The following is a 72,089-nucleotide window of genomic DNA, read 5'->3' as shown; positions in this document are numbered from 1 at the left end:
TTTGCTTTTATCAGTGCTTAACAGGACCTGCTGGCATTCACAGACAGTAAAGCCTAGTTTCCACCAAGCAGTCCAGTTCAGTTCAGTTTGTTACACATTAGAACATTTTTGCAGACTTTTTTGTGGCTTATTTTGTGTTGTTTTGGTCATAGACGGCCCTCTCACATTCCTAGATTTCTTGATTATGCAAGGTGGCGTAATATGCATGATTATACTTTATGTCCACGTTGCGCACCCGTGCTTCTGCATGAGCAACTGTACCGTGCCGAAGCACACCTCTTCCCACCATGCCAGGGCCACGAAAGTGTACCGTACTTGAGCACGGTATAGGGCGCTCACACTAGTAAAACAAACTGGACTTTGGGGTTCAAATGATCTTCGGCATGGTCAGGATTGCCTAGTGTGAGTGTGCCCTAAAAAGTGGAGATAAAACACAAGAGGTTTCTCATGGACTGCGTAGGCTCCCAAACTCATGTTTTTTTTTGTTTTGTTTTTTCAGCAGTCTTCTGTCTTGCTGCCTGTAGACTTTTCTCAAGCAAAGCTTCTTTGTTGTAATAAACAACAACACATGTATGCTTTTCCTAATGAGTGTATAGTCTAGCAAGAGAGAGCGAAAGACAGAAAAGAAACGGTGAATGCTAGTTGAGAAGAGGAAAAAAAAGGTTACCAGTTTGCATGTGTTGTCAGTTGTTTGCATATGTTGTCAGTCAGTGTGTCAGCTAATAAATTAAGCGGCTTCTCAAGAGTAAAGACCAGTCTGTTGTTTTCCAACTGCTGGAGAAGTGAACTGTAACATCCCTGCTTCCAATCAGGAGTGCTGAGCCAATCTCGTTACGAACATGTTCAAGGATTTTATACTAAAAGTATTTTGGTGGAAAGAAGGCTTGAATCATGCCTAACAACAGAATGAAATAGTATATTTTAATGTTACCTACAAACATAAGAAGCTGCAGATACTTCTCTAAATCAAGAAAACTTTCCTACTTAAATGATTTCAGTTGAACTTTGTTGAACTCTAATTGAAACCAAAGATAATATGTTGGTAAATAACATGTTGTCTTCAGCCTGTTGCATGCACTGTGTTTATGACTTAAGTATTGTGAGAGCAGTTCTTCCAAGAAAAATTTGAGCATGCATTAACCAAACTCTCAACACAGTATTCCCACTACCTGTGGTTGGATCAGTTCATTTGTGGTTAGATCCACCAACATGAGAGAAACTAAAACTAAAATGAAATTTTGTTCTTGAGTGAAAAAGCCAAAGAGCAACTGGCCAAAACATACTGATCATTTGATGCTTATTGAATCCAATAATTAGTTATATTATATCCACAAACCTTATGAGTTGAGCGACTCTCATATCTTAAAAATTAGTAACGTGAGTATGTCACCACAAAGAAACTGGTTCAGTTAGGCTAAAAGACTGATACCCTGTCCTTTTCCTTATGAACTGGCTGGGCATATACTCCAAACACAACTGAAATTGGCATGTTTGTGCAGGAAAAAGGATGATGAAATTTGTCTTTGATGCCACAGTGTGAACAGGCTGACTACTCTTATACCTAAGGCATAGCCTCTGCGTAGGTGCATGCCCTACACTATAGCCTATGGCATAGAACTATAAATGTACGTCGCAGCGCCGCAGATTGCAACGACTGTGATTGGTCCACCTGGAATCAGCGCATTTTCCAGCTTCTCTTCTGGTGCTTAGCGGCAGTGCAAATGTGGATTGTGGCCTGTAGTTTCCTCAGTAAACACACTGCAGTCTTTGGCTGTTGCAGCAAAGCACTCCTGACTGGTCGGCAGCTGCTCGTCTTGAATAACACTCCTCCTGTCTTCTCTGCCGGAGTGTCTCTGGGCGAGAGACAAAAGTACTCTCTACTCTCATCCTCTGGAGCCGCTCTTCGCTGCAAGAGTATGACTAGGCTCATTCGTAGCCAATAGGCCTGTTGTCCACAGGGTGGGCTGCTGCTGTACCACCAAGCCTGTCTGCTTCACCTAACAAGCCCAGAGGCACTGCAGTTGCGACAGCCCAAGTGGCGGTGTGTTTACCGGCAGTAAAACTACTGGTCACATGAGCAAAACACACTGTCAACCCATTAACACCAGACAACCACTGAACATACAGTTAGGGAATAATAACATGTCAGTTACGCTGACAGAGATTTTCTTGGCCCTGGTCGTCTTCTGGACAACAAGAGGGAGGGAGATGGAGAGTGTGTTGTTGGCTATCCTCCCATGTCACACCCCCGTGGTGCCCTGGTATTCCTGCTGCACAACCAGAAGTTGGAAGGAAATGCTACTGGCTACTGGCTGCTGGATGGTTTTGCAACTGTACATAGTCCAATCATTCATTGTCGAAGACAATTCATGGCTACTCTTTGCACATACTTAGGTCATGACTGGTGACTTCTATTTTACTATAGACGCAAAGCAGACGTACCTCAAGTAAAAAGTAGAAACAAACTGTATATAAATAATACATGCCGTACACATCAGATTTATTATTAAAGGACATTGCTCAAATTATCTTTTCATTGTTTTTTTAATATGGTGATAAATATCATGTCGTGGACTATTCATTGTGATGATATCGTACCATGACTTTTTGGTATCGTTACATCCCTACTTTTCAACTGTACCTGATCAATGACATGAATTATTTTTACATGGTTGAGTCAGACTTTAAAGCTCCCAGGTTTAAAGTCTTAGTCACGGCACCTGATGCATGAAACAAAGATAGCCAGCTTGCTTTACTGAAGACGCTAGGCTAAGAAAATGTATAGGTATAGGTATAGGTGTGTGTGTGTGTGTGTGTGTGTGTGTGTGTGTGTGTGTGTGTGTGTGTGTGTGTGTGTGTGTGTGTGCGCGTCTCACCTGAGTTCATAAGCTTCCAGAGCTGGTCAACCAGAGCTTCGTTACACAGAGCTGAGTCTGTTGTCTTTGTGAAAGGTGGATTTTTACAGAGCAATCCCAGGATCTCATGTCTGATTGAACAAGAAATAAGAAATACGTACAAACACTAAGATAAACATTTCTGACATACCCATTTATACACTGTAAGGTTTATTGGTTACTGGCTGCAAATAAATCTCTTCCTAAAGCCATTTCAGGCCTGTTCTACAAACTGTAATATAAAGGAAAAGCTAATATGAGGCTGAAGCAGTTTGAGAGAGTGAAATCAAGTGGTTATCTTCCACAGACACAACATTTTGGAATGAAAATACACTTGCTGCGCTTCCATGCACAGTGTTTTCTCACTGAGCCAAGAGATACTTGATTGAAATTAAGAATTCAAGGATGTGACTGTGTATTTTGTCCCACGTTGATTACACTGAAATCATTTCCTCTAATGAGAGGTCAAATTTGGTCATCACAGTGACATTCTGTTACTTTATCAAACAAGAACAGTCATCAGACTATTAGTAATATTTTTTCCAATATTCTAGTTGCATTACAGTGTCATGTAAAAGTCTGATGACAGAATTGATAACACATTTGTACAAGACGTAATGACACACAAAACAAGGGGAAAAAACTTTGAGATGAGATCACTATAGTTATTCCGAGAAAGACTTGTGTGTAATGTACAGCATGAATGTGTGTACAGCTCACCTGACATAATGACATGGGTCATTCTGCACCATGTTGAGCAGCCACTGCAGTTCAGTTGAATTTCTTTCAACTGCAGGACAAAAAAACATGCACACAAGAAAGAACACTACTTAACTGAAAAAAAGGACATGTCATAAAGGTAAACATCCTCAAGATACTGAAGATGTGTCAAAATAAAACAGGACAAATATATCCTCTGTGTTTCTTTCAATACACTCAAACGTCATGTCTCAATCAGAATGGGAAGTATGGTAGGTACTGGTGCTAATCTATGGTAGAAAATATTGACTTACTATTGAATGACTGTTAATTTAAACTTTTATCTGTCAGTGGCTGATGTTCATATTTTATAAAGTTAATTTCGTACCCTGGTCTTAATTATATCAAATAATTGGATATATCCATTTTAACCAGCGTTCCCAAACCTATTACATGGACTGCAACTGATATACAAAAGAGCCACTAATGCTAATCTCTGTGAGCTTGATCAATGAGCTTAACAAGAATGATGATAGTAATCAAAATGCTAGAAGTTAGCATACTTGTGATAAATGTCCTACCTCTAGTATAGTCAACCAGAGCCTCTACTGCAGCAATGCGAACATCTACGAAGTGTCCATACTCAGCGTAGGATTTGAAAAGTGATGCGTCACTGGGAATATGACCGTTTTTCTGGAGCTGGCGAATCGCCCTCAGACAACTGGAGACATGGAAGAGGAGGGGAACAGAGCAGATGAAAAATTTGAGATTTCAGCCGTGTGTGAAATAAATACAAAAAGATGACTAGAAGATGGCTACACACCTTTTCTATGTCAAAATAACAACACACAGTTTGATCTTCCTTTTGGATAAATTCTATATTAATAGTACAAAAATCAAATCTCCATCTTTCTTTCTCACAAAATTTTACTGTTATCTCCTTAATTTTATATGCTAATCTGACAGTGGCAGATGGCTGTGTGTTATGAAACAAAACTAAAACTAAATAAATATCCCAGAGCTTAAGTGATTTCCTGATTTGCCAAGTAATGTTTATCAGCAGAGGGCATCAACATCTTAACATAACTACAATCTCAACATTAATTTAAAGTGATCAACATAAATCTACACTCTTTCAAACATTACTTTGGTGTTTTACACAACAGGTATTGTATCCTGTATACTGGGGCAAAGTCCATGGCAAGTACACTTAGGCAAATGTCCAAAAAGAATTATTGGCTATTTGTTGGAGATAGATTGGAGAGCAGTATGTGCACATGGTCTGATTAAGTGGACACTAATAGGATATTTTTTACTCTGTTGTACAGCAACAGGAAGCAACATATCAACATTTTAAATTATTTTGCTGTGTAAACCTGGAGGAGAGGAGAAACATGTTTTAGGAGAACATCTGTGAAACAGATACTGGCACACATACACACACCCTCTTCACCTGACAGTGATGGTGTTTCTGAAGCTTGGCAGCAGTTTCTCCATGTTTAGGAATCTTGTGATCTCCTCCAAGATGAGACGGACATCAGCATTTAAATTGTCCACTGTCCGCACCTCGTTGTTGATGCTGATGGCTGGGGTCAGAGAGTTGGTCAGTGCTTCAATCAGTTCTGCACGGTAGTAGTTATCAGAAAACTGAAGACAGACAGGAGGGGAAGAGAAAAGGAAAAGAACAAGGAAATCATTTTTGAGGATTTCCTGTGGGCATCAAATTGCTTTTTAGTTTTTCAATGTGCCAAAAGAAACTTTGGCCATAGTTATAACCAAATAAGTCTTTAACGGGCACTATGTTAGAGCACAAAAAGTGTGTGAATGTGCGTCTTTACTTTGTTTTTTCGGTTGTCGTTGTACTTGATCAGGTCAAGGATGAAGTTGAGGACATCTTTGGGACAGAGGTTCTGGACATCTCTGAGTAATGCCATGGCAACAGGCATTGTCTTGAAACAGAAAACAAAGACAAAACAGCAATCATGATTAGGATGGAGAAACCCATTTGATAGCTAATTTTACAGTGTGCTTCAGTGTATCACATGGCCTTGTAAGTAAAACAATAGTGGATATTCAGTTTTTTAACATCAACATACATAAACATTTTTGACAAGGAACCTAAATTTGGTTGTTTAAGAATTGTGCCCAAAATATGTTATGAGTTTTTTAAGCTGAAAATAAACCTTTCAGGGTTGACAAAATATGTAACTGCAACACTGTTCACAAATCTGAAATAATGTTTGTGGTATTACTGTACTGAAGTTTCTTGTTTCTTCAGGCAACACAAATGCCAACACTGACATGGCTGTATGTGTAATATATTGGCAATGCTGATTGATCTATGCATTTCTAATTGTAGGGCTAACACTGGTTAATGAAGCCATTAGTGATTACCTTAAGAATTACCTCACTGAAGCCCCTTTCACATATTATCTTCAACAATATCCAGAGAATCAGATCAGGATATTGTCCACATTTGCTTGTTCAAGCATTCACCACACAGCGCGAGATTGACCGTGTCAGGCGTGTTCACACATGTTGAAAACACTCCATATGGTTCAGGTAAGGGGCCAGGCAGGAGGCTACAGACTTTTCCGTAATGATGATGTTTTTGTGTTTCTATCAATACTACATGTATTTTGACATATCCGCAATAGACAGAATAGAATAGAATAGAAGAAAGAGTGGAAAGTAATATACAGGCAGGCAAAGACGACTATGAAGCAGCTACACTTGCTTCCATGCACGAAGATCCCACTGTAGAAAAAAAAGCTGCAGCACTGTGGATCTGTGTCGAGCAGCAGCGTGGAATGGGCCATATGGGGATGCGAGCTTGGAATTTTTCTGGGCAGATGTTCTGCAGAACTATGAGCAGTTTAAATGCCATTTAATGTCCCTGTGTATGTGTGAGTATGTGTTACAGCTGATTAAACCAGCACTAACGCAGATGATTACATAACGTTGACACGCCCACTCGCTTGCTGTGAATTCAGTCTGGACAATTGTCTTCTCTGTTTACACATGTGGCTCACTCGGACTTAGGACCAGGGACCTGGCAGGGTAATGTCCGGGGCAAATAATGCAGACATTTTTATTCACATGTACAGCTCCTCTGAACTCTTTAAGTTACAGTGCATATTTGAGAGGGGCTTTATTTTGTTTTTTGATGTACCTTTTGTAGGAAGTAGCTCTGGAAGTTGATGAAGTTGTTGGTCTTGACAATGTTGGGGCAGCTCTTACAGCAGAACATTCGGGTGAACAGGGACTTCATAGCTGGCGGACCCTGCCATGTGCTCACCATGGCGTTGGCTATCTGCAAGGTGTTTATGCACACAAGAGAAGAAAAGAACGCAGTTTTACTTTAGTTGAGTTATGTAAATGATGCCACATCAGGAAGACTATCTGTCAGCTGTCTTCCATCTGCTGTCCTCACAGTCAAATAAGAGCAGCATTAAAATACTCCAAATCTCTGCACTCTTACAGATTATGGTAGTAACATGAAAAACACTGCACAGAACAAAAATAACAAGTCAAGAATGTTGAAACTTGTATAACAATGTCCTTTTTGTCTGTTCTAATTTTTGTGGTGAGGAGTGAATGACAAAGTAGAAGGCAAATGTACAAATGAGCAGCACATGAGCTTTCCACAGGTATGAAGACCAGTGGCTCCAGTGGTGTTTGGCTTCCAACAGGATATTGGGGAATTTATGTTAATGTGGTAATATGGGGCCAAGGGTCACTGGCACAGGATGTTGTCATTTGGTAAGGTAAATAAAGGGGGGCATGCACACCAGAATGTTTTTGTATGTGCGTGCACGCATTCACGAACACATTTGTATTTTCTGTGTCTGAGTTTTTAACATGTGCATGCATTGGTCAGGTTTTATGTTGGCCCCAGGCTGTTCCCTCTTCCTCAACACATTTTACATTTTCCATTTGAGGGTTCAAGTCAGCGATATTTCACTTTGTGGTGAGTGTAAGTCTGTGAGTGCATGTGTTTATGTGCGTGTCAGAGTGTGTGTGTGTCTTTTTGTTTGAGCTTGTATGTCAATCTGTGTGTGTGTGTAGTATACGATGGCCATTACGATTGAGTCTGTTGGGGGTTCAGTTGCCAAACACAGCAACTTAATGAAAAAAGTGAAGTGCTGCCATTTCAACCTCCACCCACTTTATCATGTTGTGAAAATATTAGTTCAGGTGGAACCCAAATGGCAGAAATCTACTGAGGTTAAAGTCTGAATAGACCAAATCCAGAAAATCGAGAATTTCCTGTAGCCACAGAATAGGATTATTCAGTCAACTGAGCTGAAGCACAGCCAGTGTTGAACTGGTGGGTGGCCTTGCTATCAGGGAAGTTATATGTTGTTCTCATACTGTAGCCCTTTACACAATATTTTCTGAGCTATAGATTTTGTAAAAAGAAAAAAAGATTTTAACAATAAGAGAATAGAGATAGAGATCGAGAGGAAGAGGAATTCCAACTAACAGTAATGATATTTTCAGTATCTCTGTAAAGCTATGAACAAAGTTAGTTTGTTTCTCTCTTATATCCCTGTAGGTTAATCTCAAGATTTTTCTTTATTGCCATTTTGAAGTCCATGTATTCCAGAGCGAATTAAACTAAAGAAGATGAAAACCATACTCATGACCAGACTGTTTTCTCACTAAACTCTAGCACTCCACAGGCCACCTAAATCACATTTTTGTGGTCTCTAACACATTTAAAGACTCTCTGTAAATAACTAACACAAAACCTTGCTCATTTTAGAACATTTTGAAGTGTCGATCTCTGAGCTCATTTGTTTAAATTGGGATTAGGCTCATGTATTTTTCAGATAAAGAGTGTCATGTGACATGAAAAAACAAAAAAACATGCTCTCAAGTGCAAAACAACAATAACAGCAAAACAGAAAACACAATGGCAATTGACTTGTCACTGACAAGTTAGCCATGCCCTACAGCATACCCTGCTTTCACGTCTATTTGACTCTAAAATAGAGCTATTATTTACAACATGAATATCATGCTGTTTTATAGAAGACTTCAAACTAACGATTGAGGCCATAAACTCATTAGGAAACTGTTTACTGAGATAATAAAGCACAGGCCACAACCTCTGTGATTGGTCCGTTTGGTAGCATCACATTTCTGGCTTCACCTCTGGTGCTTAACGGCAATGCTAACACAGGGGATTGTGACCTATAGTTTCCCAAGTAAACACACCACTGCTCTTCCCCTTCCATAGCTGCTCTTTGCTACTGGAGAAGCCAGATGTCCAAAAAAACAGGCTCCCCCTAACTTAGTCCTGCATTCAAGCTTGGTGTGTATGGAGTGTCTGCCCTCTCTGCAGACACTTGGCCTGTCCAATCTGCCTAGCTCAGACACACAGCTGTAAGCAGAAGAGTGTTTACTGGGGAAAGTACAGCTGGAAATCCGCTATATCAGCACCACCAGCAACATGACATGCCAGCGCACATGTATGAATGCTCAAAACTATGGTTGGGTACCGTTCACATTTGAACTAGGTACCAGATCCAATACAGGTAGCTGGAATTCGATACCAGTACTCTCTCTGTAATAACAAAAAAAATTATTTCAGGTCTAAACTCAATAATTCACTTCTAGAGACAATATATCATTAGTAATATTTACCGTAACAATGCACATCACATGTCAGTCAGTCTTATATTATATCATATCAATCTGGTAAATAAAATACTTTATGAAGTAAGCTGCTATACTTAGCTGTTCCTGCTCATCAAACTAGTCCTATAAGAATAAATATAATAGAAAACATCAAGATGTATATGCGCTGCCCTCTCCTGGCACGCAACGTCTCTACTGGTGGTGGCTGTATTTCCCACCGACTGGGAAATTTGAGTTTTCGTTTTGAGCCCTTGAGCTTACTGTGGTGGCCCTTTGTTGAAGCTACAGCAGCAGATTGAGTTTATTATGTGAAGTCTGCAGTTATAAATGAGTTTCCAAAGTATATCAAATACTGTGTAAGCCTGTAAATATGAGCACACATATCATTTTATGTTAAGTATGTGAATTAAAATGCTAACCCCCGTGCTGCTATTTAAAATTGTTTCAGAAGCCTGGCTGAGTTTTGGGGAGACGCCTAACTCTGTCTGTCTCTCTCTCCATAAAGTTACTGGAAAGATGCGCTCTCAGGACGCAACGATTGGTTTAATGTGAATTGGTACTCTGTAGTACCGACGTAATTTGGTACCGTAAACAGTACCGAGTCTGGTACCCAACCCTACTCACAACAGTGTAGGCAACTTGCAAAGGTTACAGTTTTGGCTCCGTGTAGAGCCTACATCCAATTATAAATCAGCCTCTACAAAGAATGATGTCAGAACTATCATCTTTGCATAATGTGGAAGTCACTTTTTTGCTTTAGTATGAATAAGGATTAAGTGACGTCTGAGGTGATTGTTTACATCAAGTGTGTATGGGTGATCATGTCAAATGTGACTCTACATTTTGTCAAAATCAGTGTACAAACCACCATTATTACACACATGCACACGCACACGCACACACCTTGGCCAAACAGAAGCAGGCCTGCATGCGGACTTTGTAGAAACACTGTTCTTGCTCCAGGATGTCTGTCAGGGCCAGTCTGGAGGCAGGAGTTGGGAACTTTTCCAATGCTGAGATGGCCTCCTCCTAACACAGAGACAAGGTCAGTGGAAGAATAGAATACATTAACTCAGGTACTGTACTTAAGTACAATTTTGAGGTACTTGTACTTTGAGTTGAGCTTTTTTTTGGTTTTCATTTTATGTTACTTTATACTCTACTACAACTATTTGAAAGCTATAGTTACTAGACTAAGATTCAAAACAAAACATGTGATCATTATATACCAGAGATGCTCACAAGTCTTTTTTTGCAAGTCCAAGTCAAGTCTCAGGTGTCTTATGGCTGTAATGATGCTGTATGCTATCTGGTCTGCTTACAACACTGCATAACTATGTCTGAGGAATTTAAAGCATGCACTGTGTTATTATCAATCCTTTATCTATCGGCAGACATGCTGGCCACAGAACATGGACCATTAAATTACCTGACCATTTTTACAGTCATTGCTATGTCAGCACTATGTGAGCAACTGTGGCAAGCAATCTAACCAACTAATGTTAGTTAGCTTATCATGCTGAGCTAAACATGTTTGCAAACTGTCAATAGATGCTAATGTTCAGCATCCTTTATTTTGATTCTGCAGATGTTGCATTTGGCGAGTCATTTGTTTGGGCCTTCAGTGATGTTGATAGGTTTTTGATATAGTGAGTAAAATTTGTGATTTTTTCGCAATGATCGAGATATGCACAGACTGCACAGATGACGGTGACCAGACAATTGTTGTTCTGTTTTGTTAGCAAGTATCCTTTTATAATTATTTCAATACAGATTTTCTTCACAATATAGCATTATCAGGGATAAAATGTGGTGCGTCCCCTGGATGCATAGATAGTGAGTTCACACTGCCCCTTCGGATTTAAATGCATCATAGATGCAGGAAATGTACCAATCAACATCACTGGGGCATGTGTGAAGTCTTTATAGCCAAATGAGATGACAAACAGCAAAGCAGCTGCCGACGTGCTCGCCATGGTGTTGTTGTGAACTGCGTTGTTGCTGCAGCATTGTCATCATCTGTGGCTGCGTGGTTGTGAAACAGAGGGGAGTTACACACATAAGTTACACGTTATCCAGTCTCTACTGTTATCTCATAACCATACATAACAACCAATCACAGTAGAGCACGCAGCAGAATGTCTCTACCCCGTCCCTCCAGCCCATCATCATCATCTGTGGCCGCACGCTTGTGAAATGGGAGGGAGGGAGAGAAGGAATGACAGTCAGTTCACCAGACTTAAAACAAAGATTGTTCATGAGTCCCTGATGGCTAGTCCGACTCGAGTCTCAAGTCCTTTGTATAAGAGTCCAAGTCAAGTCTCAAGTCTCTGTGTGTGGGGACTTAAGTGTGACTCAAGTCCAAGTCGCAGACTTGAGTCCCCATCGCTGGTATATACAGAATTAAATATGACACTGAGTTATAGATTTCACTGGCCTAAAGTATACAAAACATCTAAAATTAGCACCATGTCAGCCAACATGTTGATGCGTGAATAATTGTCAAGGCACTGATTAAAAAAAAAAATATTTTACTTGAGTGAAATTTAAAATGCAGGACATTTAATTGTATGGTTGGTATCACTAATTTACTTGATCATTGATAAATAATTTGAAGACCACTTCCACTTCTGGATAAGGTACATGTGGTTCAATAGCATTTTATCATGTTCAGACCCAGTAAAAAATCCACTTAACAAATGCAAATCCTCTCAAGTCCCTTATCAAATAATATGAGCGTTACCCTTCAACATTTGATGCAACTAAAAGCTAAGATACATTGCATCCTGTCTTATCAGCATTTGTTGGCCAAGAGGGCAGAAACACTGCAACCTATTTAATGATCGCAACCTGTAGCTACAACCTGCCGATGAGATGAGCAGAATATATGCGGTATGAAATGTTAATTGAATGTATCTGACATTAACCAGGCTCAGTGACAGTTGATAATGAGAAATATATTCCAAAATGTTTTTAATTGCTCTTGACTAATAAAAAGAGCAACTGCCTTTATCTCTCCTCACTCTTTTTGTTTAGGAGTCAGTGTTGGAAATTCTAGTATTTTACAGATGGGGAACTAGTATTTTACAAAGACCTGCTTTTGGAACCCATCCCTACTGAAGGCACACATTAGGAGTGTGTTCATTCACTTTTGGTGTAGGTACAAAACTTAACAAAATGCATGGTTTAATGTCCATCTGGATTAATAAGAAAATAATTAGATTACAAATGTTAAAAAACAAAGGCCAGTGTGGAGAACTGCACTCATTCCATTAGCCCACCTGTGCAACTACATCCCTCTCATAGCGCAGCTGATACTGCCACATGAAGTCAGCCTGCTCAAACTCCACCTTCCTCAGAATGGACATGTCTGGGTCAATCCGGATCCAGAGGAGAGGAGAGTCAGCACTGCAGACATAACAGGAGACAAATACAGTGAGGGAAAGAAAAGTAAAGCACGTCAATTCAACTCAGCAGGTGTCTTTAGGTAGCTGGTGTGGGTGATATAAATCATGTTAAGGCTAAGCAAGCAGAGGTTTGTCAAGTACAGCTTTCCCACTCTTTACTAGAGATTATTTTCCAGGACATTTTCAGTGAAGTCTAGCTAGTATGACAGATAGGGATCATGGCCATACACTAATATGTTCCTTAATTAATTAATTTATAACCCTAATCTCTTTTTCTCCTGTGAATTGTATTATCCTTTGCTGCCTGACCATCAATAACTGAATAGAATGAACACAAATAAGCAGGGATGCTGGAAGTCAGTCACAGATGCTAAGAGGTCACTCTTTGTTAAGGCTGCTGATCACATGGACAAGTCCTGTGATCAGATGAAACAAAAATTTTGTTGTTTGTCCACAATAACAAGGTGAGAAGGTGAGGCCTTTAACCCAAGAACACCACATCTACTGTCAAACATGGTGCTGGTAGTATTATGCTGTGTGGCTATTTTGCTGCCAGGGCATCTGGTGCTCTAAAGAACTTAAATGGAATAATGAAGAAGGAGGATTATCTCCAAACTTTTCAGGAAAATCTAGCCATCAGCCAGAAGATTGGGTCCTAGTTGTTCCAACAGGTCAATTATCCCAAACAAACATCAAAAGTGGTAAAGGAATGGCTAAATCAGGCTTAAATAAAGGTTTTGGAATGGCCTTCCAAAGTTCTGACTTGAAACCTATTGAGGACTTGTGGATTGTGCTGAAGAAACAAATTCTTGAGGCTAAACACTCACTATGAGACACCCCTACAAAAGGTAATCATTTCATTGCATGTTACGGTCCATTAAACCATAAGAGTGCAGCATTGTGTTTGTAGAGACAATGCTAGCAAAGTAAAAAAAAAAAAATACTGTTAAGCAGCATTTAGCCAGTGATTGGCTTGCATACAGTTGGCCTGCCATTCATAGTTTTAAGCCTGGCATCCCATTCATTATTATCAAACTCTCTCAACAGTGCCCAACATACATTTGAAACCATTGCTCCTAGCCTGAGTTGAATTACAAATCTTCAACCTTTGCAGGCAAAACAAGCTAGTGGAGAGACAAATTTAGCAAGTGAACCAAACATACTAGTCAATTTAACAATAGGCCTATTCAATAAGATCAAATAAAAATGTTAATCTATCACATTAACCGCTATGACAACTACCACAGTCACCAGCCAGCAGTGACTAATACTAACAATACATTTGAAGCATAATGTAACTTACATTATTTGGAGTTTGGTCAACTTAAGTTGTAACCTTACATTAATGTCATCCAGCCTGCAGGTGCTACCGTGTGATGTGAGGGGTGTGTTCACAGCATGCAGGCTATTCATAATACTCTTGTCCACAAACTAACGTTACCATTTGAACGATATTTTGCTTTTTCTCTCATTTTCCAAGACTGGATAATTCATCAGCTGATTTTCAGGTTTTCCAGGATGCATAGGAACCCTTAAGTTGTATATAATGCAGCTTTAACACCAAAAAAAAGCAAAATATATGTAATTTATAATGTATTAACGTGATGACGATAAGACAACAACTTAATTCTTAGTTAATATGTCAAATAGTGACAACAGTGATGTCTTACTCCATGGCTGATAAATCCATGTCAACTTCTTCTCCATTCATCAGAGGAATCTTCTTTTTCTTGTTTCTGGGAAAAGAAACCAACAGAACAATCTGTCATTATTTAACCAAACAGTTCAACACAAACATCCATGCTTTAAAAACTTTGCTGACATTTCTGTTTGCAGACACAAGAAGACTGAGGAGAGAAACAGCAATAATAGATTACAGACTGACTTGATGAACATATCAAATATAAATAACAAATATTAAAGCTACATTATGTAATGTTTTTACCTTAAAATAACAGCTTTTCAATTATTCTGATGGTACAGTGTCTTGTAATAGGGTGGATGGTGTCTCTATCAGAGCCACTTCACCCCCTGTCACTTGTTTCTGCACTATGTAACTTCAGTGAGAGGGTAGGATCACAGTGTTACATACATATTTATTTCAAGATACAAGTTTTCAAGACAAAACATTGTTATTACGTAATAAGTTTTGTTTATAGTTAACACCTACATTACGTCTGACAAATTGTAACAGACCTGGGACTTGTATTTATGACAGTGGTGTGAAACTGTGGGGGGCACGGAGTCACACAAAATGCCATTTTCTACATAATGTTGCTTTAAATAGGAATAATATAATATAGAACATAATGTAGTATAGTAAAATATGATAAAAAATATCAAGTGTGCAACATACAATACTGAGAATGAATTAAGGATTGTGTTCTGCTACAGTATGTACCGTCTGCTCTTGGAGTGACAGGGGATGTCATGTTTGAGGCTGTTCTCCTCAATCTGTAGCGTGTGGTTGAAGGATCCATCCAGCTCCTGCACTGTCACTTTGATGGGACCCTGCATGGAAACAGACATTTGATTATTTAACGGCCAAAGTAATACGTAAACAGTAATTGTAGCCCCTTACAAACATTGAATCTCTAACATTACTCAGACCTGCAAACTGTAGAGTAGTGACAAAGGTCCAGGGGTGTTCTCCATCACAAGACAAATTTAGTGATCTGAATGATGAAGTATTTTGGAGCATTGGGGGTAATATGGTAGAATTAGAAAGTGGCAGAAAATACTCAAGTACAAAGACCTTAAATTTGTACTTAAATACAGTACTTGAGTAAATGTACTTAGTTACTTTCCACCACTGGTAACTGACTTGAGAAACGCAATCTAGTTAGCTGAGGCTAGCTAGTTTAGCTTACCATACATATAAGGAATCCACATTATTTACAATGCTTTGTAACATAGTGTTGGACAAAGTGGGCTACGAAAATAAAACAAACATAAAAATAAACATAAACACATTTTTAAAAACTCTCCAGATCAATCAGTTCACGTGAATGACCGGATGACACTAAAAACTCTGATTGTCTTAAGTAAACTTGATTAATTCATATGTTTAAGTCATGGCTTTTGGGAAAATGCCACTGCTCAAGGATGGCATGAAAGATTACTGAGAGAAGTTTGTGTGCTGCTCTGCAATGTTAATAAATCCTTGGTGAACACAAATAGACTTTCATCTGGACTAGACACAGACAACATACTCACTACACAGGCTGTTGCTAAATACTCACCACATATTTCTGGGTTCCCGATGACGTGTAGTCCTGACGGATCTCTAGCTCAAGCACGTTCCTCTTCCTGTTGAAGGCAAAACTGCCAAAGAATTTCACCACAGCACTCTGGTCTCTGAGTACAAACAGTTAAGATTAAAAACAGATGCAAATAACCCAGAACAGCTAGAGAAAACACAACCTGCTGAGAGAAAAGGTTTTAACTAAACATGGTGGTCAGTTCTTTATATTACTGCAATAATGCTTCATAATGCTGTAGTACGCTTTTGTTCAATTCAAGAACAAAAGATGAAGTAGTGAAAATTCACCTTTCAGATTTACATATTGGCAAGGATTTTTTAAGTAACCTTGGATCTGCACAAGTTTTAGTTCATACAGGTGTTACCCCCTTGTGGAATTGAGCCACAAGGGGGTATAAAAAAAAACCTGCCAACAGCTTTATTTTGTAATTATTTAAGTAAGCAAAATTTCTCCTAAATGTGAAAGGTCATACAGTTCAACCAGTTCAATAATATCCACAAACCATTAGAGATAAAAGGATACACCCATTGTTTGATGAGGGGTCCTATGTCTTTGCCAGAGACATTGGAGATGGATTTGAGGAAGGCATGAGTAGACAGGAGCATCTGACTCCACATTTGACTCTGGTACTTCTGGGATGAGGCTGTGCTGGCCAGGCTCAGGAGCTTATTGAAAACCTACAGAGGACAGCAGAAAATTCAAATGAAGACTAAACCAGTTTCTGTTCAACTCCAAGTGTACTTTAAGGGAGGTAGATAAGACAAACAAGAAAATGGTGGTCAACCTGCAGCATAAACTCCATGCTGATCCTGTTTTCTATCAGCCTCATCACCAGGTGGGCCTTACACTGGAACATCTTGTAGTACTCCCAGGACAGTGTGTGGGGGTGCTTGATGGAGAAGTGAAGGTGGGGAGTTGGACTGAAGAGAAAATCACTGTTGTCAGTCCATCATGCCATCATGATTCATTAAATTACTTCATATACACGTGAAAGATAAAAACTAAATTACTGTAATTGATGCATAGGGATTCAAACTGAAGCATTACTTGTCCTTCTCTTTGCCTCCACTGAATGTCGGGTGCAACAGAACCCCTCCCATCTTTAGTTCATATTCCACAATCTTGTCCAACTCCTGGAAACAACAGAATAACATTTATCAACAACTCTTAGACCACTCGAATCATTATGGACCAGCTCACAGTTTTCCTTTAGCATCAAAGGAACAGTTTCCTTGGAAAAACTGGCATTAGGGAATTTCCTGAAGGGCTTCTTGCTGCGTATAATACTGAAGACCCCACAACCATCCACCTTGCCTGGAGTAAAGAGTTTATTAATGTCTTATGATGTTACATCATAGGACATTATTACATTTTTATGAAATATTCTTGCTTTATATGGTTCAGGGAAAAATGAGCACTACAATGGCGCTACAATTTCCAGTAAAGGTAAAATATGTCATGAATAACTGTTTTAACCAACAGCTATATGTACTTTTTACACTGATAATAAAATAAATCCAGTTGAACAGGTGATTGAATGATGATGACTGATTACATGACATTTCACAACGGCTGGGCGAAAAAAGAAAATCTTTGTTTTGTTGAGAAAGTAACGGATAATTGTGACAAAAAAACTCATTGTGGGAGCTGGGCTGTTACTACCACCTCTAATGACCAAGACAGGTAAAACAACTGTTACCTCTTTGATCCAGTGCCGGTACTCATTGACTCCAAAGGTCTTCTTTAGGTAGAGGCCGTAGATGTAACCTGAGATTCCCTTCAACACCCACTCATCAGCCCTTTACAAGTAAGAACATATCATGTCAAAACTCACATGGAACAAATAATTACTAAATATGAATTCATCAGGGGTGAGTTAACTCCCTTAATGGACTTTGGTAATGTTCAACCTTTGAGAAATGATTCAGGCATGAACAGTTTAACTTGAGGATTTTTAAGTGAATTAACTTCAGACCTCATTCACACTTTCCACGGCTTCTTTTTAGTGAGTAATTTATGGCAACCAAGAAGTGTGAGAATCAGAATAAGAATAATTACATCGCTCATTGTTCCTCCTCGCGGTGTGGTGTCAAGTTAAATAATACAGTATAATGAAATTTATTAGAGCACATATCAAAACCAGCATTACTTAGTGCTTTGTAACAAACACATAAAACACAACAATAAAATACAGTTAGGTATGAATAATCAGGCATGCACAAGGAATAAAAGAGGAATAAAATGTAAAAACAATGGGTGAAAGGCAGGTATATGCAGCTACAAGAGTGAACAACTTGAAACTGAGAGTTTGATGATGAAATCCCTTTGAGTTTTACCTATTCAATCTCTGCTGCACTGCTTTGTGCTCTTTGAAAGTGGAAATCATTTTAAATCATTTAAGGCCACACTTGAGTTTTACTCTGGCTGGCTGTATTTCTAGGAAGAAATGGCATGGTAAACACATCTCTCTTAAATCTATCAGCCTGGATTTATTAGCTTGTAAAAACAGAGACACAATACGCTGACTAAACCTCAGTGGTTTCACCGCTTGAAGCTGAACTGAATCCAGTCTGGCTTATGTTTTTAGGATGATTTCATCAGTGTATCTGCCATAAATGACATTACAGAGAACAGTATTTTCTGACAAAGATTTGACCCATTCTTCACCTTAATACTCTATGGATCATATCATAATTGATCATTAAAACCTGTGTAACTCCGAGTGAAGTTTGAAGTTTCCTTTCTTTCATGATTAACCTCCCGGGTGTAAGATACCTTTCCTGAACAGGAGCCCCAAGTTCAGGCATGGACAATAGCAAAATACCCTTAAAAACAGCAAACTAGACAACCTTTATATACCAAATCCTGTCAAATCATGTCAGCAGATATTCATTAAGAGAAAAAACTGGTACACCTTCAATTATACAGATACACACTGCAGAGATAAAACAGAAATCCAAGGTCTTGTTTTTCTGAAGCTCATGACCCACTTCACTATTTGTCAGTCAGTTTTATGGATTTGGAAAAGAGCAGCCTTCAGCCTTTACAGGCTACTGAGCAGGGCCTGTTTTGAATTACAGGCCCCAGGTAACCCCCACTCTGATTAACTGCTAGCAGGCAGTCATGCTGCCATGCTTTGCTAAAATCAAAGAGATCTGACTTTTGTTTCACAACACCCACCAGCTCAACAACATGAGCAGACCAAGGCCCCACATCTGATGTGTGTTTAGGGGAGAGGAGGGGAGGGGAGGGGAGGGGAGGGGAGGGGAGGGGAGGAGAGGAGAGGAGAGGAGAGGAGAGGAGAGGAGAGGAGAGGAGAGGAGAGGAGAGGAGAGGAGAGGAGAGGAGAGGAGAGGAGAGGAGAGGAGAGGAGAGGAAGGACACGTATGCATTTCTTCCTCTATAGGACTTATAGGCTCTAGAGTTAAAGTCCCACTGATGGGCCTCTTAACACAAGCAAGCAGGATTATTCATTCAGTCTCTCTCAGACTCTGACCACACTCGCATAGTTGCCAAGCAGTAATACAGTGATCCATCACGTTGGACAATACAGGCCAGTGCTGGCCCAACTTCTGACTCCTAGTACTGACAAAATAGCTTAGTTCTGTTGTAAATCTCTCATCACTGGCCTTATATGAAAAGGTCTGAAGGCTAAATGTTACCACACTTCTCAAAAAGACCAGAACACTATGGAGAGAATTGCTGGGCTCTATCAAAAGTGGTTTGTATAATAGGTAAGCACTATTCCAAAAACTTATGTCAGTACTTTTCCATTACATATAAATCTGGCCTCTGGGGTTAATTAAAGTTACTCACAGTCACAGATTACTTTGAATGAATGACTTCATACAACATGCCGCCTCATCACATCTGAAGGCAAAGGTATTCATACTGGTTTCCAATGACCATACTTGAAAGTGGCCTTCACAAACTTTAGAAATGTCTATATAATTTGTAGTAATTTTAATCCATCCAGCAACAACAAGCTCTATTTCAAGGACATTAGCTCTTCAATGAATGCTAATGCCATTGATAAATCATTAATATTGGACACCAGCGCACTGTTATTTATTGATGTAGTAAGTACTAGTTTTGGTTGTGGCTTTGTTCTTATTTTATTCTTTTTTTTTTTAAGTTGCAAAAACACAACTTTATAACTTGTACTAAAAAACGTTATGACATTATCCAACAGGAGATAACGTAACAAATGTAACAAATATATTCTGATTATCCCACTGATGCACTCTGGCTGCTCTGCCTAAACTCTGGACAGATAGCTTTACTTGTGTGTACTACACATTCAGTGATATTGGCTACTTTAAACGCCAATCAACATGTGTAATAATTCCTTCCCTTGCTGCCTGTTTTTTACAGAAAAATGGAAATATGCCGAACCAAATAGCACTCCACTAGCCGTTTAATTGAAACTTTAAAGTTTGTTTCCTGGCAGATGCAAAAAAAATACATCCATATAGTGCACAGAGAGTCTCTTGTTTGACACTGATCAGCCAATGAGAAATTAGCCTTCAAATGAGCTCCAAATGGCATATCTGCCTGTGTCAGACTCGACAGCATTGTTGTGCTGAGTCTCACCATGACATCCTGGAGATGAAGCAGCCAAAGAACTGCTGAGCCAATGCCTGGGCCAGACAGCGGCGTGTCTGCGGGGTCTGGTCTATGATCATGGCACTGTGGAGCAGGTTAGTACTGAAAAAACAGACAGAATTAGATAAATACAGAGAACATATGCGTAAAACTAGGCTACAAATTGCAACAATTCCAAGTTAATGCAAAGTATCCTTTAAGAAAATACCGCAAGTTCTCTACATTCACACACAAACAAATTTACCAATTGTATTCTTATCTGAAAAGACAGAGTCAGGCACACACTCTATCTCATGCTTACGTGAAGATGCTCATGGAGGCATATGTGGACACTTGCACGTAGGCTTCATCCACAAACACAGTCTTGAAGCAGGAATAAGGGTAGCGGCATGTCAAGATCTCCTCATAGAACTCAAAAATCTCATGTAGGTAAGACATGGAGTGTTTGAGCAGCGGCAGTAGCTGTGGCAGGCAGAAATGGGTCACCTGATCGGGAGCACAATGTTAGAGTTGTGAATTAAAAAAAAAAACAAAAAAAAACATTATTTAATTCATACAACTTTTTAAAGTTTGTTCTCTGGTAATTTAATGACAGTAACCAAGACAGAATACCTAGGATGTCCCTTTGTATGTCTGCTTGAGCACGGTGGTGACAGCACGGTGGAGGATTTTAAAATGCATGGGGCTGTACCACCGTGGTACAGCCCCATGCATTTTAAAATCCTCCTTACTGTACGGATACTTATCACAATGTCATCCACCGTCCTCAGCAAATCTTGCCATGCCTCAACCCAAGCATGAAGTAGAAATCAAATTATGTAAATGGGACATTATAACAATATAAATTATCACGTTTTAACATAATATTTTTCATGTTATTGCAATAAAATTTTCAAGTTATAATGTAGGTTTTTTCCCCTTGTGTGGCAGCAATACTCTTCTGTATATTTGATAATTACAACTTGTGCCGTTTCATCATATTGAAGGGCTCTCTGTAGTGAAGGAAACCTGAATTTCAATACTACCACCTTTTGTTTAGGGACATCTAGTGGTCATAAGTAGAAAATAGGATGGATAAATTACTAGTACTTACAACAGTCCTGTAGTTATTATGGACTAATCGATGGATCTCATAATGTTTCTAACAGTAGAATAGTTGAGATTTTCTTATATACAACCTTAGTTGGTCCAAAATATTTACACTGACATTGAGTGAACTACAACCTGTTATAAATGAGTAATTGTGAATTAGAAACATATCTAACACTATATACTTGCTTCACAACACTATACCATTAGTGTCTAATATCACACTGCAAAGTTATCCCACCTTTCAAAACAATGCGCCATGCCAACTCCTGTTTTACAGAGGACTTTACACCTACCTAAGGGTAGGTGTCAGGATCAAATTATAACTTATGCCTACATAACTAATGCAACCCTTAAAATATTAGTTGTGCTTAAACTCTTAAGTTCCAATTGATTTTCAAACTAGTGCTGGTCTCTTTGTACCTGTGAAAGTTCCAGACTCTAGCAGTTTATGAAACTCCTTTTGTATTTTTGATTTGCAGCAATGCTGCCTGCATTGCTGGTACATCAGTAACAGTGGCAGTGTATGGTCCACTCACTTTAGGGCTGCAACTAACGATTATATTCAAAATTGACTGATGTCTGACAAAAATGGTGTAAATTACCCATCCAAAATTTCCAGAACAAAAATGTCTTTGTTTTGCCTGGCTTATAGACTTATGTAGAAGATCCTTACATTTGAGAAGCTGGAAGCCTGGCATTTTTGCTTAATTATTAATGTGAAATTGAATAAACTGTTTTCAAACATTTGTCTATTACTTTCCTTTTTCTAAATTAATCAACCAATCATTTCAGCAATAACCCACAAACTGGATTTCTAACAGTTCTTTGCATGATGCGAGTTGCTGCGACAAACATTGCTGTAGAGTCACAAGTGTTCCTTGCTTTGACGCATTGATTTTCTGGCTCCTATGAACTGCCCTTGCTCATAATAATGACACAGTGAAATAAAACATACACTTGCAAGTTCTACTTCTGTTTCCCTGTTTTGATTGTTCAGTTACCTCCTGTTGAAAGCTAAATATTTGTCAAAAAAAGTAGAGTAGAGTAGAGAGCATTTATGGAGCACAATCTCTCTGTTTTCCCTTTTTGTAAACATTAACCAGAAAGTCTAAGTGGTGCTGTGCTAACTGTGTAATTTCCCTTGAAAAAATACCATATGTTTTAGAAAGCATATCACAAAATAATTAATGTAGACAATTAATGTAATCAGAAACAGTGCTATAGGGTTCCTATTCCAACAACCCTAACTACATGCAGAAACATCCTTATTTAAACCCACCTCATGCATGTAGGGATCTACTAGGATTTCAAAGGGCCCCACAGCCAGAGAGATATTGGGGGCCGCAGTAGGAATGGGGAGGACATAGTGGAAAGTCTTCTTCCTCATATCATGGGTGTAGATGGTCTCCACGAGATCGCCACAAGACACTGCCACCATGGAAGCATCCACAGTGAACTCCAACTTCCATGTACAGAGCTCTGAGTAGGAGTCGACACAGGGGAACCAGAATCTGAGAGAGAAGAGAATCTGATGAGCTGTGAACGTATGCACACCAGTGTTTCCCTTAGGATGGAGTTGTAGCAGTGGAGGTCTCACACACAAAAAATTTTTTTTGTACATTCATAAAGTGTGCCATAAAGTATACATGAGGTGTGACAAGCACGTCTTTTTGACTCATCTAATAATTCAAACTTTGGAGGGCACAACTACATGAATTCCTGAGTTGGACACCAAAAGTAATGCTCTAACACTGCTGAAAGAAATTATGTCAGAAAAAGATTTCAAGGGATTGGGAATAAACAGCTGTGTAGCCTTAAGAAAATCACTTATCAGTGAGGCTGATCAGAAAAAAGGCTTCAGTTTGATAGTGAGCATAAAGATTGGACTCTGGGGCAATGGAAAAAGGTCATGTGGTCTGATGAGTCCAGATTTACCCTGGTCCAGAGTGATGGGCGCATCAGGCTAAGAAGAGAGGCGGATGAAGTGATGCACCCTTAACCCTAACTAACTTGAGAATCTTTGGGATGTGCTGGAGAAGACTTTACACAGCGGCCCAGATTCTCCCATCATCAATACAAGATCTTGGCAAAAAATGATTGCAACTCTGGACAGAAATAAATGTTGTGACATTGCATAAGCTTATCAAAATGATGCTATGGCGACTGTGTGCCATAATCAAAGATAAAAACAGTCCAACGTAATTTTGGAGTGTGTGACCTTTTTTTTGGCCGGGCAGTGTATACAATGTGTAGCTTTAATGGCATGTATTGGAATGTGTTGTTATTTGATCTATCAGGGTTAGTCATTGTTACTAGACCTGGTGGAGTTCTGGTATCCAAAGGAGAACACGTGAGCTCCTCTCTCTGCCATACTGCCTTCCACATCAGGAACAACAAAGTGGAGACCTCCTTTTGGCTGGTCCAGAGAAAATTCAATATACACCTTTAAAACTTTCAAATCTGCAGACCAAAACACACAGAAACATCACAGATCAATTTCTGTCAATAATTCAAGAGTAGAAAACCTTTCACTTATTCTAAGAAAATTGGGTAATCCACCTCAACTTACTATACTGATTCAAGAGATATGCAGAGATATTGCAGACATTGGTCTGCATGTTACCATTCTAACAGAACAAAGTATTGAAAGGGTTTCTGAATACAAATATTTGGGTATCTGGTTAGATCAGAAACTCACATTTAAATTTCATATTAACACATTTGTTAGCAAACTAAGAAAAAAATTGGTTATTTATACAGACACAGAACTACTTTCCCCATGTTCTGTAGGAAACAGATGATTGAAGCTGTCTTTTTATCTGTCCTGGATTATGGTGATGTTATCTATAGACATGCCTCTGTCTCCACTCTTATTCCACTAGACTTGGTTTATCACTCCGCCCTCAGATTCATTACTGGTGACTGTTATTCCACTCATCATTGTATTCTATATGAAAAAGTTGGGTGGGTACCTTTAACAGTAAGATGTGACAGCCACTGGTTTGTGTTTCTTTTTAAAGCCTTGAAGGGCAACCTGCCACCATATATCAGCTCTTTATTAAACTGGTCACAGAGTCACTATTCAACACGCTCTAGTGATTGTATGTTGTTCCAAGTTCCCTGGGTAACCACTTAATTTTGGAAAACTGCTTTCAGTTTCAGTGCTCTATACACTTGGAACATCTTACAAAGTAAATTTAAACTTGATACAGTTATACCTATAGGTCAGTTCAACACTTTGATTTCAAATGACTCAGCATTTGAATGTAACTGTTTTAACTACATGCCATCCTGTATGGTTGCCTGCCATTTATCTTTTATGCACCTCTGTTTGATTTGTGTTTTGTGATGTTTGTTTGCTTGCAGTTTCTTATCATTTTCAGCACTTTTTCCGTTTTATTTGTATTCTGTCATATTACTTCTTATCTGTTATCATTTTTATGTACCCATTCTGTTTACTCGCTCTGTGATTATGTTTGTTGTTTCTGTTTGTTATCACATATTTTCACCTATTCTGTTTTTTTATTTGTGCTCTCGACATCATTGAAAATGAGGGCTTGCCCTCAATGATTTTTCTGAGATGTAAATAAAGGTTAAATGAATGAATAAATGAAAAGCCGTCAGGCAAGGAATTTTGGAGGAGGAAGAGACTATGTTAGTCTTAACACACTGATTCCACTGAACTGTATGTACATGATGCAAATAATTAAATTATCCTGTTTTGGTGGCCCTGTTGTCACAGTCTTACCATCTCCTTGTTTCCATAGCTCAGAGGGAACTTTGATGACCAGTTCCCCATGTCCTGCATCAGGGTCCACAGCACTCACTGCAGCTGTGTAGGCACTGGAGAAATAGTTGAGGTTTCTCCTACAAACACACACATTAAAAAAATGCACAAAATGATCACATTGCCACCACAAAGTAGACAGACAGTGATATTGGTAATATACCCACTTCTAATGAAATATTAGGCAGCTACAGGGGTCTAAATGTGAGGGGATAAATAAAAAAAAAACTACTACTACTAAATACTAGATATGAACTTCTTACCCCACATTTCACCATCACAACCAAACAGATTTCTAATTTTCTCAAAACTAATCTGGTTAGCAGGATATCCATATTATTTTAGGCAGATGTCAGTAATTTACAGTTAGAAATTCAACAGAAGTAGATCTTTTGCAACAACTGTGAGTTGGTATATTTTCCAGAAATTTAATTGAGAAAGTGTTTACAGATGAAATAGCCAGATGGCTATGAGGGTTTATTACCAATTTGGTCAACTGAATACTGAACAGAGCAAGGTAATTCATCATATTGATGCAAACATGCTGTAATACCAATAATGTCATAGTTTCCCTCAGACTTTGGAAGACTTAAGTGCACATATTTGGCAGGGAGTTTGGGGAGGACAAGAAAATGTTTATGTTTTTCAATAAAATATAATTTCACATAATTTAAAACCATTATTACTACTATTTATGCGCACAAAAAGTTGGAAAAGCTAAATCCGAAATAAATAATAATCACCCAAAAACAATTGAATTTACTAATGAAGTCCACAGAGGACTGACCACAACCATGAGATCTGTCATTTACTTGCCCAAAACAGTTTGACCGCTGCTCTTCAACATTATAATGGTATGGAGAACTGTGCATAAAGAAGTCAATTTAACTTATTTGCACCATTGCCAAAAACTACTTATACAACAAAGGGAGAGAAATCTTGGCAGAACGGTTTTATTCCTGACTGCTTAGGGTTGTATAGTGTCGTACAATGTTTTTTGTTTTTTATGTATCGCCGCAACCTACTGTTTACAGTCACACATATTTCCAAAGCTGTTGAGAGACTTGAATGGTAAAAAACCAAAAGACACTGAAGAAATTCAATATTAACAGTGATCCACACATGTGGATGCTTTAAATTAGCAAAGACCTTAATTCACTACCTCATTTAATTCCGTTTAAATTATATATTCAGCCTTTTTCACAACGATACAACTTAGCTAATGTTTGCTAACAAGTAAATGGTGTTGATCTGACAGATCTAATGCAATCCAACAGGATTTAGTTTGCACACAAACAATTATGAGTGTATTTTACAAATTACAAACCGTCATGACAGTGCACCGATTTACTCACTGCTTGGACTCATGGTGGCACACCTCCAGCGTGGGGTCATTATAAATGAATGGAGCTTCGAGTTCATTGACTCGGACCCTATAGATGCGGCACTGTTTACTGTTGAGCTTGATCCTGTTCAGGTTGACCACTGTAGGGAAAATGGTCAGCTCGACGTAGCCCTGCCGGATGCAAAAGAGAAGAAGTTGGCGAAAATTGACTACAATTGTCATCTGTAGCTGAAGTGATTTTCATTGTCTGGATTAGGGTGTGTTCAACCAAAAATGTTCAACAGACAAGCATCTGTGCTGGCTTCATCACTGTAGAAGTCTTTCCACATCCTTGTGACTTACATTCTACATACTTCTGTAGGGTTGTAAAATTTTTCTATCATTACACTTACTATGTAATAAACATATAACAAGTTTTAAATACAGTAATGCTTGCAATGGAATTTGAAATTCTCCCTGATTGAATGAATGTATTGTGAAAACTAGTGGCCAGAAACACTATTGTCAAGCAGTTATCACCTAATGTCAACTATTTTACAATGAGTAAACTGGGGCCCACACAAGATTGCAAGGATATGATGCAAGTTTGGAGCAGCCACGGCAAAACTTTTAATACATTTTTGTCATACTGTAACTGTACTCACAATGACAGACTTCCTCTGGAAGTTGATGTTGTTGATGCACACCGCCTGGTGGGTCGTAAAAGCAACGGCAGAATAACAATGTCAATATGCGATGTAAAAACTGAGCTCTTTCCGCAACTAGTTATATAGTCTCATCTCATTCACTCACTCAGCTAAATCTTTTACTTTTTTGTGCTTGAAGGAACACTGCTATGTACTTAAGGATGTCTTACGAATGTTAAGCTAGCGTTAACTTTGCTTTACTGTCTAACATAACAGTAAAATATTTCACGCCAGCAAGCAAAACATTAGAGAATAATACTTATAATTTAAAAGGGCGCGGACTCTCGAATCCTTTATCCTTCTTCCTGTTCATCCTCGTTTCTTGGTGATGTGTTTTGACATAAGGTTCAGCATGCCCACACTCTGCTCCGTGATGTTTCCTTCTCAGTTAGCTCGAGATGCAGCAAACTCGTGCATTTGGCAGACTGCAAAAAGTAAAAAAAAAAAAAAAAAAAAAACACTGCTACAATGAAAACAACGTTAAATGTAACGACGGTCTGAGTCAAATGCAGCTGCCGTTACTATCGTCTCTGTGATGAGAGTTTTACCCCCGGACACTGTTGTACAGTGTTATTACGGCAACCACAGCAGATGTATCTATAAATATGAGTTGGACATGGCCAGCAGTCGATGTTATATACAACTGGACTGGTTCATGTGATAATTGCTGCAGTTGCGAGGCATCAAAACGTCCAAATATACCTTGTCTATCCGGCTGCTCAAGGCATTGTGACCGTAGCTCCAGTGTGTTCGGCCATTTTGTTTGTAACCTCTGACCTCCCGCGTAAAAATGACAACAATCACGGACATTTTTATTAGAATGATATATTAGGTAACATATAACTGTTCATAAAACAAAGTAAGGAAAGGAAAGGAAATTAATCTACTTTATATTTATCAAAAAAGGAGTTTATATCTTTGCTACGTCACATCGGGGCGGAGTTTCCTTGCTATCTACCCGGAAGTGCACGAGCTCCGCGGGAGCGCGCAAAACTTAGGCTGCATCCAAATGTCCGGACTTAACCGCACTTGCAGACTCGCGGACTTTGCAGGCGCGCTTGCAGGAAGTCCGCGAGTCTTGATGGCTGTCCAAACCAAGGACGTTATATTAAATATTACTATATTACTTTTTGCAGACTTCAAGAGAGTCCGCTTGCGGAGCATCCACAATCATCCACAATTCATTGTTATACGAGCGCGATGTTGTCGAACTTATTATGAATGTGTAAAATAATTACTTAATTGAAACGGTACTTGAATCGTGTAGGCCAGAAATAATATTTAACCACATCATGATACAGAAATATGAGGAAATAAAGGCTTTAGAGTTAAGCAACTTGGTTTTATTATTGTTGTCTTTAGGGGTGTCTATCAGCGGTATATTTGCCTCGCTCCCTCACGCACTCGCATCTTGACGTGATGACAGTGAACACGTCACGGTAGGTACGGCTCAGTCCGCAGGTCCGGAGAGTGGAGACTTGGGATGCAGCCATAGGAACTTTTCAATTACGTCCATGATATATACACATTATTTTCACTTGACATATTGAATAAACAATATTATATCATTGTTCCCCCTATATATTTACTAGTAAGTGTGGGTGGCACTGTGTATAGCGCATAACTCAAGTCCCATTTAATTCATTCAAGCCTAATCCAATATCAAACTCAACAGGCCTGTATTAACCTAACCTTTTTAACCACCCATAGCTGTCTAACCCTAATTTAGTTTAAGATCATTGGATCTGTAACAACCAACCTCTAGGACGGAGTCCCACCCCTTCAGGTAGACCCCATGTGACTTTCAGGAAAAACTTGGTATGGTATAGTGAATGGAGAAATATATATATATATATATATATATATATATATATATATATATATATATATATATATATATATATATATATATATATATGTATATATATATATATATATATATATGCTGGAATTGTGCCATGAATCACAGAAATGATCTTTGTCAATTTAAAACATCATTTTCCAAGTCAAGGCTTTTGGAAGACATCACTAACGCAACTGTCGGCTTTGTTTTTATGTCTTTATTAGTACATATTTTCACAGTCTTTCCTAGTATTTCCTTAATTTTATGACAAACTGCAACTTTATTGATTAGGAGAATTACCTTTTAAATTGATAAACATCATATGTAGACTCTGTAAGGACACTCCCACACAGAGTTTAAAAGCCTGCAAACTCCCCTCCAGTTAGTTAGAACTTTAGAAGCCTCTTGGATGAGAGGTGAAATGTCTTCAAGAAACTGAAACACGTCCAGTTGTCTATGATACAGCACTTAAAATTACCATGACCTGGATGACTGAGAACCTTCATCAACATATTATTAAAACATATCACTTATCTATAGGGCTGCAAGTAACCATTTCCATTAGATTTCTATTATCGATATATGTGCCATTTATTTCCCTTATAAAATTATTTCATGTTCGGTCTATACAATGCCACAAAAATAATGAAAAGTTGGCATTACTTTTCAGTCTAAACTCACATCTTTCAGTGTCTATGTTGGTCCATCTAACAACATTTTTTTACAGAGTAAAAGCTCATTAGATAATAAAAACAGCTGATTATCTGCTATTAACATATTGATTAATCAATGAAACTTTGCAGCTTTACTTATTTATACACTTAACACTACATATCTATAACATAACCACCTAAAAAACCTAAACTTCTTACTATATCTATATCCTTAAAACAACATTACTGAAAGTTTTTTCTAGGTTTCTTTTTGGTTTGTTTGTTTTTTAGTTTTTTGAAGGAGGAAAAGAAAAAGTTGGACAGAATGATGCACAACATGTGTTAGTGGTGGTGGATTTGCCATTAATTATACTGTACATGCTGATCCAGCCATACTTACATCCCAGGGCTGTCATGACTTCCTGTGCAGTGGCAGATGGATCCCAAGGGGGCATGCGCACAGAGGGTCGGGGCCCGCTGAACCCGATTTCAATATCAAAGTAGCCCTTGTTTGTTCATCATGAACTTTTTTATTGTTAAACTGTGCTGTCAAAAGGCCTACTGGAGTTCTTCAGTTATTTACTTCTTGTATTTTTAAGCATTACTGAGGGCAACCTCCCCAGAGGGCAGTTCTCTGTTTGTGCACACTTCAGCAGAGTGTTTGGAGTGGGCTTCTCATCCTCTGCCTGAAGCAATGTTGCACGCTGTGATCCAGAGGTTGACAGCTGGGGGTTGGAGTTCCTGTCAGGCTGGACAGAGGTCACATGTTGGCCAGAGGTGGAGGACTAGGGGCTGGAGCTCCTCTCGCTGTTGCAGGATCATTTTCCTGCACACTCCTTGAGGGCTCCAGGGCCACTCTCCTGCCCCCTCTTCCTTTTGTTGTTGACCTGTTAGAGAGATGAAGAGAAGGATAAAAAGAAGGAATTCGGTCAACTTTGTTCAGTTTACATCTAGGGATAAATGAAAAATATCGCCTGTTACACACTTCACTGCCGGAGTATCTTTGGGCTAAGAGCGGTCATGCTGCGTGTCCTAAGTGCGGGCTGCCCCTCCACGAGCAGTCAGGTAGCAAAATCTGCCTTGCCAAAACTAATAACCTTTCCAGCATCCAAGTACAGCTGGCAATCTGCTGTATCACAATACAAACCAGCCGCCACAAAAACACACACACAAGTGCAGTCGGATACGGTTGAAATCTTCCATGCTGAAATCTCTGTCACAAACTCTTTAACGATGCTGTGATAACTTGTTTCACCGTGAGCTACTGATTAGGTAATGTGTGCAGAGCGCACAGCAGTGTCCCTCCCCGTCCCATACATTCTAGCACAACCGAGTAGAATGACAAGCATAGCATGCAAGCGGTTCAAGCACGCCGTCGCCCAGATTTTAAGTTTCAGAGGAAGACAACATAATTGCAATGTGTAATACATGTTCCATAAGGGTTCCTAGAGGAGGAAAAAAGTCTGTGAGTTTTAAGACAACAAATCTTAAGTCACTTAAAAGTCCGCATCGCCACAAAAGTGTCTGTTTGAGTTTGCAGTTCCCTTATTTCCCGCTTGATTTTGAAGTTTTACCCTCATGTGTTTTACCCTCATGTGTTTTACCCTCATGTTTTGCTTTTCATTTCCTCCTTTTGTGTGATTTCCTACCCTTTTCCTGTGTTCACCTGTGCTTCCTGTTAGTTAATTAGCCCTTGTGTATATACTATGTGTGCTTCCTGCTGTCTTTGTCAGTTCGTCTGTTTTGTTCCCCTGCACCTGTTCCAGTGTCTTTGAGTCCCTTCTACCATGGTTTGTTTCTGGCGTTTATTCCTTGTGTTTCTCCCAATGTGTACTTTGACCTTTTGATTTGAACTTTGCCTTTTGATTTGTTTTTGCTTTTCTTGGTTTGTACTTTGGTTAAGCTTTGGTGTGTCTTCTTTGTATTTTGGTATTTTTTGCACTACTTGGATATGGATTTTATTGTTTTGGGATTTTGGCTTTATTATTAATTTATACAATTACAAAATAATACAGCAACCAGTTGCAATCCCTCGCTCCCTCTGGTTATACAGGGGGACTACCACAGCACCTAGGGGGGTGTGACACATTATAATATCCTAACTGTATGTTCAGTGGTTGTCTGGTGTTCATGGCAAAAATGGACAGTTACATAGTCAAACATTGAGAAAGAGACCAACAAAGCCAACCAAATCAGAGGCGGAGTAGGGTGGGTCATATGAGAACGAGTCTGTCTTCTTGAGCAGTATGATTGCGCCCTCTGCGGTTCAAAAACAGAACAATACAATGACCAGGAGCAATAGTAGAATGCATTCATACTGATTTCCTTTGCTAGATCCATGAGAAAATGCCCCAATAAATACATGTTTTGGTGTTTATTTTAGTTCAGATTTCTGTTCTGGAAATGTGTGCAAATTAGTGCATTTTTAATTAGATAATGCCTCATTGTTTGCATATAAACCATATCTCAGAAAACAAAAAACACTTATAATAATTGTTTTCATGTAGGTTAGCAACTGGGACATTTAATGGTGATATTAGTTAAACTTTAGCCTCACTTTAACCAGTAGTATCCCCCTATTAAATTATATAAATTACTTCCATTTGGCAGCTTGCCTGCTCTTCGGTGAATTCAGTATTTTCACGTGCATGCAATTTCAAAGCATTTATTTTAAAAGAGAAAAATGCTCTATAACAGCAACAGCAAAGTTTGTTTGACGTTTTGTAAACGTGTTGTACGAGAAAAAAAATGTAAAACATTGAAAACTGTTCTTTGTTCTGTCTTTTTGTCGGTAATAGTAATGTCAGTTAGATGGAAGTCCAGTTTGTTTGATTAGTGTTAGCTCTCCATGCCGTGCTCAAGTACGGTACACTTTCTTGGCCCTGGCATGGTTGGAAGAGGTGTACTTCGGCACGGTTTGGTTGCTCATGCACGAGCACAAGCATAATCAAGAAATCCAGGAACGTGAGAGGGCTGTCTATGACCAAAACGACACAAAAAAGTCAGTAAAGTCATGTTCTCTGTGTTGTTCTCCATTGTGCTGCGACCATGCTACAATGTGATGACGTATGTACAAGAGGTAAACGTGCTCAGGCCCGGTTGTGGCCGGAGCAAAGTGAGTGCAGGCCAGCGGGGGACTGGAGAGGAGGGACAATCATGCTTCGGCACAGTATGGAGCAACTGGGCCAAGTGTGAGTGTGCCCTTAGCTTTTTTACCCTAGGGTGAAACTACTCTTTTGGCACTTTTTAAAATACAAAAATATAAACAAAAATTTTTGTTTTTTTATCGGATATCGGGTGCAAGAGGCAGGTAATTATTGGTTATCATATCGGTTGAAAAAAATACATATTGTGCATTCCTAGTTAAGTCTATTTCATACTGATGCAGTAGACTTGGGTTGATAAAGCAGATGTTTGATATCAAACTGAACATATGATCAACATAGGACAGAGCAGTTATTAATATCATCGGTTTATAATTTTAGAGAGTTTCATAAGTTACTTTTGTGTTATACCCACACTCTGTCATATTGACTACTCAAAGAAATTCTTTGTGCAGTATTAACTATGGCATCATGTTAGGCGTCAAAAGTGAAAGTCAATGTCAAGCTCTGCATTTTCCATTTTATGTTATTTGACATTGGCCACTATTTGTTTTAAATTTAGACAGTGTCAGCTATCATATTCAAATGAAAAATAATTCTACCAACCTTTGTTACATTATGAAATTTGAAGGTTGCTAATTCTATTGATATTGAGCCTCATGCAGCAACATTCTCTTATATTTCTCTTATATTTTCTTTTACTTTTTTGTCAAGAGAAAAAATAAGAGAAGTCAACTCCAGATGCACCAAAAGTTCTTACCATCCAAACGTGTGCTGAATGATGAATCCCACTTGATCGTAAATTGGAGGTGCGTGGCCGATTGTTTTAGCATTGGTAATGCCCACTGAACACCATATAAGGGCAGGTGTGCCGTGTGCAAATAGCTGACACTGATAGCTGATTTCGTTTTCGGGTCAAAATCATTTTCAATTGCGTGCTAGGGGCAGCTTTATGGTAGCATCAAAATCGCTATTTTTAAAACACTAAGAAGACTCGACACAACATGAAACTTTGCTCGTAGTATCACCTGAAAACGAAACTATGGTAAATCTTAAAAGTGGCTTTTTCGTCGCATTCTCTACTGAGACACAATAATCAGTCTAGCCTGAGAAGTGCTGCTTAGTGAGAGACAAATGTATCCATCAGTTCATAATTAAAACTACAGTAACATTACTAATAATTCAGAATGACTGATACATAATTTAAGTAAAAGTAATTTACACATCTAGAGAATATTAAAAAATTAATTATGATAAACGTTATAAATCAAACACACCAAAATCTGATTTCGGCGCAAATGACATAGGAATTCCGTCCTTCATGAGCCAAAGTGAGGTGTGTAAGATTTCTGACAGGTCCCTAATCATCTGCACATAATGGCATAATATCAGGCAAAAATGTCATTTTTTTATTATCAAGAACAAACATTTCAAAAGATTAGCTTGCATAGAATGCGTGACCTTTTAAAACAAACATTCAAACCACCTCACGCAAATAATTCTGATCTCTCATTAAGTTCAAGGAAGAAATCAGGCGGATGAAAGTAAAAGCATTTGAGATTAAAGACAATAAAACAAGTGAAGACAAGTGAACTAACCAATAACTATCATCCTCTGTATCATTCACAGTATATTAACTTGATTAGTGCTTGCTAAATTATACTTTTTTTTAATTGTTGAAACTAGATAATTCATTAAACTACAATCAAAGACTAACCTAATCGTGAGACACAGAGGTAGCAGCACAGCTCTCTGTGGCATTAATCAACATTTTCATACACCTTGTTCACTAGAAACCCTTTCATAGAAACTCTGAACTTGTTGCATCAAACTCTGAGCTCATTTGAGCCCATCCTTCAAAACCTTGGTAGTCATAGTACCTCATCTGTACATCATTATTTGTATTGCTTACCACCATTTGAGGTGCTTGGATAGCAACCTTTGTGATCCTGCGAAGAAACAGTTTAACCACAGTAACCAAACATGAGCACAGAAGAATCAGGAGAATAACTGAAATCAGCAGCGGTCAAGAACTTGACCAATCCAGATTTCCATTATCCAAACATCCCTGTGAACCGTATCCATAACGTCTGCTGTGGCATCAGAAACATAAGAACAACCTTCAGTACTAATATGCTCTGTAGGAGTTGAACAATTTGTTAGGGCTAGGGTTATTTATATTTATTTTATTGTTATTGTTCATTAATTGTTTTTGAGACATATTTGGCAATGTTTTGATACTGTGAATATTGATCTGAATGTGTCGGGGTGTAACAATCGTCTGCTCCTACCTCCATTCTGGAAGCAAGATCATTCTAATTTAGCAATCTGTAATTGGCTTTAGTAATTGGAACTGGAGTAAACACTGGAGAGTGCAACGATTTAGGCATGTTTTGACAAATCCAGCAATTGCTCAGATTTTGATCACGCACATAGTCAATCATTAGGCTAATGGCTGTTTGAGGTTGTTTAGCACTGTTCACTGTTTTGTTTGCTACTTAGTTTTGCGCTGATCTGAATTTTTGGTTGTTTGTATGTATGAGGAAAAGGAGGCACGCTGGAGATACTCAACATTCTCATCAAAGATTATTGGGTGTTTCAGATTTCTAATTTGATACCTACACCGTGTATCTTCTGATAATTAGCTCTCCACGTCCAACAATCTGGAGGACCTGCCAGTTGCTGTCTGATAAAACACCAATATTCAGCAATACTTTTATCAAACTTTGCGAAAGCTGTGACAGCTGTATTGTAGCATGCGGAAGCCTCCACCATTTATCTGTGGAAAAGACCTGAGGACACAGTCATTCATTTTATATCTGTCAATAGGACATTCAAACACAATATGATCCACCTTTCTTTTGTCCAGATGAGAGCTGAAAAAACCTTTACATCCGTCCTTTCTGAACTGTTCATTCCATGCTGTTTGTTCACAACAATGTCCAGTCTCTTCGTAGGATTTGTGTTAGAGCGTATCAGAGAGTGTTTAACCTGCCAGTACATATTGTTCTTTTCTTTGTATGTCTGTGTGGTGAGTTTTCCTTATGTATCTGCTGAGCACAGAGGTGAAAAACATTCCCTTCTGTTTTTCACAGGCAAGCACAGAAGTGCCTGACCTTTCATTATCTACCAGTGTGTCAATTCACACAGCACTCCAGGGCTGTGGATTCAAAAGAAGCGTGACAGTACACACCATGACGTTGACATCTGTGTGTTTTTTTCAACGTGTTTCCTCCGGTGTCCACCTGTTAATCTAAACATGTGTTGGCCTACTGTTATAATCATATGGATGCTGTTATAATGTGTTGTGTTTGAGATCCTGACCTACCATACATCCTGGAAAGTTACGTTTTTCGCTATTAATTACATAATTACATAATCGCCATCAGTAAACAGCAGACCCTGTCTGACTTTCTCACTCACGGGGAGGGATGCTGTTTTTTGGGGGAAAGTTCACTGAAGTCTCGGTCGGAGGGCTGATCGTCGCGGTGATTTTTTTCAAGCTAGTAACTACAGCAACACAATAGTGGAAGGAGACAAAACACATCGTGTCACATAATCACCACCATACAAGGATGACAGACACTTTTTTTTCCTCATATAAGTTGCCAAAGACACTACCAGTTACCACATTACTGTTGTTTGGTCCATTACTATTGTTCATTACTGTTGTTTGGTCCTGTAATGTTGCTCTGTGGGTTGAAGTGTGGGTCATTTCTCTTTTATTTGATGAGTGAAGGATCTGTTTAGTTGTCAGACTGTGAACACCATCAGACCGACACACCCCTGATCTGTGCCTCCGGCTTATCCATTCACACAGACGCCGGCTCGCCTCTGCTGCGGCTCTGATACTACCTTCAGAGGTGCATCAGAGTCACAGCGAAAATGTCCCCCCTCTCCACATCTGAAACGTTCACACAGACAATGATGCGGAGAATCGGTGCATGATTCCCGCACCAAAAGGACAGTGTGAATGGGGCTAGTGACAAGAGCACAAGAGCCCTCGCCTCCTAGATTCCTTGGATTTCCTAGCACGGTTCAGTGCTCGAGACCAGCCAGTAGTAGGGAGAAGAGGAAGGCCCATCTGCTCACTCGCCATGGCCTTGGTTTCCTGTCTCCAACTGAGTGGTATTGGCAACCTGCTTGATACCTGCAAATGAAACTTTCTCAAAATGAGTTAGTTTTTTTAATGAGGTAGTTTCTTAACATATTCTATCAGGTACTCATCAGTCCAAAGCAGAGTAGTTTTGTGGGGTGTCAATATTGGGTTTATCCCTTATTTATTTTTTTCAAGACCTCACTTTAATAATCCCGTAACTACCCATTAAACTGATCTAATTTAAAGAAAAAGAAAAAACTGAATTAACCCATGACACAATACAAGTACATAGTGTTTTTGTCAGTTGACGAGAAGAAGCATTTATTTACTTTGTGGCACTGGACACCTAAAATAGAATTTATGAAAAATAAATGTTTGCAAAAGACAGTTAAACATATTTAGTAGTCAAGACAGATCTTGTATGGTCATTCTACTGATTAAGAGGACAGTAAGGGTGATAACTACTTCCTGTTTTGAGCTCCAACAAATGGAATGGAACATGCACTGCATTTTCACAGCCATGAATAATCAAACATTTGGCACTAGCCTGGTAGCGGCACATGAATATTAAAAGTTGTACAAGCTCTCTGAAACTAATCAAAACAGGCTCTTCATGGCCCATCGTACCAATTGGAGGGAACCAAACTAATGGAGCACAACCATCAAATGTCCTGATTATATCATTCACTACTGCATAGTCAGCCAGTTGTTGGTTATCTGATGGTCTACAAGCTGAGCCATCAGTGTGGAGAATCATATCAGAATTAGGTAATGGTGTCTGCAACAAGTCTGGCCTAGGAGATGAGCTAATTTTAGTAGCCAATCACTACCATTTCTGAAGAGCATTTCGATCAGTAGTCTATTTAACCTACCTACCTATGACCTGGGTAGAACCATGTCCTATACGCTGTCTTTGGGTTGACGCACATGCATTCTGTACTGAGACACAATAATCAGTCTAGCCTGAGATGTGCTGCTTAGTGAGAGACAAATGTATCAAAGGACTGATAGTGGTGTTTACTTCAGTCTTATCAAAGGCAGCTGCAATCAGCTGACAGACACAGCATAGAAGGTCACTAACTGTGAAGGGAAATTCCTTCACAATTTGGTGATACAGCTTTTGGCTGAGGAAGGGGAATGAATCTGGAGAGGGTGCTTTGCTCTGTATATGCATGCAATCTACAGCTAAAGGGAAAAAAAAGTTATTAAAAGTTATTCATCTCTACCTGCTGGTTAGCAGTATACGGGAACAATATGTACTGGGGCATGAATGATACTATTGCTTTCAGTACTCTCGGAAACGCATAGCTCAAAGACGACTATAAAATGCCTGACCTGTCTCCTATCACTCTCTGAAATTATCCTGTGGTCAAAACTCATGTGGAGGCACGGGATTTGAAGTTGAGGCTCCAGGTAATTGCACCAATCCATAAGCGGTGCTCATGGCAATCTGAAACGACTCAGCAGCCATTCATCTGTCTCATCAAACAGTCCGTGTGATCTCTAAAAACGCGTAAGGCCTAGTTTTCCAAAGTCTCCAGTAGCAGTAGGTAAGCCATGATTCAGGTGCTGAACACACGCAATCATCCCAGGGTTTTTATAGTCTTAATTAGGATAAATTGACCAAAAATATTTTTAACCACAAATTAAACAATCCAATCATTAAAATTCCTCTCAAACATATAGGCTGATAATCTAAATTTGAAGCTTTTTTTATGTTCCTAAAACATGTTTCCGTGCATTGGACAAACAAAATGTGTAAACTGTGTAAATGGCATGTTTTTCTCTTTTCTTGTTAAGAGTGCTCTCGACCACTCTTACAATTTTCTCATACTAAAGAGAAGAGCAAAAATAAGAAAACATTGGTTCAATCGGTACTAACAAAATAAGAGAAAATCATGGATACAAACAAAGATGAGAGAAAATCTAGAAATGATGAGGAGAGTTCAGGAGTAACAAAACAACACTGGAGCTAGAAGCACTAGAATTAAGCACAAGAGGTTTTACCATAGATACCAGAAGGATGAACAGAGCAATGAGCGAGTGAGAGCTGCACAAGCAATCCTCCAAACCTCCTGACAACGATGGAGATGAGCCTGGACAGTTGGGACAGCCTCTTCCTCCTCCTGAGCGGGGAAAAGAGGGGGCCAAAAGCCATTAGCAGCCATAAATGGGGACATACCTGTGGCCAAGCTGGCAAGGGAAATGTAGGCATTTTCAATCCAAGGGTGATGGGAGCTCCAGGAGCAGACCTGCCAACCTTGAAGAAATTTTATGAGTACAAATCCCCCCCACCCCGCCGCGTGCACCGACAGCCCACCGCCAATGTGCGCTCCACCGTTGCCCACCCACCAGTGAGATACCTAACACCATAATACATAACACACACACACACACACACACACACACACACACACACACAGACACACACATTTCATTCAAAGGAAAACTAGATACATGTAATTTATATTCAGCTACAGTGTTTGGCACATCACTACCTCCTAGATTACAATAAATTATTAATGTGTAGAGGAAGGGAGTGGATGAATGGCTGTATATGTAGTGAAACTACACAAATGTTATCTTATATCCTGTCCAATATTTTGTGCCCATATATTTTCGTTTATTACAAAAGCACAAGATTTAAGCCTGGCAGAGACACGATTATAGGCTAATAAATAAATGGGTCAGATAATTTCAGATAGGCTTTTAAAAGGGTGACATTGCATTAAATGCCTATTGTGTCAGTTGCCATCACATTGGCCTAGCCAATAGGCCTATGCTATGCATCATTAACTTGAGCTACAATAGCTTGTCACAGCTGGACTCCCTGTTATGATGTCATGGTCATTTTTAATGTTCATAAATTCAATTAGGCTAAAAACATAGCCTAACTGTAACCTAAATCCTGTTCTGTAATTATTCTATTTATTTATCTTACGTTAATCAGCACCTAGCCGCAGGAAGTAAATACCGGTGTGTATCTATCGTGAGTCTCGTTCATCGTGAACGCGGGAGCGTGCCTCCAGGCAGATATAGTATCGTGACTGTTTAGGCTAGAAAAATTTACTAAATGACGTCATTTTGAGTAAACTCTGGATGTCGCTACTTCAGGACACTTGGATTGCAGCGGACGAGCAGTATGAAGGAATATTACAATGTTTTTGTGTAGTTTTATGGACCTTTTCGTCTCGGGCGCCACTTACGCTCGTTATATGGATTATTCCTGCCAGAGGGTACCCCCGCAGGTCTCCAGCTGCACTTTGAGGAATAAGAAACTACACCAGACTTCTCATCAGCATGTGGGTGAGTCGATAATGACTGAATTTTGTTTTAGAGTGAACTATTCCTTTAATATCATTATGTTTTGGGGGGTGGGGAGTATTTGTGTGTGGGACTGTGTTCGTTACCTGTTGCCCCTTGGTGACTGACTGACAGTGTATGTCTTGCACACGGTGCAGAACGCGTGATGAGGTAGCCTGGACATGTGGAGGCAAGGCCATCTCTCCCGATAGCTGTCAAGAAATCTTTGTGGTTTCCGAACCTTTTTTTGAGGCGGTTCAGCCATGGCACGCAAGCCTACAGTTTTGTCTGTAGCAGTAATGGATTCGGGGAAACATTACGGTTAGCCTACTATTTGCAACACACACACAGCGATGAACGGTAACTTTGACGAGTGGTTAACAACACTGTCGGGTAAACTCAACATCTTAATTTTACCTTTTCAATGCTGTTTGCATTGGCTGAGAACTATAGGGATGCAGGCGATTAGCAGTGACAGCAAGTGGGCGAAGAGGGATCAGTTATCCGGCCACCCTGGCTTGCTTGAGGCACTGAATTGAATTGAACGCGCAAAGCATTTGGCTAGGAGGGGCAAGTGGGTGAGAGTGTTAAAATGTAGCGCTCTGATTGGCCAAAAGCTTTTCACTCCACTTACACGCAGATTGTTGTGGCTCAGCGGCAGAATCAACTTCATAGATTGAACTTGCATAGAAACTGAAACCGGCGAACTGCGAGATGCAACAAAATGCGTACCTGGAGAGCAGCAATTCGTACAAGCGTACTTAAGGGTCAAAATGCGTGCCGGGTACGAAAAATGCGTACATGTTGGCAGGTCTGCAGGAGGTGGGATGTCTAGCAGAGACAAAACAAAGGGCCGTCTCCAGGTCCTGGTTGATCTGCCCTGCTCTCGACCACTCTTACTATTTTCTCTTACCAAAGAAAAGAGCAAAAATAAGAAAACATTGGTTCAATGGGTACTAACAAAATAAGAGAAAAACGTGAATACAGACAAAAATAAGAGAGCATTTGTTTGTATATTGCTTCTTGTGTGAGGCCCAATGTTACAGTTTGTAGGTTGACTTTGGACCCAAAAGTGGATGCTGAGACAGAGGGAATGGATCAAAGGAGTTTATTGAATTGCACAGGTGAATAGGTAGCTGATAGTGACTTAAAGGCTGGACCCACTGGATGTCTTTGTGCTACGTGGTGGCTGCATCGCTGAGCTGCTGCTGCTCACTTGCGTGTTTGTGTTCACATAGGCTAGGTGGCAGCTCCGTTACCGCTGCAGCGTGGCTCGTGCCTACCCTATCTGTTTACATGGAGTTTGCCTTTGATAATGATCAATAAATATGATGACATGATTTTCCTGAATGAGTGAGAAAGCACAAGGAGGAAAGAGAAGGAGGCATGTAGGGAGAGAAAGTGTAAGAAAAGTGAAAGAAAGAAACTCCCCCTCACTTGTGTGTATTCTCTTGAGAGCTGAAACATCTTCAAGAATCTGAAACACGTCCAGTTGCCTACAATACAGCACTTAGAATTACGATGACCTGGATGACTGAGAACCTTCATCAACATTCTCTTAATGTCTGTGACATATTCTACAGATGCAGACATTAAAACTGTAGTGAAATGCTGGTATGATATGGATATGACTGTCTACAGGTCGTTTTCAGGCCTATTTTTGTTGAGAACCGCGCGCATCCAGTTTGAACAGTCTAGCCTGTTAACATGGATGCCTAAACGAAAAGCGAGCAGTCGAGAGTGCCATACATTTTCGCCACTCTATTTCAAACGGTCCAGTGAAATGAGAAGCAAGCTTACCTGAGTCCATTTGAAGAGGTAGATCATGGGAAGAGAGCCACACGTCCCCAGAAGTGGACAACAAGGCAGGGAGTAGTGTAGCAAGGACATTTATTGAGGCTTCACAGGGATACTCCCTGTGAAGCCGGTATGAATAGTCCCAGGCTCTCACTGGAGAATCTGCCATAGAGGAGGAGGAGGAGAGGTAGCTCAGAAATCATCTGGCAGCAGGTATAGTGAAGACCAGGGCTTATCAGCAGGCGCTGATTGCCAATCTGCTGCAGGTGTGTGTGAGTCAGCAGCTACAGTGAGGGGAAACCCCGCCAAAGCCTCTCAGTGCACCTCTGAAAGCACAACAAGCACAAACCCCCTTCCCCCCAAAAAAACAAAACACAACAGCAAAAAAAATGAATGAATGTGACAGTTTCTGGAAAGCTGCGTCGGCTCCAGGAGACCAGGTGAAAGGTGAGGTGGTTGAGGTCAGCTGGCTCGGCTGACTCGGCTGTAGTTGCTGATGAACCTTCTGTAAAAGTTAGCAAACCTCAGAAAACGTTGCAGCTGCTTACGTGATGTAGGTTTGGGCCACTCCTCCACAGCCCGGATCTTAGTCTGGCTGAAGCCTCCCCTGAGCCACCACAAATCCCAGGAAATTAACCTCAGTGGAGTGGAATTCACACTTTTCTGGCTTTACAAGCAATTTTTCTGAAGCACCAACCTCACTTGTTTAATGTGTTGGTCTAGGGCTCTGGAGAAGATCAGTATGTAGTCCAAGTAGACGAAAACAAAATGGTTCAACATGTCACAGAGTATGTCATTGATGAGAGCTTGAAAAACTGCTGGGGCATTTGTAAGGCTGAAAGACATCACCTGATACTCAAAGTGGCCAAAGAGGGTGTTAAAGGCCGTCTTCCACTCATTGTCCTCCCAAATGCGGACAAGATGATAGGCGTTGTGAAGATCCAGTTTTGTGATTATCCTAGTATGACACAGTGGCTTGAAAGAGGGAACAATCAGAGGAAGGGGGTACTTATTCTTCACCGTAATGTCTTTGAGACCTCGGTAAACAATGCAGGGGCGAAGGGTTCCATCCTTCTTGCCCACGAAGAAGCCTGCACCGAGGGGGGAAGAGGAGGGCCTGGTCAATCCAGTAGCCAGGGAGTTGTTGATGTACTCCTCCATAGATTCTCTCTCAGAGTGTACAGGTGCCTGGAGGGGAGCGGAGCACCAGGGAGAAGCTCAATTATGGTCATATGGGCGGTGAGGTGGCAGAGACAGAGCTAGCTCCTTATTGAATACTTTAGCCCGGTCATGGTACACTGGTTGACTTGAAAGCCAACAATTACATCCGCAAATGGCTTGGTCTTCCTCGGTGCCTCTCCAGTGTGGCCCTGTTTGGAAGAAACACCCTCCAGCTCCCCCTGAAGTCACTCTCCCTTGGCTACAGGCAGGAGAAGGTGAGGCTTGTCTTCGAGCTCAGGGACTCAACTGACGCTTGTGTGAAGGAGGCCAAGACCCCAGTTCGAACAGGGCGGAAGTGGAGGGCCGAACAGGCTGTCGACCAAGCTATTAGCCAGCTGGAACATCAGGAGATCGTCGGGTGGTCACAGTGCGACAGGTCTGGGCTTGGGTGGGGAACAGCTCCCAAGCTATGGTCCAAAGCCTCAAGAAAGGAGAAGAAAGATTTGGTGGTCTCGGAAGTGTCCAGGGTGGAGGATGAGACGTACAGGATCAAGGCTGTAAGCCAACGCCAGCAAGGGAGGTGGTCAAATTGGGAAGCAGTGACCAACAGAACCATATCGTGGGCCGACATGTGGAAGATCCCACAAGCGAGGCTGAGCTTTCTCATAAGGTCCACGTATGACACCCTCCCAAGCCCTAGAAACTTACATCTCTGGTATGCCTCGGAATCTAACTGCCCTCTCTGTGACGCTGAGAACCCCAACTTGCAGCACATACTATCTGCATGCAAATCAGCTCTGACCCGGTACAGGTGGCGTCATGATCGGGTACTCCGAAAACTGGCAGAAGTTTTGGAGGCACGAAGACTCGAGGCAAATACGACTGTCACAGGATGACAGGTTGAGAGAGTGTGTGGGTGTGTCTGCCTGCGTACCTGCAGCACTAATTACCTGATGCTTTGCACGTGTGTAATTGTGCAGCGCTGGGGGGAGGGCTGTGGGTGCTTCACTCTTTTTCATTCAGGAGCAGCAAGCAGTGAGGAGGCCAGCGTGGAGCAGCTCAGCTGACACGGACGAGGGACACGGGCAGGAACGCCAGGAAGGATCGAGTGCAACCTGACGGTCGTCACGGCTGGAGACGAGTGAGTCTACCTGAGAGCACTTAACGCGGCTGTGGAGCGCCAGGAATCACCGCTGCACAGAGGGAGGACGCCATCGGCACGCCAGGCCGACCGAGAGGACGCACAGTGCGAGAGAGGGAAGCCGTGGGAGACAGTGGAAGGGTGGGGACGCGTTCCACCCTTCCTCCAGCTAAGTACCCTTTCTATCCCTCTCTTAGCCAAGGAATCCTATAGCAGCAATTGCTTGCACTGGCTCAATAGTTTGGATGGGGATTATTTTGAGTTGTAGTGAAATTGATTTCTTTAACCTTTAATTACTTTATTTGTTTTGACCCGCCCTGTGTTGGCTTTTGTTTATTCGGTTGAAGTATTAACAATCCCATCCCCACCAAAACTGTTTGATGCCCCGTAAGCCAAATCAGCTGAAGACTGATGGACTAAACACCCTGACGGTTACCTTGTGTTCTCCTTTCTCCTCCTAAAGTGACTGACTGCACGCGGTATTGAGGCCTGCTGCCCAAGAGCTCAACACGTCCCTCACCCATCAGCAAAACACATTGGACTCTTTTATCTGGACTCTTAAAAGTATCTTTTTATTGATTGTTGTAATAAAATACATGTTTTTAGAAGAAACTCCCCTCTGGTCTCTGTTGGTTGTGGTGGTCGCTCCCCTCAGAAAAAACATTGTGGTCTTGCACCCTGTCTCAGTCACTCCACTCGGTGACACGACCAACCCGTCAACATCCCCCCAGAGCATTCACTTCATCAGGCAAGGAGCTGAGGCTCAGAAGAGCATCACCAGGAAAAAGTGGTCAGTCCTGACACCAGGCTGTGAGTGGAACATGAGAGTCGATTTGGACCGACAACTCCAGTTCCCACATGAGATTGCTACAACTTCTCTACGGCCTGACATCGTTTTGTGGTCCACCTCTGCAAGGTCTGTGATCATGGTTGAGCTCACTATTCCATGGGAGGAGGGCATGGAGGCAGCCTTTGAAAGAAAGAAGGAGAAGTACAGCGAGCTGGCTGTGACATGCATGGAGGCTGGGTGGAAGGCGGCCACCTACCCAGTGGAAATTGGCTGTCGAGGCTTCGTTGGAAAATCCACACAACGATTCCTGAAGGCTCTCGGAATCACAGGGTCCAGGCAGAAGGCGGCGCTCAGGCAGTTGGCCGAGGAGGCAGAGCAAGGAAGCTTCTGGCTTTGGCTTCGAAGGAAAGATGTGGCGTGGGAAAAGCAAGGATCTTAGGGTCAGCTGCAGGGAGCGGTAGGGAGACGTCCCTGTTACCGCGGCCCCACTACCCAGAGATGTTCTGGGATCAATGGGGCGAAACATCAGTGACGGGTGGCTCCCAGCTGACGACCCTGCAGCTGGCCCGACGGCACTGGCGGAAGTGCGACAAGCAGCAATGCTTTGCAGGTAGCATATACCTGTGCTTCCATTATAGCCCGGTCATGGTACACTGGTGGCACTAGAGACAGGTCTGGAGGTTTAGGAGGGATGGTGGCAGATACCTTGGCAGGTGTAGTGGCGGAATGGAGATAGTGGGAGTGGCAGAAGGTGCTCTAGCTGGAAAAGGAGGCTGCCGACCAGTAGAGGGTTGTGTAGTTTAAGCAAGGGGAGACCCAGTACCACTGGTGAAGTGGGTGAGGGCAGTGGTTAAATTGGCTTTTGTAAGGAGGGGGAGCCCTTCTTCACTCAGCGGTCATTATCTCTCAAAATATTTTTTTTACCTTGCACCATCGGCTTTATACATATTTTATCAACTTATGGCCTACTTGATTATATCTCACATTCACATATTGGTAACTTATTAAGCCTACATTTCACCATTAATCTACACTGTAATTTGTAAACATGCAGAGAGACAGATTTTTTATTTCACAACCCAGGTAGCGCTGTCATTCGCAAATTTCAATTATTCTAAACTGTCTTATCCCTTTCATTATGTTACTCACCACAGTAAAGGATCTCTGCACTGTCCCTGCATCCTGCATCTGTCGCTGACTCACAAGTTAGAACCTAGATGTCAGGAGAGGTGGTGGAGTTTTTTTTTTCTGTGAGAGACTGTGGCGGAATGACTTAATTAATGGGAAACACTAACGTAGCATTAGCTCGTCTTAACGGTTAGTTAATGAGGAGGGCGGTTAATCAAATGAAAACTCCTCATCTTTTCACTATTTGCTAACGTAGCATTAGCTGTGTAGAGACTTTATCACAGAAACATAAAGGTGAAGAATACAGACATTTAGTTTCATTAACAAAGTTAGCATTTTGCTGTGACAGTTACTTCACCCACCTTCTGTGCGTCAGCAGCACCGTGTGTGCGTGCATGCACTTGCACGGTATGCGAGAAGATGCCGGTAGCAGTGAAAACGTGGACTGGAGTTTCATTGGTTCAGGTTTTATCTCAATAAACAAGCGGAACGGATTCAGTAATGAAGCTCTGACACAGCGCTCTGAAAACAGCACTGAGTGAACAGGCTGATGTATTGTTAAAAGTCATATAATGGTAGCTACACCCATGATTACAATAAAACACTGAAGCAGAGGGAGCTCAGCTTCTGCTGGCTGTACTGACGAGGTGAGGAGGCGGAGCTGAGCTCCGGAGGGCTCCGGCCCAATTTAATCTCTGGGCGAGGGAATGATGAACAGCGGGAGGAGCTCACAATGATTTCCGGAGATGGTTAAGGTGATGGGCAATGTGCGAGGAGTGATTGTAGCCAAACGCCGTCCATCCAGGGCGTTTACCGTTTTGGGGGGCATCGAGGGCTTCAGTGGGAATTGGTGCTTGTTCAACCAGGGCAGAGTCAATAAAGCTGTTGTCAGCGCCGGAATCTACAAAAATATGAATTGGAAGAGACTCACATGACCCCTCGAGGGATGCGGTGAAGCTTCATGCGAATACGATAGCTGGAAGTGGAGGAAGTCTGGCACAACAGTGCGCCCTCTCTCACTGGCCGGTCTACCACTGGTGAAAGCTCTCTCTCTCTGTCTCTCTCTAAGACGGTTGTCTTATCGTATGACCAGGGTAATTAATTCCTCTAAGGAAGCTGGCTCCTCTCGAGAGGCTAACTTGTCCTTTAGGCTGTCTAATAAACCCCTCTTAAAAACAACTAACAAGTGCTGGCTCGTTCCAACCACTCTCTGCTGCTAAGATACGGAAGTCAATGGAGTAAGCTGCTGCTGACTGGGAACCCTGGTGTAATGAAAACAATATATTAGCTGCCTCTGCCCCCTGTACGGGATAATCAAACACCCTCCACATCTCAGTAACAAAAGCGTTGTGTGAATCTAGAGCTGCTGAACCCCCCTCCCATTAAGCTGTTGCTTAACTGTGCTGCCTTTCCTCTCAATAAGTTCATAGTATAAGCTATCTTAGATTTATCAGTAGTGTAGCTGGAAGGTTGTAAATCAAATACATGAGAACACTGTATCAAAAAACGACCACAAGTACCCAAATCTCCTGAATACTGTTTGGGGGGGCAGAGTTCACAACAGGTGGATTACTCACAGTAGATGGTGTAGCGAGGGTGGTGCAGGTTATTGGGAGGTAAGCTGGTTGAGTTGGTGGCGGAGTTGAGTGACGCTGGAGCATAAAGCTTGGACCTCCCGGAGCATGTGCTCATGCTTGCCAACGAGGATGCCTTGGGCATTGAGTGCCAGGTGTAGGGATTCCAGATTCACTGAGTCCATTCTTGGCTAGATAATTCTGTTACAATTAGTAGGTGTTGTAGGACCCTGAAGTGGACAACAAGGCGGGAGTAGTGTACCAAGGAAATGTATTGAGGCTTCACAGGGTGTATGCAGGTATGAATAGTCCCAGGTTCTGGCTGGAGAATCCGCCGGAGAGGAGGAGGAGGATAAGTAGGTCACAGTGGCGCTGGTGGATAGCGTAGCGTGTGGAGCTCAGGGGAACTCAGGGCAAGGCTGTTGGCTGCAGAGGTGCTGAAGGCTGGGTAACTGGAAGCAGGGCCGCTGGTAGATGTATGAAGTATAAAACACTGAAGGCAAAAAAGCAACGAGGCGCTGATTGCCAATCTGCTGCAGGTGTGTGTGAGTGAGCGGCTCTGGTGAGGGGAAACCCCACCCAGCCTCTCAGTGCACCTCTGAAAGCGTAACAAACACACAAAAAAAAAACACCACCGCACAAATCCACAACAGAAAAATGACTGAATGTGACACCTTGACCATTGTCAGGGACCAAACAGGAAAGGCTCAAGAACACAAGGTGTAAATGTCAAAAAGATGTTAATTTATTTACAAACTCAATTCAAAGGAACAATATCCAAAAAGTATATTGATACAAATATAAAAATTAGGAAAAGTAACAACTCTAAATAAGGGCCCTAATAACTTAAACTGAGGTCAAATAAACAAACAGCAACTTAACTCAACATAACTGACCTAACTAATGACTCAATAGGTGGGGGTTATATAGACACTGGCTAGCCAACACAGACAATAGGGGGGAACAGACATAAACCATTACTTCCATAATGCAAACGAAACATAATGTGAACAGAGACTACAAATGGAAACCTATACATACTCAATCTAAACACTCAAATCAAGTAATCATCTATCATTAATCATCTCAAATTAAATTGATTTCAAAGAAAAAGACAGCCTCCCCTCTGGCACCTCCAAGGTGGCCTCCTCCATTTCCTGCCCTGCTTCCATAAGAGGCCATCTTGGATGGCGCCACCTCCTTTCCAGAGCTGGGGAGAGCTGCATACAAAAAGACACACAAGGTGAGTTTCAACTCAAACAAAGGAAATGTTAATTAACAGCCTGTTTTTTTTTTTTTTTATTGTTTTTTTTTTTAATAATTCATTTACAAATACAGACCAAATGAAACAAAACATGTACAGCACAAAACAAAACATTTTTTTTTTTTTTACAAACTCACCATGCTGCCTGCACTCCATAAAGAGAGATAAAAAATTATAATTATCTATATGGATTAATCATTAAATCATAAAACAGTAGGACCAAACAAAATATCATGGGAATTCAAAAAGCAGGCAGCAGATTTATCATTTTCACATCCCAGCATGTGGTTTGAAAAGCAAAGTGGCGTACATAAACAAACAAAATAATTTTTTTTTTTAAAAACCAAGATAAAACAAAAACAAAAACAAGAGGAAAGGAAAGGGAACTGTATAACATTGAGCCTAAAGGAGGGGGAAAAGGAATAGAAGAAAATTATGTTCATGGCCAAAGGAATGCAGAACAGAATAAAAAATGTAGATCTAACTCCTATATTGACTTATATTGGTGTTGTGGTGGCATCAGCTCACCGGCAGAAGAACTGAGCTGAGAATTGTTGAATATATGTTACTGAATTGTTCAAGTTGGTTTGTTTGTAAAGCTGACTGTTTTTCAAATGATATCTGTTGTATTAATAGATCCAGCCATTGTGTGATGTTGACCTTTTTCCTATTTTTCCAGTTTTGTAGTATTGTTTTTTTGGCGATAGTTAGGGCTACAAGCAGGGGTATTATGATTTGTTTTGAATGTGTGTTGAGTGTATCTAGATTGCCGAGTATGCATATGGAAGGAGAAAGTGGGATGTTACAGCCAGTGAACCTAGATAGTGTGGTGGTTCTTTCCAGAAATGGTGTATTGGTGGACAGAGCCAGAGTGCATGGAGGTAGTCATCTGTTGTATTGAGTATACAATGAGTGCATATGTCTGAACCGGTTAATCCCATTAAGTGCATTTTGTGTTGTGTAATGTGTGTTCTGTGGATGATCTTGTATTGTATTAGTCTTATGTTGGTGTTCCTGGACATACTGAAGGTGTTATTGCAAATGTTATTCCAAAATTGTCTATCGGTGTTGATGTTGAGGTCTTTTTCCCATTTGTTTATTGGAATATGGTGTGTATTATCAGTGGGGCATATAAGTTTATACAGTTTTGAGAGTGGTTTGTTTGATTTTGCGATTTTATTGATGCTGTCCAATAGTGGTGCTTGTTCTAGATGTGTGTTTGATATGTCTATTTTTGTCTTGATTGTATTTTTTAATTGGATGTATTGTAAAAAATGTTGTTTTTCGATGCCATATATATCAATGAGTTGTTGGAATGATAGCAGCGTGTTACGGTCAAAAATGTGGTGTAGGTGTGTGATTCCTTTTTCTTTCCATTTAGTGCCTATCAGAGGTGATTTATTTGCTGTGAAGTCTGGGTTGTTCCATATGGGTGTTTGAGTGGTAGGTGAGATTGTAGTGTGTTTTATTGACTTTCCACCAAGCTGTCAGAGTTGTGGCGATTGCAATGTTTTTGAAGCAGTTGTGGTGTTTGATTGTGTCGCTGATGAAGGGTAGATCTGTAATGGCTATGTCTTGGCATTCAGTTTGTTCGATGTCAATCCATGGGTGGTGGTGATGAGTTGCGTGGGCCCATCTGATAAGGTATTGTAACCGTTTTGCTAAGAAGTAGTGATGGAAATTTGGTGCTTCTAGGCCTCCTTGACGTTTGGATTGTTGTAATGTGGTAAGTTTTATTCTGGGTTTTTTGTTTTTCCAATAGAATGTTGTTGTTTTTGTGTCCAGTGAGTTAAACCATTTTGCTGTAGGTTGGGTTGGGATCATTGTGAATAGGTAATTGATTCTTGGTAAAATCATCATTTTTATTGTGGCTATGCGTCCTATAATTGTAAGTGGTAATGTCATCCATCGGTTTAAATTGTCTTGTATTGTTTTAAGGAGCGGAGTGAAGTTCAGGTGGAACAACTCTGACAGCTTGGTGGAGAATTTGATGCCTAAATATGTGATGTTGCCAGTAGGGGGTGGTAAGTGAGGGATTTGTGATGTTGCATGAGAGATGTCTCCGTTAAGTGTAAGGATGGTGGATTTATTCCAGTTTATTGTGTAGTCAGAGATATTGGAGTATGTATTGATGGTTGTGATAAATTCTTTGATAGATTTGTTTGGGTTCTGTATGAATAGAAGTACATCATCTGCATATAGGCTGATTTTATGTGTTATGTTATTAGTGTGAATGCCTGTGATATTGTTGTTTTGACGTATTGCTGCTGCTAATGGTTCGATGAAAAGTGCAAATAGTGAAGGTGAGAGTGGACATCCTTGTCTTGTTCCTCTGTGCAGTGTGAAGTTTGATGAGATTAGATTGTTAGTGATGATTGATGCTCTGGGTTTGTTGTAGAATGTTTTAATCCATTGTATATATGACTGTCCAAAACCAAATTATTCCAGAGTTTTTATGAGAAATGTCCAGTTTACCTTGTCAAATGCTTTTTCGGCATCTAGTGAGAAGATGATAGTTTTTGAGTTATTTTTACGGGATAAATTTGTCAGGTTGAAAAGACGGCGTGTGTTATTTGATGAGTGTCTGCCTTTAATGAATCCTGTCTGATCTGGGTGAATTAGTGATGAGATGACTGATTCAATCCGGATTGCAAGTGCTTTGCTAATAATTTTGATATCAGTGTTTATTAAAGAAATGGGTCTGTAACTTGAGCAGTGAGCTGGGTCCTTATTAGTTTTGAGTAATGCTGAAATTAGTGCTGTGTTCATGTGATAGGGAATGGATTTATTCTGCTTAATTTCATCTGTCATTCTGTTGAATAGTGGTGGTAGTGTTTGCCAGAAGTGTTTGTAAAATTCAGCGGGGAATCCATCCAGTCCAGGAGCTTTATTATTTGACATTGTTTTTAGTGCTTTTTCTTATTCTGTAGATGTTAATGGGGTGTCTAAAATGTCTGCTTGGTCTTTTGTTAGTGAGGGTAATGTAATGCTATCTAGGAATGTTTCTATTGCTGTTAGGTTTGTTTCCTTGTTGTCATTGTAGAAATCACAGTAGTATTGTCTAAAGATATTGTTTATGGTTTGTGGGTCACAATTAACAGCCTGTTAACCAAAATGCGTGCACTCAAATTAATCAACAACTGTCAATAAACGTGATGTATGAAAAGAAAAGACTGTGTGTCATCATTTAAGATAAAAAGAATGACAAAATACTCAACTTAAAGGTGGTCACTATGTGTGGCCACCACAACCATCAAAATATAGGTGCCGACATCAACTTTTTTGTCTTGTCATGTTTGGTTCAGGAGCTATGATGCAAAATACATAATTCACTTATGGTGGAAAGTAAAAAGGGTTGCCATGGCTGCCACATGACATTTTTGCAATGGCTCCATATCTGAAAATGATCAGTTCCCCAAACTGTACATCTGTACCAATTTCATGCTTCTATGGAGAAGTAAAAGGTTTTTTGACATATTACCCTGACTATCTAGTGTCATTATCACAACGTACCTGAATTCACCATTAACTGTTTATCTGATCAATTCATGATGTAGCATACATTGTAATCCTTGACCATCAAAACATAGGGTTAGACAGCATTGTTTCTGTGTTATTATGTTTGGTTCAGGAGATATGATGCAAAATACATAATTCAGTTATGGCCGAAAGTAAAATGTAAAATTTTTGCGATGGCTCCATCTCTGAAAATGTTCAGGGTCCCAAACTGTACAAGTGTACCAAGTTTCATGCTTTTATGAAAAAGTGAAGAGGACTAAGAGGGTATGCGCAAGGTGATCCCTCCAACAGGCAAGGACGTCCTGCTGGCACTCGTCCAAGTGAAGTAACTCTGGCTTTGGGTTTCTTCCCATTCTATGAACATTCTCCATCGGCGGTGTAAATAAAAGTACGGATACCACTTACAAAGGGGAAAAACACTCATAGTGAGCCTTGTGACAATAAATCTGCTTGTGTGCGTGGGGTGTGTGTCTGTGTCTGTGTATGACTGAGAGACAGAGTGTAGCGACTACTATCAATTCAAAAGCTAAGAGGCTAAGCTCTCACTTGTTCCAAAAAATCCATGATGTCCAGATGCGTTTAACTGTTTATTTTAACAAGAAGACTGACAAACAATAATAAAAGTATGACCTGACGGACAACAGAAAATATCGGCGCCTTACTCGCCCTCTTTGTTCCAGTCCTGCCGTGAAGTGAACAGGTAAAAATGTGAAACCACACCCAGGTGCCAATTTTGGAAGTGACTATAAATAATAAACAATAACACAGGTTAAATACACATTTGGGCTTCTACACAAAGAGAGTGACAGAGGGAAAAGAAAGTGGAAAGTGAACTTTTGCACACATTATGTTTTTGTACATTTTTGCTGTATGTTATTAACAACTTAGATTAACTCTGTACACTGCTTTGTCAGTCATTGACCCGTCACCCGCACCCATGATGTTTTCTGGTAAAGCTGACCCAATCCCGCCTGACCCACAGGTGTGTTCCCGGGTTACGGTTCGACCTGCGCATCACTACTACACACAGTCCACAATCATCACAGACTATACATTCAAGATATACAGTCATGGTCAAAAGATAACAGACTTGTAAAGAACATGTACTGTATATCATTGCAGTCATGAGTTCCAATGAATTTTTTTAAATTTTTCTAATTTGTAACAAAAAAACATGTATGAAATTTGGTTCAAAAATGAATTTATTATAGGTCTTCTGAAAATGTAACCAAATCTGCTGGGTAAAAAATATACATAGAACAACTTGAATGATCAATTTTGGAGAATGGAACCAGCGACCATCTGACCTTCTACTGGACGACCCACTCTACCTCCTTGCTCCAGACGCAGCTAAATAAAGAAGAGGAAAACTCCAATGACCAGCAAAATGTTTGGAGCCAGGCCTTTACCCCCCAAGAACATCGTATTGTCTGTCAAGCATGGTGGCTGTAGTATTATGCTGTGGGCTGTTTTACTGCCAGTGGACCTGGTGCTCTGTTGGGACCCACAGATGAAGTAATTTATTGTGGATTTCAAAATGGACTCTGAAATGAAATCAGTTTCTCAGAATTCAGTTCAGGGTGTTTATATTGTTGAGGCTTCACATCTGAATCATCACATACCACTTACCACAGGTTTCTGTGTTGTAAATTATTTTACAGGCCAATTTAAATGAGTCAAATGTTAATATAGACATTTTTTTTTATTGGCTGTTGGCTGGCCATGTCAATAGTCAGGCCATAATCTAGACATCCACTGACATCCAGAATTAGTTGAGAATAGACGTTCATACTGGCTATGATCTGGACGTCCACTGACAGCCAGAATTAGTCGATAAACGATATATAAACGTCTATACAACGTCCAGAAAAGACGTATAAAAAACTTTCATTCTGGCTCCCCAGAGGACGTCTTTTAGACGTCTTGGATGTCCATAAATGATGTCTAAAAGACGTGATCTAGACCACTTTTTGCTCACTGGGGCACTTTAACTTTAACACATCACTCATGACTTCACTTCAGATTTTACTCTTTTGATCTGAAAATGATTCAATATTATTATTATTTTCCTGAAAACAGATCCAGTAGCAGGCAGTTTCAAGAGTTGGAGAGAAAAGGTGTGTTTGACAGTAGCAGACAGACAACAGATGATGTGTCTATTGACCACCTTTTACACTAAAAACTCTGCTAATCACTACCTGATCATTTTACTTATAATTGTTGCTAACTGGAAAGAAATGAAAAGCATTGATTATTTCTGCAAATTTGTAGATTTAGTTGCACTAATCAAAAATGCTGCAATTTAAGGGAAGATTTGAAACAGGTAACTTTTTCACTTTTACTGTTTTTTTCTCTTTTTTTTAATTCCTGTTTTCAGTTTCACTATGATTAGTCCATATTTTTATGGACAATGACAAGCTGTCAACTCCATGAAAAGAGAATAGTGCAATCAGGCACACACAAACTCAAACACATGCACACAAAGGTTCCAGTTGCCACAAAGCTTTGGTCTTTTCACCCCCTATAAGTTTGATTTTAATGTGACAAGTCCCCCTGCTCTTGTCCTGTCTCACACTGGGACACACAGAAAGAGACAGGAAGTTTTTACCAAGGACAATTTATCCAATGAACATGAAGAGGTGATGGGATTAAATACTTTCAGACAAACCTGTCGTGGGGTAATAATCTAATATAACTGCATGTCAACTAGGAATGCTTACTAGTTGCTCAGCATTAAGTTCCACACAATGGGGGTCCTGCCCAATATAGACCAAGAAAAGCCGCTCTACTTTTGTGTAACCAGGGGTTTGCTTGGAGATTCCAAAACACAGACAACAGGAATTTGTTCATATACCACGCTACTTTTGTTCCTGCTGAACCCTGGTGAGCACTCTTGGAACCCGATCAATAGATTGAGTGTAATTCTTGTGCCTGTCAGCAAGAAAAAAATTAATTTGTCAGCTGTCTTGGCATTGTGTCAGGAAATGTCTCACTGTGTGACCCCGGGGCCCAGTAGGAGAGTGATATGAAGAGATGGTATATAAATGTCCAGGCAACAGCACGGGACCACAGTCTGCCTGCCTGACAAGACTGTCGCACACACCTTCAGCAGAGACAAGGTAAGACCAAAGGCCATGTACAGTGTTGTTGTACTTTGAAAATATTCACAGCTGTGTGTGATATACTGTGAGTGTAGTGTTATTGATGACTTGATGCGTTTCTTTTTGGTGGGGAGAATTTTAGATTTTATAAGACCAGAAAAGTTGTTTAAATTGTGTAATAATACATGAATTACGGATGACCGGCTTTAAAAGTTGATTTTTTAGAGTGAATATTCTTAACTTTGACTGGTTAAAACAAAATGTTGATCTGGCAACAATTTAGATAGACTAGTCTACATTACATCCTCTGGTGTGGGGTTGGATTTAAAAAAGCATTTAGACTAGAGCTGAAATAATAAGTCAATTAAATGATCAGTTGATCAACAGAAAACTACTTGGCAGCCATTTTCTGAATCAGAATCAGAAATACTTTATTGATCCCCGAGGGGAAATTGTTTACGTTACAGCTGCTCCCATTCAAAGTTCAGAACATGCAGAAAATAATAATAATAATAATAATAATGATAATAATAATAATAATAATAACTATATATAAACAAGAAACAAAACAAAAATACAAGAAATGTACACTCCACTAGAGTAAATATACATATATACAGAGCAATAAATAATGCTGAAGTTGAAAACACATTTTCCATTGCACACTGTTTGTTTCTCTCTAATTTGCAATTTAAGACAAAGTGTCCAGAGTCCTCCTATTGACTCAGAGTGTCTGACACTCAGAGCGAGGAGTTGAATAGTTTGATGGCCACAGGCAGGAATGATTTCCTGTGGCCATTGTTAATAAAATGAATCGACCATTTTGATAGTTGATTAATGTTTTCATTCATTTTTCAGTAAGAAGTAGTGAAAAAATGTGAAACGGTCTGTAGTTACAGGCTCTTCGATGAGCTGCATAGCTGCTTTTCTTTGTCACTGTGCAACAAAAACTGTATACATAACTCATTTTGGTTTGCACTAACAGGGCAATTTTCATATTTTCATATTTATTATTTATTAATGACAATACACTGCCCACACTTTATATTTGTACATATGTATATACGATTCTATTTTTATTTCTGCTCTAGTTCTTCTTCTTACCTTTTTATTATATTTATTTTTTACTATTATTGTTTATTGTTATATTGAACTGTCCTTTGGCTGCTGTGACACACAAATTTCCCCGTTTGCGGGACTAATAAAGGAATTCTGATTCTGATATCATTGTAAACTTAACATCTTTGCGTTTCAGTGAAACAAAAGAAGAGATTTTAAGATTTCACCTTGGACTGAGGGAAGTACAATAGGTATTTGCACACTGTTTTTATTTAGTTTTTAAAATAGCTTCAATTAGAATATACAGAAAATATAATTTTCTTGCTTTTTGGTGGTTTAGGTTGTGTTAGGGGAATCTAGGCCAACATTATTAACCTACAGCTCTGATGTTTTTAATGGAAATACTGGATATACTCTGATGCAGTTAAAACAGCCATAATACAGCCATCTACAGTTTGAATGATTCAGTTTCTGACTCTCACAACAGATGGACATTTTAGTTCTGCCCTCCATCCTGCTGGTCATTTCTACTGTCCATGCTTTCCAGTATACGGAGCTGGTGCAGTACATCGACAGCCATCAAGAAGAATATGTGGAGGTACAAAATCTTCTTTTTTTTCTTCAGTAACATTTTCTCCAAGCACTAGAAATGCTTTGTTTTTTGGTGAACATTTTTTAAAGGTATGTAAGACATCTTTATGAATCTTTATGACTGTTATTATTAAGTGTCATGTGGTCAAGTGTCATTTTAAATGGGTTTAGAGTTTGGGTTAAATGACCAAATGACATTTAATAACAGTCATAAAGGTTCCATCGTGTTCATGAAAGGTGTCATAATTATGTATGCGTATCATGTTTGTCTTACGCACCTCCGTTCAACTCTAGTTTCATCATTGTTTTTGTTAGGATTAGAATTTTCTACACCACAGATTGTAAATCCTATACAACGGCCAAATATGGTGTAAAATTTAAAACTTTTCTGTCATTTTTATTTTAAAGGAAAACCTTTTTTGCTATTGTCCCTACAAAGTAAAATTTAAAATTAAGACAAAATAAGCCTGTAAGATTCTTTCCAGTCTTTAATTCTCCTACAAAGTTGACAAATTTCCTTAAAGGTTTGTATGAATATTGAGTAATATGGTAATTAAACATCATTTTAAAAATACAAACCATTTTGACATGGTGCTCAGACAAAGTAGGTGGCGAAGACGTGCAAAATGGAAATGCTGTTTAAACGCTGAACTACACATAATGCTAAATGCATTAAACCAGAATTAGGATCATTTGTAAGTGAAGTTGATGACAGTAATTTGTTAATGTGAAGAATCATTATTCCTAGAGGTCCCTCTTAAAGGAACTGTTGCAGTATAACGAAAAGCAATTTTTTATGATGAGCAGATAATGTATAGCCATGCTTCAGTTTTCTTTACCTTAGACTCTGTGAATTAAGAGTTCATTTTGGTCACTGAAACTAGTAGTGTGCAGCAGTGGCAAAGGGATTAGAATAAATTCAGTGCAGATGTTTCAAATGATGTGTGTGTGTGTCCATGTGTTTGTGTGTTTTTTAGGCTCTGCGGGACTGGGTTGCAATTGAAAGCGACTCCAGCAATGCCTTGAAGAGACCAGACCTACACCGCATGATGGACATGGTGGCTCAGAAGCTGAGGCTGATGGGAGGAAATGTAGAGCTGGTGGACATCGGAGAACAAGAAGTCAGTGACATAGCACTTCCCTGCCTTTCATAAATGCGGCAATATTAAGATATTAAAGCTTTGTATGTTATCATCAACTTCAGTTGGTTAGTAAATACAGTATACTGTATGCTGTATCTGTATTTCAAACAGAAGTAGCTCATCAGGGAGGGTAAATAACTGATGACCCCACACACCCCACCCTTTATTTATGAAAACACTCCTCTGTACCTCTGCCTGCCTGTAAGATTATCGCTGTTATAATGTTACACACTCTGAAACATTGAAATTCCTTTGATATTTGAAAAATATACATACAGACTGAGACTGTGCTGAGTGTGTACCTAATTCAATACCGGTCAGGTGCTCTTGCTGCACTTCAGGTTCCACCAAAGTTAAGAAACCTGAAAATCAAAATTGAGGGATGGAAAAGTAAAGCAAATGTATGGCTGCAAATGTTCATGCTAATGTTAATTCTCCCTTAATGTCTGCAGCTTCCTAATGGACAGACAATAGCTCTGCCTAAAGTGGTGACAGCTCAATTTGGCAATGACCCAAACAAACATACAGTGTGTGTCTACGGTCATGTGGATGTCCAGCCAGCGAAGCTAGAGGACGGCTGGGCAACGGACCCCTACAACTTGACTGACATCAATGGTAAAAGCCTTTATGCTCTTTAGTCACCATTGCCAAACCAACAAAAACTTTCAATTGTAATGGTTTCCAAGGTTTCCAAAGATAGCATACATGTCAGTCTGAATTTGGGTGAAATGTGTATAAAATGACAGACAAAGAATCTACTATATTTCCATCTGATGGAATCGTGCAGCCATAAAGAAAACATGGAGTCTTTGATTGTTATATATTTAATTTGGTGTAAACTTCATATAAGCAACGGTAGCTGGAACAAGGTGGTACACTAACATTGTATCATGCTGGCTTGTGATATAATCTACAGGATTATTATTTTCAACCCCAGGCACAATCTCTTTTGTGCCTGCATTACATTCCTTTGACTGAATGAAATACTACATTCATGAACCCTAATGAAGTCACATGGATATGATCGGATATGATATGGCCTCCAGGGGTGTCAAAAAGGGGCCACTTTCCACACAAAAGTTGTGATCTATAAAAACAAACTTGATGGGAGAATGTGCGCATCTGTAAGCAAACTCTCACCCATGTGTACGAACAGTTTGGATGCATTTGTGGTGAAATGAAGCAGATTGCATAAATTAAACGTGAGAGGCGAGAGGTATTATTATTCTATGCATAATAATAAAACCTCTCACAGTTGATTTCACTTCAATTACAGATTTATGTTATCGCACTACTAGGACACTTGAATGAACATATACAATATGTGCTTTGTAACCTCCACCTCAACAACGAACACTTTGTTCTCTGTGCCAGAAATATGTATTTTCTTCATCTTTCTCTCGTTGTGGCCATGATTCACTGTAAGAACCATCGATCAGCGGCTCATTTCCATGCGTTAACATTCATGAGGCACTTTACATTGACCATTTATGGTTGAATGTGGGTGTGGAGAGGGCAGTATATGAGCTGGGTCCACGCGCGCACATTTCCAGGTTGATTTGGAATTTATAAAAGGAAATTACGCATTGTTGGGGGTACGCCAGGTTTTACAAATCATAATGTTTTTTGGTGCATGACATTTTCGGCTTTTGGGCACAGGTACACTTTTAGCATGGATCCTATGCAATGTTTTATAAATGAGACCCCTGATCTGTTGTTCAGGGATTAGAAGAACAAATTAAGTTTTGAGTGATGTGGATCTTTCAAAACTAATATGGATGTTTTGTGCCAATGTGCGTACCAATTCCTAATTGTTCCATGTTCAGTGAACAAGTAAAGGAATATGTCCAAATTAACAAAAATTACTTATTCAATCAACAATGCTGAAGACATTAAGAAGAAAGTCAACAAATGTTATTTTGAGGGTGTGAGTAGAGAATGACAAAATGTTCATTTTTAAGTGAACTTATCCTTTAAGGGACAAAATGTTTTTTTTACAGGTATATGGAGTGTTTAGAATGATTGGAGTGAATGAACTGATTGGAATGCGACTAAACTTTAGATAAACATCTGTTGAAATGAGATTAGATTGACAGAAAACTCCAATCATATCCAGAAAAGTGAGCTTTCAACTTTCATCAGTTGCCAAGGAGATGGCTCAGTTCTCATCATGTGACCTGTTGAACTTCAGTCACTTGATAACAAGTGGTTAGTTAGATTAGATTTCACTTCAATGTTAGATTTTTTTTTAAGCAGAAAAATCACCAGGCAACAAAAAAATCTATGAGGCAACAAAACAATATATCAGACATTCAAAATATTAACAATTGTACAGTCAGTGTTTCATGTTGAGTGCTTCACCTGCTCAGGTATACAGGTCAGCACACCAGCTTGGGACATTCCATTTAATCTCCGGCCCAACATAACCCTTGACTCATTCACTGATTGTTGTGCTTGCAGGTAACCTTTATGGACGAGGAGCATCAGACAACAAGGCCCCAGTTCTAGCCTGGATCCATGCGGTGGAGGCTTTCCAGGCCCTCAATATGGTGAAAGAAAGTCCATACTACTGTATTGTATAGTTTGTCATGCCACATATGTATAAAATCAAATGTATGAGGGAGTGGGAGCTGCAGAAGCACTGTGACTTCAAGTGAGACCAAAAGACAGATTAGAGCATTTAGTTGCAAATTATCATTGTCTTAATAAAAATACTTGAAAATAAAGATGGAAACAAAGAGAGACGCCTCAGGCAACATAGAGCAAAAAGATTACTTCCATTTATTTGAGCAGACTGTTTCAGTCGAATCAAATACTTAACACATTAGGTGGGAACAAACTGCATACCCTCAGGCTGGTAAGAAAGAAGAGCTTAGCTTCAGCCAAACTAAACTGCAAAGTCACTGCCATAGTCTGTTCCCATCATCCACACTGCCATTTTGTCTTGTGAAAAAAATACCACAGCTGATGTTGCATATCAAAAAGCCTAAGCTAGATTCTGGATGCATTATGGGGGAAGGAACTGTGTGGGTGTTGACTAGTCTAGTTTCACACACAGCTAAGGACTTTCGTGTCCGCAAGCCTTATTACAGTTTCAAAAAAGCATTCTTACCAATCAAAAATAACTGAGATTTTCCTCCAGCTCATTGTGTATCCTGACCATGTACTGTCACTGTGACTTACTGCCAAGCAGATGTAATGGAGTATCACTGTCTTTCTTTCTGTCCACCAGGAGCTGCCAGTGAATGTGAAGTATGTCATTGAAGGCATGGAGGAGACAGGCTCTAATGGCCTGGACGCCATGATCCTGGCCCAGAGAGACACCTTCTTCTCTGATGTAGATTACATTATCATCTCAGACTGCGGCTGGCTCAGCAGACGGCCCGCTCTCACCTACGGCACCAGAGGAAACTGCTACTTCTATGCTGAGGTTGTACATGCGCACACACATAAACACACATTTTCAAATAAGAGGTGCTTAATTCTTCACTAAACACATTCTGCAGCTCTTCAGGCTGTTTCATGATGAAGGTTTCCTCTGGTGTGTTTGCAGGTTGAAGGACCTAAACAGGACTTACATTCTGGTGTTTATGGAGGCACTGTAATTGAACCAATGACTGACCTGATTGGCATTCTTGGTGAGTGTATTTTTAGGTAGTAAACATTCATTCAATAATTCATTCAATCACTCAATCTTTTATAGGAGAATAAGACACTGAGCCAAAATCAGCAATATGCCAGGTACCAGCTGGGGCAAAATTTCTTATTATTATTTTTATTCAGCCTTTATTTGAACAGGAAGTCTCATGACTTGCATTATCTCTTAATGGAATACATCGATTTTTCTTGTCACCAAATACCATGGAAAGACCAAAACCAATATTGTGGCAGTACCCCTCTCAATACTTTCTGACATCCCTACCTTGTCTGTGGCACGTAGCTCCATGCCCTTTGTTTCCTATCGAAGACGTAAATAAAGAATAGATGAGACGTAAGTGAAGACATAAAATGAAGATTTAAAATAATAATAATCAGAATAATAATAATGAGGCTATCAGTGTGACTCCTTGATGTGTTTTTCATCATTCAATCAATCAACCAACAATGGAGCTCCATGGCAGAGGGGAAGAAGATATATCAGGCTTTGATACACACACAATACCTTTTAGGATTACCTTCACCAGAATCAGATACATGTGGCTTTAACCCTTAGATGCATGGGTGATTGGACCCTACACTTTTCCATAAGGGGGTCAAAAATGACCCATATTAGAACCAATGTGTTTTTATACAATTTTTGTCAGTTATGTTAAGAATAATCATTTATATTATATTTTGTTTTGTATTTTGGTCCATACAAGAATGGCATTTTTGAGTTATTTTTATATTTCACTTTTGAAAATTTTGAAAACATGTTAACATTTTTAACATTTTGATGATTGAAATCAAATATTTTCTGAAGTCAAAGATGAAGATAATACTTACTTGTAAAGTATGTGGTCCACAATAAATATATTCCTGACAGCCACAGTTGATAAGAATTAAAGATCCTTATGTCATTTTTGACCCACTTATGGAAGCTTGGTGTAGTAATACAAAAACTAAAATGTCTTAAAATGTATAAAAGATCAGTTAAACATGTAATACAATTAGCAGCAGTTAATGGTTACTCTGGTGGTATGCTTTTCCTTATTCCATTGGGGTATAAAATCAACAGGTCATTCTTACATATTGCATCTTTCAAACCACATGAAATGTATCTTTAGTAACTTCTTGCCTTAGACACACTGATCAGCCCCAGCGGTAAGATCCTAATCCCTGGGATCAGGGAGGCTGTAGCTCCCCTCTCTGATGAAGAATGGAAAATGTACCAGGACATCCAATTTGACCTTGACAACTACAAGAGCAAGATCGGTGTCAACCAGCTTATGTACAGCAACAAGGTTAGGGTATAATCTCGAAAATTGTCAAAATAAATTAAGGCAAGGTGGGTGCAACAAGATACATGACTGTCATTGTATGTTTCCTGTAGGTGGACCTGCTGGCCCACATGTGGCGCTACCCCACTGTCTCCGTCCATGGCATTGAGGGGGCCTTCTCTGACCCTGGCACAAAAACTGTCATCCCTGCTAAGGTTACTGCTAAGTTTTCCATTCGACAAGTTCCCAACATGGACCCTGCTATGGTCAAGAAACAGGTAAACAGAATGTGAATGCCCAGCCAAATGTAGTATTCTGTAGAATAACAACAATTTCTTCCCATAAACTACCTCTGCTCTTAACTTGTTGATTCAATGTTTTAGGTAACAGACTACCTTCACTCAGTGTTCGCCAAGAGGAAGAGTCCTAACAAGCTGAAAGTCACTATGGTGATCGGCGCCAAGCCTTGGCTGGCTGACACTCAACATCCTCTGTATGAGGCCGGGAAGGCTGCTGTCAAAAGAGGTACAGAACCTCACATTAAACACATATCACTGCATTAAAATCCTTTATACTAAGAGTCAAACTGTAAAAAAACACTTTTTATATGCCAAATTGTGTTTCCTCTTGTGAGCTTACCTTTATTTATTACAACAATGTCTAATCACGTTTCTTCTTTCTTTTTGCTTCATTGTATGTAATGGCGGAGATTTGGGAGTAATTAGCTTGACTTGCCGGATGTAGATTATTGGTATAAAGTCTGTCTTTATTGGGGGGGCCTTTTCCCCTTCGTTCTACTATTTGCCTGTACTGTTTTCAAAATCCCCACCACTACATGAAACAACAACAACCTCTAAGCTTCACTTTACAAGCTGAAACTGGCAAGTACTTTAACACTGACCTGTGCCCTAATGATGATTGTGATTGGATTAAAGACATGCAAACACGTTTATAGTAAAGCTATATCCTGCAGCTATCATTTATGTAGTAGTTTAGAATCTCAAGTTTTTGAAGTACAATATTTCTCTCTGAAATGTAGCCCAGAATTTGGGCAATTTAATGCACAGGCTGTCCTAGGTTTAAGTCCAGTGCCTGGAACTACATAAATAGTCAAATCAAGTACCAGTAATTCATATTTGTACTTAAGTATTTGAATAAATACTTGGATGTAGGCCAGCAACCAAATAAAGCAACACTTACAATCTATTTAAAACCAACTCAGATAAAGTCCCTCTGAGCCATCCATCATTACGTGCACTTATTCACTTCTTTGGGCCTCTTACACATTTCTTTCAAATTACTGAGGGCTGCCAGTGTTCTACTTAGAAACCCCCTAGTTTCAACAGTGAGTTGAGACTTTGTTGCATCACTGACCTCTTAACCTATAGCACTATAGTTTGAGATTGTTGACCAGGTTCCTGCTGTTTGTTTGTTTTTTTAAATGGATTAAAAACTATAGTTTGATCAGTTCTGTAAATACTCTTCACACCACATTTTATGGTATCACTTTTATTCCTGCTTTTGGCTTCTTTTGATGACTCTTAACAAAGCATTTATAATTCTATAGTGTTTTAGGAAATCCTGCTTTAATGGCACATGTGATATATAATTTCTCCACATGTCCAGCTGTTTTATTCTATGATAAGATTCCATGACACTCTAATATAAAATGTCCTACCTTCTCCAGTTTTTGACATGGACCCTGATCTGATCCGTGAGGGTGGGACCATCCCTATTGCCAGAACCTTCCAGGACGTGACGAGGAAAAGCATCATCATGATGCCCATCGGAGGCTTTGATGACGGGCTGCACTCCCAGAATGAGAAAATTAGCAGGTTTGTCTACTTAAACAGAGACCTATTTCATTTGACAGGGAGTTTTGAATAAAACCTTTATTGTTCATTGTTTATCTTTTCTGTTGAGGCTGTCAGACTGTTCAGACAATCAGATGCAGGAGAGAAACTGGGATTTAATCAGAAGGAAAGAATCTGAACCCCCAGGGCTCACATTGTCTTATCCTCTCTTAAACATCCACATCCTTGAACTAAAATAATCCTTGTTACGATGTAATTTTGGAAATTTCAATTTCTGCAAACCACAGATATGATGCAACTTTATGTCAATTTTATAATGTGACAACACTGTAATTATGGTCTGGTTAGGTTTAAGCATGAAAAAAACACTTAGATTGGTTTAGGAAAAGATCATGGTACAGGTCTGGAAAATATCTCAATGTCTTGTTAAGAATATCCAGTGGTTTCACCTTAACATATAAACGTTAAACGCCGCCTCAAACAGCAGTCTCTTGCTTGGCAGTCACGACCACTGTTCCCTCCACTCTCTATCAATAATGTCAGCTTATATACAGTACATGTAATGTGAATGTGATATGACACATTATAGAAATGTTGACATGATACATATGATTCATACAAATTTGAATGTATCTGTGGTTTGAAGAAATGTAAAATGCTAACATTTTATTCTGGCGACTGAGCTGTAAGAATCCCACAAAAAATCACATGAGAAAATGACTAATTTAAGCAGAAACAGCTGTAAATTTTGAACAAAAAGCAGAGCAGTGCAGACACATTTAAGAAGCCATTTGATTTAAAAAATCAGAAATTATTGGTCCAGTCACAAAGTGCTTTGTAAGTGTTACTAGCTGGTGGCATCAGGGACCAGATTTTGCTTTGGAGACTTTTAAAGGTCCTATTTGTAAGAAAGGTTGATTTTTTAGTCTTATTCCCAACTCATCTAATACTGATGCTTTGGGATTGTAGGACGGGTCAGCCAGCATCCCTAGTTGGGAATGAGACTAGAAAATCGGCTTTTCTTACAAATAGGACCTTTAAGAAGGTATTATGTACACATACTGTATGTCACTGTGTATGATGGTGGAAGTTTGTAGAACGTGATTGTAAATACAAAGTAGTCTCAGATGTTGTCCCACACATGCTTTGCTTCCTGACTGTCTCCATCAAACTTAACCTTTGTCTTCCTTTAACTTCCTTCTGCCAGGTACAACTATATCGAAGGAACCAAGTTATTTGTCGCCTACCTGAATGAAGTGTCCCAAATTAAGAAGACCGGTGTGTGATGTTTCATGCCCTCATTAAATGACCTCTTAAACCATTCCAGCTACAGTGAGCTCTCCCTGAAACAATATTTCACTGTGCCTTTATCTCTCTTTTATCCATTTCGCTGTGTGTTGCCAAGCTTTTATTTATCTGCATCTCAAGCACCTCCACCCTGGTAATGTAGTCAGTAAAAGTATTTTTGAATAACACCTTTATTCTACTCATGAATGTAGCCAAAACGAGGAGCAGTGAAACTATTTACCTATCTAGACATTGTGAGTGAATGTAGCAGCATGTACGAGTCCTATTGATTGGTCAAAACGTGAAGTGATCTCATGTTGCTGTTCTCGTCACTCACTTTGCATATGTGGTATGTGTTTGTGCTCCATATAATGTCAGACAGTACTGTAAGTGTGTGTATGTCATGTAGTAAAAGCTGTAATAATGCAACCATTTTGTTTTTCTATTATGTAAGAAAGTGTCAAAATTTTGAGTGTTAATAATAAGACCAACACAGAGATATCGTTTCGCCAGTCATGAAACATTTATTGAGCACTCAAACATTTACTGAAGCTGCACAGACAGATGTGCTGCTGCCAGCAGATGCTGTATGTATAGGCAGAATCCAGCCATTGTCTGGTGTTGGAGCACTCTACACAAGACAAGGTCCTATTCAAGACAAATACACTTGCTTTACTATTCATCTGTCAGTCAATATTGTTGCAGTGTAGCTTGGTTTGATGAAAGAAGTGTTGCTCATACTGTAACACAAAAAACAGTAATAATAATTGCACTTGTTCACAAGTTTTTATTTTATATATATATATATAAAAAAGAAGATAAGCTTATTATGACTAAATAATGCACTTGTTCAGATGGAGATTTTTGTTATGGCGCATTTAAAATCCATAGTTAAAGATTGAGTGTTTAGGATTGATTGGCATCTAATGGTAATTTTGTAGATTGCAACCAACTTAAAAAATACCCATCACCTTAGCCTCCTCTACAGTGACTGCTAAAAATGTGAAAAACATGAAAGGCCCTCTGTATAGCCAGTGCTGGTTTGTCCGTTCTGGGCTACCGTAGAAACATGGCGGTGCAACATGGTGGACTCAGTGGAGGATGATCTGCTTCCTCTGTAGACATGTAGCATGAATGTGAAGGAGGTTAAAAGAAGTTGAACTTCCAAATATGTTTCATGCAGAGATCGTAGGTTTATTTGGTCACAGAAAAGGCCAAAAACTACATCCATTAATACTGTAATTGAGGGTTATAATTTGAGCCTATACTAATGAAGATAATAAAATAATAATACAAGGCCCTGTGGTCTGAACCAAGATGGCAAACTTTTATTCGTTCACAACTGCAGCGCATATAGAGGGACTCTTTCTGTTTTTGTACCTTTCACAATTAAAGCACTTTATTGTGTATACACTGCATAACTGCTAATCAGTGGGGGACTTAAATTCACTTTGACCGTTTCACTAACATCAACATTTATGTATAAATATATTTTCAACATTTCGACTAATGCAATTCATAGTTCATCCTTATTTATTTATTTTTTTTGCTTTATAATTGCTAAATGGCAACATTTGCAATTATTTTCAGATTGTTTTGTTCTCCTCAGCCACCTTTTGTATGCATTAATTAATTGATTAAGAAGAACAAAAAGAGAAGAACATATTTTATTAATCTTCTTAGGGCATTTTTTTATTAGACCACATTATTTGCAGTTAAAGTCATGTATTGATGTGCTTCAGACACATAGGCTAGGTTATTGTTATTTCTTTGCCTAATAGTTGCTAAAATCGGCAACGTACTCAACCTCGAGCAAACACAGGCATCGTTGATGTAACTCGATTTTGTTTTGTTTTTTTTTTGCAGAAAAAACATCTAAATCCTAGTCAAAATCTCAAAGTTCCTAAAAGTACCAAACGAAATTTTGGGGACTTTGCATAACAAATGTATAAAACATTAAGATTATTTAATTTTGATGTGATGTGATGTTGCAGGCATGAAAATTATGGCCATGATCAGTTTTAGTATATTTCTTAATAAAAGCTTTAGATAGTCAGTCAACTTTAGATAGTTTTAACAAGCAGGTATGATGGCATACAATGTGGGATTTTTTTACTTTAAAACTACTGAGGGGGAGTTAAAGGGACATTCAGGGTTCAGGATGATGGTGAATATTATATTTCATTTCTGTCAATAGATTGCCTTAAATCCTACACACCGGACCTTTAATCAGCTCTGGACACACTAGTAGTCATATAAAAAACAGTTCATAAAATTAGAAAACTTTGCAGATAGCAGTTACAGATGATTTCAGGTATCATTTCAACCTCCAATGACACTGTTGCATTTTGTAAAAGTACACATATTTGCTATATTTTATTCTATATTGAAGAAAGATGTTACTGTTATCTTGCACAAGTACTTATCCCAGCAGAAAGTAATGAGGAGGAACCCTGGTGTTGTGAAGAAGCCGTGTCTGACATTTCAGCGGCCTGATTCACAACACCAGCTGACCCTCCCCACCCACACACATTCACAGCACTGAGGCAGTATGAAGGCTGAAGTCAGGAGTTCATCTTCAGTGACAGAAACAAGCCACTGACAATACACCACCCAGTGTTTATAGCTACTTTATTGTTGTCAGAGGGTACAGACACTGTGGAGCCACAGGAGTAGAGGAGTATACCCACCTTTAATTCAAGCCTTTACAATAGAGACCATCAATCCACTTTAATAGCCTTAGAAGTAGTGAACTGAGAATACTCACCTCATGTCTGTGGTACACTTATGTCCTCTGCTACTACTATTTAGCTGACTGCAGTGGTAGTGAAGGTGGTTAACATTAAGAAACACTCTAGATGTGTCTCATTTCTCTTATTTGTCTTTTCCTCGCGTCTCTCCACGAGTCCTCAGTGGGAGGGACTAAGACGCAAGGAAAAGATGTAAGTGAGGGAAACGTGGATGCAATTTAGGTGAAATGGGATGTACCCTCCAACTGGACAATGAGGCTAAGCTGGGACAGAGAGCAGCATGGGTGCAGTACACACTGTTTCCACTGGAGGGCACTTAGAACACAGCAGCTCTCTTGTCCCCTCACTCACTTTTAGTCTAATGATCTGGTGCCAAGCTGGTCACACACCACAACTTAACCTACTGAAAATAAGACAGAAAATCAAATTAAAGCTGGAAAATCTGCTTTCAAGTAAATATTGTGTTTGAAAATTAGGGTTGAAAACTGCACGATTTGATTCATGGGGACCCTCAGAAGTAATCAGGAACTGAGTCACGTAATTGTAAAATGTGTGTATTGTTAAAAATATAGTCAGTGGTTATTTTTAGCAGAAATTTTGTGTGACTGCACAGTGAAACTCAAGACAGTCCTCAGATGTAACAGTGCTCTATTTGGTTGCCTATTTATAAAGCACTTCAGTATTGAGGACAGGGCCGTGATGGAGCTGAGAATAACTTTGGTTTAACAGCAGCAAGCCTTAATCCACCTTGAAGCAGCCCGCTGTGTATGCAAACTGAAATCATGTCACGGTAAAGTGGGTTTACAGTAAAAGGATCTTCAAGCAATGTTCCTCTTCAGTATAACATGTCCTTTCAGTAAGTGGAGTCACAAATAGGTCTGTGTACTGAGATCATCAGTTGGATTGTGGACAAGCTTGTCTGTTTTGGGCAGGCTGGTGTGCTTTGTGACCTGCTAATGATATCACATGGCTATGAGCAAAGACACAACGTCGATACCCAATTACAAGAAAAAGTCTTGAATACAAAATGTAAGCAAAAGTATGTAATTTTGAGTTATTTTACATTTTCAAATTTATGTTTGCATTTAAACAGAAAATAATATAGAACAAAACCCACATGTCCAGTAATAATGCTGAAGTTTAAATGTTTAATATGTGAATGTAGTGTGGCTGTAGTGAGGCGGAACGTTTGTGTTCGCTCCGGTTGCTCCGGGGGATCGGCAAGATAGCGGCCCTCCCCTCCCGTTGCTTCCTCAGAGGCAATTTGGAATGAGACAGAACAGAACACACCTCGTCCTCATTGTTCCTGCTTTTACCTGCTTCACATATTTGTTACAGTGGTCTTCACTCCTGAGACGCATAACATAAATATTATCACCAAAGTATAGCCAAAGTATTGAAAGTAATGGACCCTTTGAGTGTCATATTCTTTTCTATAATGTTATTGAATTATTACATTGGGGATTCAGGCCATTGATCGAGGGCACATTGGTGGTGAGGGAGGGCTGAGCTGTTTTCATGCTCCCGTCCCAGATTCATCCTGTCAGTCTGGGGACCAAACTGGCACATTTCTAGGCATTACTTTAATTTTATTTATTTTTTTACATACAATAGATTAGAAAGGGGAGAAAAAACTATGTTATTTGCTGCTGAAATGTAATGAAATATTAAGTAGAATAACATCAGCCTTTTTGTAGGTGCCTGATACTGTGTCACTGGGCTGTGCTGAAATGTGGGGGATATGTGCACTTGATGTTGCATCGCTGGGCTCCTGTGAGGTGGAGGCGACAGGAGCGTTCTATGCTATATTTACGGGCTGTGCTTGACATGGAGGGGATGCTGCATCGCTGGGCTCTTCTGAGATGGAGGGGACAGGAACACTTGCTGCTGCATCGCTGGAAGTTGCTGAGGTGGAGGTGTCTGCAGGTGGCTGAGTATTTGCAGGCGTGGGAACAAAATATTTCAAAAGTGCATCTTAAGAGAGGAGTATATGCGACCACTGGGTGTTACATTATATTCATAAAAAAGTCACTGATAGCGAAACTCAGCCAATAATAACACTTAAGCCACATTAAAGGCAGTGGTGGAGGTATTCAGATGCCTGAAGTATCAGTAGCAAAGTGTAGTTAGAGTATTAAAGTAAAAGTACTGGTTTGACCCTCTGACTGATATATATAGATATTACACGATGGATAATGAAACTACTGATATATATGTATATATATATGTATATATATATATATATATATATATATATATATATATATATATAAATTGTACTTTGTAGTACAGTAATTGAGTAAATGTAAATTACTTAGTTACTTTCCACCACTAATTATAACCTTTAACATTCTAAACACAAACAGCATGTCTCTCTCACATGATACATGCTGTTGACTAAGACTTCATGAGATTCAAAGGCTTGAAACTCTTAATTACAAACAAAATTGGATGGAAAAGGGAGAACTTCTTAATTGACTAACCTGTTAAAGGCAGGGCTATCATTGGCTAACTTGACTAAGATGTCAATAAAAATGTATGCCTGGTTTCTTGAGGCAGACAGTGGATGGTTCGTGCATCACACTTAAAAGAAAAAGTGTTATTAATGTCATGTTTCAGTCACAGG

At 39.7% G+C, this 72,089-nt stretch overlaps 2 protein-coding genes across 4 annotated transcripts in view; one reads left to right on the top strand and one right to left on the bottom strand.

Annotated features, from left to right (window-relative positions):
• Positions 1-28,150, bottom strand: part of taf2 (TAF2 RNA polymerase II, TATA box binding protein (TBP)-associated factor) — a 38,599-nt gene extending 10,449 nt beyond the window's left edge. Inside the window, exons 1-23 of the mRNA XM_073487114.1 lie at positions 27,688-28,150; positions 27,383-27,437; positions 26,749-26,909; positions 25,355-25,473; positions 23,925-24,066; positions 22,886-23,117; positions 20,816-21,000; positions 20,503-20,616; positions 17,609-17,708; positions 16,957-17,042; positions 16,694-16,829; positions 16,432-16,586; positions 15,889-16,003; positions 15,048-15,157; positions 14,317-14,382; positions 12,521-12,647; positions 10,143-10,268; positions 6,766-6,906; positions 5,432-5,542; positions 5,047-5,240; positions 4,175-4,314; positions 3,615-3,684; positions 2,877-2,986 (exon numbers count right to left, since the gene is read on the bottom strand). Of these exons, the coding sequence (XP_073343215.1) occupies positions 2,877-2,986; positions 3,615-3,684; positions 4,175-4,314; positions 5,047-5,240; positions 5,432-5,542; positions 6,766-6,906; positions 10,143-10,268; positions 12,521-12,647; positions 14,317-14,382; positions 15,048-15,157; positions 15,889-16,003; positions 16,432-16,586; positions 16,694-16,829; positions 16,957-17,042; positions 17,609-17,708; positions 20,503-20,616; positions 20,816-21,000; positions 22,886-23,117; positions 23,925-24,066; positions 25,355-25,473; positions 26,749-26,909; positions 27,383-27,437; positions 27,688-27,737 (2,845 nt within the window). The 5' untranslated portion in view covers positions 27,738-28,150. The remainder of the gene's footprint in view (positions 1-2,876; positions 2,987-3,614; positions 3,685-4,174; positions 4,315-5,046; positions 5,241-5,431; positions 5,543-6,765; positions 6,907-10,142; positions 10,269-12,520; positions 12,648-14,316; positions 14,383-15,047; positions 15,158-15,888; positions 16,004-16,431; positions 16,587-16,693; positions 16,830-16,956; positions 17,043-17,608; positions 17,709-20,502; positions 20,617-20,815; positions 21,001-22,885; positions 23,118-23,924; positions 24,067-25,354; positions 25,474-26,748; positions 26,910-27,382; positions 27,438-27,687) is intronic.
• Positions 28,151-49,244: 21,094 nt separating this feature from the next.
• cndp1 (carnosine dipeptidase 1) lies at positions 49,245-67,069 on the top strand. 3 transcript variants are annotated; one of them, XM_073487224.1, is made up of 13 exons: positions 49,245-49,260; positions 55,782-55,919; positions 57,448-57,558; positions 58,529-58,672; positions 59,146-59,308; positions 61,154-61,242; positions 61,926-62,123; positions 62,247-62,331; positions 63,476-63,636; positions 63,726-63,890; positions 63,996-64,137; positions 65,300-65,447; positions 66,634-67,069. In XM_073487224.1, the coding sequence occupies exons 2-13, from the start codon at positions 55,845-55,847 to the stop codon at positions 66,710-66,712; spliced, it is 1,560 nt and encodes a 519-aa protein (XP_073343325.1). In that variant the 5' UTR covers positions 49,245-49,260; positions 55,782-55,844; the 3' UTR covers positions 66,713-67,069. The 3 variants fall into 3 exon arrangements, with proteins under 3 accessions (XP_073343325.1, XP_073343324.1, XP_073343326.1); XM_073487223.1 differs by lacking the exon at positions 49,245-49,260 and adding an exon at positions 54,899-54,917; XM_073487225.1 differs by lacking the exon at positions 49,245-49,260 and adding an exon at positions 57,157-57,211 and having other exon boundaries at positions 55,831-55,919.
• The last annotated feature ends 5,020 nt before the right edge of the window (positions 67,070-72,089 follow it).

The sequence above is a fragment of the Pagrus major genome, chromosome 18 (genome assembly GCF_040436345.1).
Source record: "Pagrus major chromosome 18, Pma_NU_1.0".
Classification (NCBI taxonomy): domain Eukaryota; kingdom Metazoa; phylum Chordata; class Actinopteri; order Spariformes; family Sparidae; genus Pagrus; species Pagrus major.
This window is presented reverse-complemented; position numbering and strand designations above follow the sequence as displayed.

Bases quoted from the DNA above. Each gene is read 5' to 3' on its own strand.
- cndp1 (XM_073487224.1), top strand. From the start codon at position 55,845: ATGTCCAGGCAACAGCACGGGACCACAGTCTGCCTGCCTGACAAGACT. The intron at 62,124-62,246 runs GTTGTACATGCG...GTGTGTTTGCAG, and splicing joins ACTGCTACTTCTATGCTGAG to GTTGAAGGACCTAAACAGGA. The intron at 63,891-63,995 runs GTAAACAGAATG...TCAATGTTTTAG, and splicing joins CTGCTATGGTCAAGAAACAG to GTAACAGACTACCTTCACTC.